The 72,089-nt window shown below is 43.2% G+C and overlaps 1 protein-coding gene across 4 annotated transcripts; it reads right to left on the reverse strand.

The window, feature by feature from the left end:
• Positions 1-414: 414 nt before the first annotated feature.
• On the reverse strand, positions 415-41,778 carry fbxw5 (F-box and WD repeat domain containing 5). 4 transcript variants are annotated; one of them, XM_063073192.1, is made up of 9 exons: positions 41,647-41,778; positions 38,779-38,995; positions 33,989-34,146; positions 32,486-32,660; positions 21,249-21,397; positions 15,150-15,615; positions 7,564-7,711; positions 6,934-7,146; positions 415-1,810 (listed from the first exon to the last, which is right to left on the reverse strand). In XM_063073192.1, the coding sequence occupies exons 2-9, from the start codon at positions 38,969-38,971 to the stop codon at positions 1,573-1,575; spliced, it is 1,740 nt and encodes a 579-aa protein (XP_062929262.1). In that variant the 5' UTR covers positions 38,972-38,995; positions 41,647-41,778; the 3' UTR covers positions 415-1,572. The 4 variants fall into 4 exon arrangements, with proteins under 4 accessions (XP_062929262.1, XP_062929261.1, XP_062929264.1 ...); XM_063073191.1 differs by lacking the exon at positions 41,647-41,778 and adding an exon at positions 41,285-41,498; XM_063073194.1 differs by lacking the exon at positions 41,647-41,778 and adding an exon at positions 41,156-41,173.
• Positions 41,779-72,089: the final 30,311 nt, after the last annotated feature.

The following is a 72,089-nucleotide window of genomic DNA, read 5'->3' on the forward strand; positions in this document are numbered from 1 at the left end:
TAGAGGGAAGAATGAATTCAATTAAATACCAGCAAATTCTGGAAGTAAACATCACACCATCTGTAAAAAAAAGCCGAAGATGAAAAGAGGATGGCTTCTACAACAGGGTAATGATCCTAAACACACCTCAAAATCCACAATGGACTACCTCAAGAGGCACAAGTTGAAGGTTTTGCCATGGCCCTCACAGTCCCCCGACCTAAACATCATCGAAAATCTGTGGATAGACCTCAAAAGAGCAGTGCATGCAAGACAGCCCAAGGATCTCACAGAACACGAAGCCTTTTGCAAGGAAGAATGGGCAAAAATCCCCCAAACAAGAATTGAAAGACTCTTAGCTGGCTACAAAAAGTGTTTATAAGCTGTGATACTTGCCAAAGGGGGTGTTACTAAGTACTGCCATGCAGGGTGCCCAAACTTTTGCTTCAGGCCCTTTTCCTTTTTTGTTATTTTGAAACTGTAAGAGATGGAAATAAAAGTTTTCTTGCTTAAAAATATTAAAGAAATGCGTCATCTTTAACTTTATGCCTTTTGGAAATCAGTTCATCTTTTACTCGCTTAGCTATTCACAGTCAAAGAAATTTTGACCAGGGATGCCCAAACTTTTGCATGCCACTATTTTAAACAAGAGATCCAGAGCTCCACACAAAATACTGGAGGTATTCAGCAAGTCAGGCAGCATCCATGGATGGGAATAAACAGTTGATATTTCAGTCCAAGACCTGGAAAAGGGAGCAGAAGCCAGAATAAGGAGGTTGGGGGGTGGGGGGGGAGGGGAGATAGGCAGAGGAGGTAAAGTACTGAAGGAGGAATCTAATAGGGAACATTAGACCAAAGGAGGAAGGGAACCAGAGGGAGGTAACGGACAAGTTATTCTGCTCAACAGATGATACCCAACTTGCTGAGTTCCTCCAGTATTTTGTATGTGCTGCAGTGCTTAGTGTGTACTGTTGTAGAGCTACCTCTGACAGCAGTACAACATCTTAACTATTGTGAACTATTGCATTGAACAGTGAAACTTTGTGAATCCATTTATTGTCTACAGAACATTCTGAAATTAGAATGAACCAACAACTGTACATTTTAGAATAGGATTACAATACCCAGAAAGCAAGCCCAGTTTTAAATACAGAGTTTCAACCTGGAGAGTCAAGTGTTTTCAGTTATTCTTTACACCGTACCAAGTTAACTTAGCTGTAGGCTCCATGTGTAAGGCTGCAGTGGGAGTGGAAACCTCAGCTGAACTGAACTGTTGAGCCATGTGGCACCAATTTGGGATGAACAGCTGGCAAGCAGTACTTGCTGATTTGAGAAGACATGCAAATTAAGTCAATGTCCAGCTGTAGTTGGTTAGAAGCATTTACCTTCAGATTCATTCAACGTGGACTGACTAGTATCACACCTGCATGTTTGAGGGACTTGGAGCACAATTCAGAAAATCAAATGAATTTTGATGTTCTCTCCTCTGTAACCACTTTCCTGAAAGTTTGAAGTCATCTGGACGAGTACAGTAGTATTAGCTACAGGTACCCAGAGTAACCTCTCAACCCATGTTCCTGACCCATGACTCAGTCACTTCTTATTGAGCCAGAAGAAGGAGAATTTCTTGCGGTTGGGCTTGGTGCTGATGATACGCATGATGCGTGGTGAACGCCAAACCTTCAAAGTGCAGTCATCACTGGCTGTGATCAACATTTCTTGGTCCACTGGGCTGAAGGCCACAGAATTCACCACATCCTCGTGCTGTAGCTTTGCAAGGCAGATGTTGTAGTGCCTATCCCAGATGTAGCCATGTCGGTCCTCAGCACCACTAGAGTGAGACAGAAAGCATGGAGATAGTAAACAGCTGCCAAGCCAGTTAACATTTTCACTTCAGCTCCAGAGATTTTGGTTCAATCCTGACCTCTGGTGGTGTCTGTGTGGAGAATGCACATTCTCCCATGACTGAATTGTTTGCCCTGTTTGCTCTGGTTTCTTCACACATCCCAGAGACATTGGCCATTGAAGATTACCCCAGAGTAAATGGATAGAGAATCTCTGGAGAGTGGATGAAAATGTGGTGAGATTTCAAATAGTGGAATTAATGTTAGTTTAAAATGTTGACGGTCCGCTTAGACTCAATGGGACAAAGAGCCTGTTTCTGTATCACAGAAAAGGCCTGTGACTGGAAAACGTGCCTCCTCTGTATATTTATCCATTAAATTTGAATCCATACCCTCTGCTTACAAACAACTCGATTTATAACCCCCTAGAAGTTGTTCCTCTGTTTATTAACTTGGGTTACCAGTGTCCTTTTTAATAGGTTGATTGGCTGATTATTTTAGTCACTGTACCAAGGTACAGTGAAAAACTGTTTTGCATACCATCCATCAAAGCATTTCATCAGTACATTGAGGGAGTTCAAGGGAAAACAATAATAAGTGTTGTGGATCTGTGCATATGGATGCCAGGGTCATGAATTTGAAAAACAAGTGACATGTCTTTCCATGTTCAGCTCCCTGAATACATCCATACACAAAGAACTCCATCTGCCATGATTATACTTACTGTACAATCATTGGTCTTTCCATTTGCACAGAACAACTCCAATCTCTAGCAGACCAACCCCAACAGACATATTACAACTCATCCCAGCAGTATACAAGACCAAGTTCTGATACACCTCACAATCGAACCAGCATGCTCCAATCTGCAATAAAGAGACTAATTTACCACAGATTGCTTTCACAAATGAAGTCAATTCATCATAAACAGCTGGAGCTAGTTCCTATATTGGAACAGCTGTTTCACAGGCTTTTCAAGCAAAAGTCTAATGCAGTTGCATTTATATAACCTATTTTTCAGCTTATTCTTCAGACCTCTCTACCATGATGCCATAGCACACTGTCACATGAGAACAGATCACCAGAGTTGACAGTACAGTGGTAGAGAGCAGGGTGCAGCGCAGAGAATTCCAGGCATTGACCTTAAATAACAACTAAATTAAGGTCTTGCCATTGACAGCCACATCCCACAAAGAGAACCTAAAAAGTGCTGATTGTGAACTAGTACAAACCCTTCTCTAATACAGACTTCAATCAGTCATAGATGGCTCACTCTCCCCTCATCATCACCATCTCCCCAATCCTAAATTCAATCTAACAGGACTTCAATCAATACACAGCACAGATCATATATAACCATATAACAATTACAGCACGGAAACAGGCCATCTCGGCCCATCTGGTCTGTGCCGAACTCTTACTCTCACCTAGTCCCACTGACCTAGCCCATAACCCTCCATTCCTTTCCTGTCCATATAGCTGTCCAATTTAACTTTAAATGACATCATCCAACCTGCCTCAACCACTTCTGCTGGAAGCTCGTTCCACACAGCTACCACTCTCTGAAAAGAAGTTCCCCCTCATGTTACCCCTAAACTTTTGACGTTTAACTCTCAACTCATGTCCTCTTGTTTGAATCTCCCCCACTCTCAATGGAAAAAGCCTATCCATGTCAACTCTATCTATCCCCCTCATAATTTTAAACACCTCTATCAAGTCCCCCCCTCAACCTTCTACGCTCCAAAGAATAAAGACCCAACTCGTTCAACCTTTCTCTGTAACTTAGGTGATGAAACCCAGGTAAAATTCTAGTAAATCTTCTCCGTACTCTCTATTTTGTTGACATCTTTCCTATAATTCAGTGACCAGAACTGTACAGAATACTCCAAATTTGGCCTTACCAATGCCTTGTACAATTTCAACATTACATCCCAACTTCTATACTCAATGCTCTGATTATAAAGGCCAGCATACCAAAAGCTTTCTTCACCACCCTATCCACAAGAGATTCCACCTTCTGGGAACTATGCACCATTATTCCTAGATCCCTCTGTTCTACTGCATTCTTCAATGCCCTGTATGTCCTATTTTGATTAGTCCTACCAAAATGTAGCACCTCACATTTATCAGCATTAAACTCCACCTGCCATCTTTCAGCCCACTCTTCTAACTGGCCTAAATCTCTCTGCAAGCTTCGAAAACCTGCTTCATTATCCACAACTCCACCTATCTTAGTATTATCTGCATACTTACTAATCCAATTTACCACCCCATCATCCAGATCATTATTGTATATGACAAACAACATTGGACCCAGTACAGATCCGAGGCACACCACTAGTCACTAGCCTCCAATCTGACTAACAATTATCCACCACTACTCGCTGGCGTCTCCCATCCAGCCACTGCTGAATCCATTTTACTACTTCCATATTAATGCCTAACGATTGAACCTTCCTAACTAACCTTCCGTGTGGAACCTTGTCAAAGGCCTTACTGAAGTCCATGTAGACAACATTCACCGCTTTACCCTCGTCAACATTCCTAGTAACCTCTTCAAAAAGTTCAATAACATTTGTCAAACATGACCTTCCACGCACAAATCCATGTTGACTGTTCCTAATCAGACCCTGTATATCCAGATAATTATATATACCATCTCTAAGAATACTTTCCATCAATTTACCCACCACTGACGTCAAACTCACAGGCCGATAATTGCTAGGTTTATTCTTAGAACCCTTTTTAAACAATGGAACAACATGAGCAATACACCAATCCTCCGGCACCATCCCCGTTTCTAATGACATTTGAAATATTTCTGTCAGAGCCCCTGCTATTTCCACACCAACTTCCCTCAAGGTCCTAGGGAATATCCTGTCAGGACCTGGAGACTTATCCACTTTTATATTCCTTAAAAGCGCCAGTACTCGCTCTTCTTTAATCATCATAGTTTCCATAACTTCCCGCAAACACGAGGAATTCTGCAGATGCTGGAAATTCGAGCAACACACATCAAAGTTGCTGGTGAACAAAACAGGCCAGGCAGCATCTCTAGGAAGAGGTACAGTCGACGTTTCAGGCCGAGACCCTGTGTCCTGACGAAGGGTCTCGGCCTGAAACGTCGACTGTACCTCTTCCTAGAGATGCTGCCTGGCCTGCTGCGTTCACCAGCAACTTTGATGTGTGTTGCTTCCATAACTTCCCTACCTGTTTTCCCTTATCTTACACAATTCAATATCCTTCTCCTTAGTGAATACCGAAGAAAAGAAATTGTTCAGAATCTCCCCAATTTCTTTTGGCTCCACACATAGCTGTCCACTCTGATTCCCTAAGGGACCAATTTGATCCCTCACTATCTTTTTGCTATTAATATAACTGTAGAAACCCTTTGGATTTATTTTCACCTTACTTGCCAAAGCAACCTCATATCTTCTTTTAGCTTTTCTAATTTCTTTCTTAAGATTCTTTTTACATTCTTTATATTCCTCGAGCACCTCATTTACTCCATGCTGCCTATATTTATTGTAGATATCTCTCTTTTTCCAAACCAAGTTTCCAATATTCCTTGAAAACCATGGCTCTCTCAAACTTTTAATTTTTCCTTTCAACCTAACAGGAACATAAAGATTCTGAACCCTCAAAATTTCACCTTTAAATGACCTCCATTTCTCTATTACATCCTTCCCATAAAACAAATTGTCCCAATCCAGTCCTACTAAATCCTTTCGCATCTCCTCAAAGTTAGCCTTTCTCTAATCAAAAATCTCAACCCTGGGTCCAGATCTATCCTTCTCCATAATTATATTGAAACTAATGGCATTGTGATCACTGGACCCGAACTGCTCCCCAACACAAACCTCCGTCACCTGACTTAGCTCATTCCCTAACAGGAGATCCAACACTACCCCTTCTCTAGTTGGTACCTCTATGTATTACTGCAAAAAAACTATCCTGCACACATTTTACAAACTCCGAACCATCCAGCCTTTTTACAGTACCACTTCCTAGAGATGCTGCCTGGCCTGCTGTGTTCACCAACAACTTTGATGTGTGTTGCAGCCCTTTTACAGTATGGGCTTCCCAGTCTATGTGTGGAAAATTAAAATCTCCCACAATCACAACCTTGTGCTTGCTACAAATATCTGCTATCTCCTTACAAATTTGCTCCTCCAATTCTTGCTCCCCATTTGGTGGTCTATAATACACCCCTATAAATGTTACCTCACGTTTCCCATTCCTCAATTCCACCCAAATATCCTCCCTAGATCGTCATACATTTTCCTCCAGAGGCTGCTAGATTAGCCTTTATGTTAAGGGAGTGATCTCAAATGCTATATCTAATGCTGGGCAAAGCTATTATTGGTCATAAATTTTATTCAGAGACATAGCACAGAATAGGCCCTTCGAGCCACACTGCCCCAGCACTCCAACACCACCGATTATTAACCCTAACCTAATCACCGGACAATTTACAATGAACAATTAACCTATCTGGTACGTCTTTGGACTGTGGGAGGAAACCATTGCACCCTAGGAAAATCCACACATTCCACGGAGAGGACATACAGACTCTTCACAGAACGGCGCTGGAATTGAATTCTGAACTTTAGAACGTCCCAAGCTGTAACTGCATCGTACTAACTACTACACTACAGTGGTACCCAATAATTATCTGGAGTCCATGCATGTCCCCATGTATCAGGGACCTTGCCCTAACAGAGGGTAATCTAGTATGAATTGCCTTCTCCAGATGCACAACTTCTTTCCAAGTCCAATTTATCATGAACCGCACACATAGAAAAATGTTAACACTACTTTAAGACACTTTCATTTTGTTTAGTGCATCCCCTTGAAGTGTTATCGATCTCTGAAAATTTAGTAGCAGTTTCTCTTTGGATACAGGTTGCCCCATCTGGCAACAATTCACTCTGCAGTCGTTATCACCTGACTATATGGTCATGGACCTGAGGTAGTGGCCAATAAGTGGGCTAGGTAATATCAGGAATATACTTTCAAGGCAATTCACGATTCTGATAAGAGATGGGCGAACATACAGGAACTGCGGACCCCTCAGATGACGTGGATTGAAAGGAAGCAATAAGTTTACCTGGCAACATAATCCCTGCTGACATCCAAGAAGATGAAGAAACACTCGTCATTGGGAGTGTAAGCAGTGTGTGCCCGCAGGGTCTGTGTTACTTCCTGCATTGTCTTCAAGTCAAATACGTGGATATCAATTTCCTCAGCAATGGGCGGAGGGTTCATGGGATCACTGATGACACAGCCTTTGGGCCAGGCACGACTGTTCACATACAAATACCTGAAAGGTAGCACAGTGCAATAACAAATCCAGCACAGAGTCAATAACACAAAGAACCTGGACACACACTCCGTTAGGACTCTGTGGCTTGGCGTAGAAACAACACCAAGGAATGGGCTGCCATCATATCTCAAAACCACATTTCCAACTGACTTTGAAAAGACATTCCTGGCATTGAGAATTTCAAAGCAAAACAAGCTAATAAAAAAAAATCCTCCTCACATTAATCCTAAACAGCCAACCTACTACACTGTCTCTGTCTTTAGCTGCCCTTCTTAATTAACCCATCAAACATTTATTTCAAGTATTATACATGTTAATGAATGCTTGGATGTTGCATGTGGGTATATCCTGGTCAAAGTCAATGAATAGTAGAATAGCTGTGCTCATTGCCTGGTGTGGTATAACAGGACTGACCTGTGGTCTGGAGACAGACCCATTCCAATGATGTGACCATGGACATCAATCGTATAGTCCAAAGGATCAAAGAACTCGTTAGAACTCCGTTCTTCCCCCAGTACTGGACCAGTTGTTGTCATGTGATGAGGCAGTATTTGCTTAATACCTGAAATATCAAAAAGAAAAATTCATATCTCCTCTTGTACATGTCCACAAAAACCTCCATCTGCTTTAAGTGGCTGTCAATTTCCAGCTTTTCCAGATGGTTTGTTCTCCAATATCATTTCTCCCTTCCCTCTACAATAATGCAGGATCCATACATATGTGTCTAAACAGTGTCTCTTCACATATTTGACTGAACATTGAAACAGGACAAAAACTTCCAGAAGAAACAAAAGAACTCCAATCATTATTATGGAGCAAATAACGTGAAAGCTGAACTTGTTAAACAAAAATAAGACATGATACGAGAACAAATTGTGTCTTATTTATCCGTCACATTGTACAAGGCCACTCTTAGGAATTCCCTTCAACACAGCAGGTTTGCAATTACACATTTCATTCTCATCCACAAACACTGATCTTAATGAGGATGGAAAATTTATCATTACAGAGGTTCCACAGGCTATGGAAGACCTGACTTACAGAAATTCTTCCAATATTTTGAAATGATTTTTTTCAACATAGCAAAATCAATTACAGAAGTGCAAATGTCTTCAGAAGCTATGGAACAGGGGTCACTAATTTATTCAAAAGTCAACCAGTCTTCCAAACAGAAAACTGCTTAAAGCTTAAACACAAGAAATCTGATGGTATGAATATCGATTTCTTCTGCTGGTAAAAAAATTCCCTCCTCTTTCCCTCTTCTTCTATTCTCCACCCTGGTCTCTTACCACTTCTCACTTGCCTATCACCTCCCTTTGGTGCCTCTCATTCTTCCCTTTCTCCTGTGGTACACTCTCCTCACCTATCATATTCCTGCATCTCCAGCCTTTTACAGTTCCCACCCTCACCTTCTAGCTTCTAGCTATCCTTCCCCTCCCTTATTTCAGTATCTTCCCTCTTACTTTTCAGTCCTGTAGAAGGGTCTCAGCCAAAAATATTGACTGTTCATTTCCATGGATGCTGCCTGACCTGCTGAGTTCCTCCAGCATTTTGTGTATATAATTATTTAAAGATACCCCTGCAGTAGGCCAGTTAAAGAGATTTATTTTGGAAATTGACAAAGCAATCTCTTCTATTGATGCTTCTAAAACACTAGAAAACAACGCAACATCTATTGATACTGCAAGGCCATCAAAACCAACCCTTAGACGTGGAACACTAATTCTGTACCTTTGTAACTACACAGGGGAAGACAACAGATAATTGTTCATGTTAATAGCTTACACTGAAATAACTTTCCGGATTTAGGAAAATAAAAACTGAAACAGGGAGAGTTCCCAGGAACAGAACCCTTACGTAACCCAGGGTCTGTCTGCACTAGTTTATCACAGGGCAATTTGAAGTAACGTTGAAATGGGGTAAAGCAGAAAATTGGGATGCATGAATGGATGAGATGATCCCTGACGTACTGGGTTTATTTTCAATGCACCAGTGACAAGGAAGGAGATAAAAGATTTATGAAAAATTGAGTAGGAATGTTACTCCTTTGATCAAAATAGAGAGTAGGGTTATCCCTGGGAATAATAGACCAGTGAATCTTACTTCAGTGGTGGGCAAACTATTGGAAAAGATTCTTAGAAACAAGACGTACAAGCATTTGAAGCATAGCCTGATTATGGATAATCAGCATGGCTTTGAGAGGGGTAGGTCATACCTCATGAGCCTGCTTGAATTCTTGGAGGATGTTACTAGGAAATTGATGAAGGTACTGCTGTGGATGTATGGATCTTAGTAAAGGATTCGATAAGGTTCCCCATAGTAGGCTCATTTGGAAAAGTCAGGAGGAAAGGGGCCCAGGGAAATTTGACTGTGAATTCAGAATTGGCTTGCCCAAGAAGACAGAGTGGTTACAGATGGAGCATACTCTGCCTGGAGGTCTGCTCTGGGGCCCATGCTCTTTATGATTTTTATAAATGACTTGGATGAGAAAGTGGAAGGGTGGGTTAGTAAGTTTGAAGATGACACGAAGGTTGATGGAGTTGTGGATAGTGTAAAAGGTTGTCATAGGTTACAATTGGACATTGGCAGAATGTAGATCCGAGCTGAGAAGTGGCAAATGGTGTTCAGCCTAGAAAACAGTGAACTGATTCAACTTTGGAAAGTCGAATTTGAAGACAGAATACAGGGCTAATGATAGGAGACTTGGAAGTGTGAAGGAGCAGAGGGATCATAGGGTCCACTTCCATAGATCCATCAAAGTTGCCACGCAAGTTGATAGGGTTGTGAAGTGTTGGCCTTCAGTAGTCGGGGGATTGAGTTTAAGAGCCAAGAGGTAATGTTGCAGTTCTACAAAACCCTGGTTAGATCACTCTTGGAATATTGTGTTCAGCCCTTGTCACCTCATTATAGGAAGGATGCGGAAGCTTTAGAGAAGGTGCAGAGGAGATTTACCAGGATGCTGCGTGGATTAGAGAGTTTGTATTATGGGACAGGTTGACTGAGCTAGGGTTTTTCTCTTTAGAGCAAACGGGGGTGAGAGGTGACAATAGAGGTGTACATGACGATAAGATGCATAGATTAAGTGAACGGATAGCCAGTGACTCCATCTTATCCCCCTTGGTTCATGCCCCTACTACCTATATCCATGACAATTCATATGCTCCCGATCTCTTCAACACCTTTCAGTTCCCTGTACCTGAATGCCTCATTTTCACCATGAATGTCCAGTCCCTATACATTTCTATCCTCCATCAAGAAGGCCTTAAAGTTCTCCACTTCTTTGTAGACAGACCTAACTAGTTCCCCTCCCCACCATCCTGCTCCATCTAGCAGAACTAGTCCTCACACACAATTTCTCTTTTAGCTCGCCCCACTTTCTCCAAGCTACAGCCACGGGCTCCAGCTATGCCTGCCTTTTCGTTAACTATGTGGAAAAGCTCATGTGTTCCAAGCCTTCACTGGTAATGCTCCTCAACTCTTCCTGTGCTTCACTGATGATTGTAATGGTGCTGCTTCATGCACTCGTGCTGAGCTCGTCAATTTCATCAACTTTGCCTGCAGTTTCCACCCTTAAATTCACTTGGTCCATTTCTGACACCTCGCTCTCCTTTCTCAATCTCTGTCTCCATTTCTGGAGACAGACTGCTACTGATATACTTTATAAACCTACTACCTCTTCCTATCTTTTCTCAGTTCCTCTATCTCTGCCGCATCTGTTCTCAGGCCGATTTCCTTTCCTGGAAATCTGAAATATCCTCCTCCTCCAACAAATGTGGGGGGGGGGGGGGTCCCTTCCTCCACCACTGATGCTGCCCTCACCCGTATTTCCTTCCTTTACTCATTTGGAGAGACATAATCTGATTAGGGATAATCAGCATGGCTTTGCAAGGGCAGGTCGTGCCTTACGAGCCCAACTGAATTCTTTGAGGAGGTAACACAGCACATTGATGAAGGTAGAGCAGTGGATGTAGTGTACATGGATTTCAGTAAGGCATTTGATAAGGTTCTCCGAGCGAGGCTCATTCAGAAAGTAATAAGGCATGGGACCAAGGAGACCTTGCTTTGTGGATCAATTAGCTTGCCCACAGAAGGCAAAGTGTGGTTATAGATGGCTCGTATTCTACACGGAGGTCGGTAACCAGTGGTGTTCCGCAGGGATCTATTCTGGGACCCCTCCTCTTTGTGATTTTTATAAATGACCTGGATGAGGAAGTAGAAGAGTGGGTTAGTAAGTTTGATGATGGCATAAAGGTTGGGGGTGTTGTGGATGTGTGGAGGGCTGTCAGAGGTTACAGCGAGACATCGTTAGGATGCAAAACTGGGCTGAGAAGTGGCAGTTGGAGCTCAACCCAGATAAGTGTGAAGTGATTAATTTTGGTAGGTCAAATTTGAAGACAAAATATAATAATAATAGTAAGACTCTTGGCAGTGTGGAGGATCAGCGAGATCTTGGGGTCTGTGTCCATAGGACACTCAAAGCTGCTGCACAGGTTGACTGTGTTGTTAAGGCAGCATATGGCGCATGGTGTGACAACCATGGGATTGAGTTCAAGAGCCATGAGGTAATGTTAAAGCTATACAAGACCTTAGTTAGACCCCACTTGGAGTACTGTGTTGGGTTCTGGTCACCTCACTACACAAAAGTTGTGGATACTATAGAGAGAGTAGAGGAGATTTACAAGAATGTCGCCTGGATTGGAGAGCATGCCTTATGAGAATAGGTTGAGTGGTGACCTGATAGAGGTGTATAAGGTGATGAGAGGCATTGATCATGTGGATAGCCAAAGGCTTTTTCTCAGGGCTGAAATAGCCAACACGAGGGGGCACAGTTTTAAGGTGCTTGGAAGTAGGTACAAGGGGGATGTCTGAGGTTTGTTTACACCGAGAGTGGTGGGTATGTGTGCATTGCGGATAGTGGCGGATACAATAGGGTCTTTTAAAGGACTCTTAGATAGGCACATGGAGCTTAGAAAAATAGAAGGCTATGTGGTAGGGTATTTCTAGGCAGTTTCTAGAGTAGGTTACATGGTCGGCACAATATTGTGGGCCAAAGAGCCTGTAATGTGCTGTAAATTTCTATGAGTCTATGATCCTGGACATCTGCCCTCACACAATCTTCTAGCATAGACTTCCTTTTCTCCTTACCCACCACCCATGAGCGTCCATATCCAGCACAGCATTCACTGCAGCTTCTACCATATTCAACTGGATCCCATCACAAAACACATCTCAACTCACCCCCATTCTCTGCTTTCTGCAGGGATCGCTCTCTCAGTGATTCCTTTGTCCATTTGTCCCTCCTAACTGTTCTCCTTCCTGGCACTCATCTCTGCAGCAGCACAAGTGCCAATCTGCCTATTCACTTCCTTCCACACTCCTATTCAGAGCCCCAGGTGAGTCAACACTTCACCCATAAGTCTGTCGGAGTCATCAACTGTATCTGATGTTCCTGGTGCAGCCTCCTCTGCCTCGATGAGATTTGAAGTAGACCGGAGGACCACTTTGTCAAGTACCTTCAGTCGGACTGCAACAGGGAGAATTTCCAAGTGCCCAGTCATTTTAATTCCACTCCCCATTTCAATCTGACACATCAGTCCATGGCCTCCTCTACTGCCATGATGAGCCACTCTGAAGTTGAAGGAGCAACACCTCATATTCTGCCTGGGTAGCCTCCAACTTGATAGGAACAAAGATTACTCCAACTTCTAGTAGTTTATCCCCCCCCCGCCCCCCCCCCGCTTTTCCATTCCCCATTCTGGTTCCCCTCTTGTTCCTTCTCTTCTCTTCACTTGCCTATCATCTTCCTCTGGTGCCATTCGTCCTTCCCTTTCTCCCATGGTCTACTCTCCTCTCCCATACCATTTCTTCCTCTTCAGCCCTTTACTTCCACCCTCCATCTCCCAGCTTCTCACTTCATACCCCTAACTTCCCCCTCACCTATCAACTTCCAGCTTGTACTCCTTCCCCTCCTCCCACCTCCTTATTCTGGCTTCTTCCTCCTTCCTTTTCCAATACCGATAAACGGTCACAGCCTGAAACGTTGACCCTCTCCATAGATATGGCCTGACAAACTGAGTTTTCCCCTGCTCTGTTCATCATTCCTTATTGCCCTACCATTTACTGTCCATGTCCGACCTTATCTGAACTCCCAATAGGAGGCGGCAGAGGAGGGTCGTTATTGTGATCAAAAGCCTGTTACTAGAGATGTACCACAGTGATTTGTGCTGGGACCCTTATTATTTGTAGCATGCATTAACAATTTGGATATGAATGAAAGAAGTTTACAGACAACAACAAAAATCAAAGAGCTAGGTGTAGGCTATAGAATGGGGTGGATCACTTGGTAAAATGGACTGAATTTAGCCCAGATAAGTACAAGCTGATGCTAAGAAGGTCTAGCAAGGGCAGGACATACACAATAAATAGTACAGCCTAGTGAGCATTGAGGAATAGAGGAACCTTGGTGTTCAAAACCAAGGATCCCCGAAAGTGGCAGCATGGATAAATGGAGTGAAAAAGGTAGGGCACAGAACATAAGAACAGATAAAGTAGTGTAACACTTTATAAAACTTTGAAAGCCACAGCTGGAGTACTGCAGCAGTTCTAGTTATCATACTATAGGAAGGGTGTGATAGCACTGGAGAAGGAATGGAAAGTTACCAGGATATTGCCTGGGATGGTGCATTTCAGTAAGGAGGGGAGACTGCGTAAGGTACTGTATGTTTAGTTTCCTTGGAGTGGAGGAGGTTGAGGGAAGATCTGCTAGAGGTATATGAAATTATGAGCAACATGAATAGGGTAATAGGAAACGTTTCCCCGTAGCAAAGGTATTAAAAACTAGAAAGCATAGGTTTTAGAGGAGAGGCACCTGGTGATGGGCATTAAATACTGGCCGTGGCAATTTTCCCCCAATATTATGGAAGCTTTCACCTTCATTTCTATGTCCATTCAAGTTTACTTTCATACTCTGAGTTATCTCCTTCAATTACCTTTCTCATCTTTTACTGAATTCTAAAGTGCTCCCAATACTCAACCTAAATGCTGATAGTAACATTTATAAGCCTCTAACCAAAACCTAATGTTATTTTAACTTGTTACCTACAATCAGACCACTTTTCCCACGGAAGATTTGAGTTCTTAGTATAACCTGGCTCATATCTTCCAACATATGCCAGTCCTTATTTATCCTGATAGATCCATGAAGTCAGAGTCATACAGGACAGAAACGGGCTCCTCAGATCACTATTCTGATCTTTTTAATCCAGTTTTGCCGTCCCACCTCTGTAACTATCCTTCTTATACCAATGCAATTTATTCCGACTTAAGAACCAAATTTTGAATTGCTTAAGTCGCTTTCAAACTCACTATCAAATTAAGAGTTCTTCCTTGACTTTCAATTATACGTTATTATATTAATGCCGTCTCTTTGCACAACACTAGATCTAAAAGTGCAGTTCTTCAAAAGGTTATTCCAGAAAACCATCAATGCATTCCAAGAACAATGATGAAAATTTAGTTTACCCAGGCTCACTGAAGATAAGTTTTCTCCACGATTACATTATTACTTTTATTACGAGTAGGTGGAGAGCTGGGGTTATGTACAGTAACTTTATGTAACTTAAAGGAATCATATGGACCACAGAAAATTGTCCTGACCCTCATCCATTTCTTCCCTCTTGCACAACCACTAGTTTAATTGCTCCACCACTGGTAGATGTACCTTAAGCCACCAACGTACTAACTCTGGAATTACCTCTCCAACCTAACCTCCTTTAATGCACTGCTTTAACAACTTCCTTTTTCACAAACTGTTGCTTTTCACTCTTAACAGGTCCTATACAACTCACTGTCATTTTATATGGACCCTCCCCAAACCTCATCAGTTGCTTTGAAACAAATCATTTCTTTAAACCTGTTATACACATGCAAAAGTTACCTTGCCGAATATATTGTGATAGGACAGGCCTCATCTTGGTACAGATAAGGCACCTGGAACCTACCTATCTGGTGGGGAGTGTAGGTAAGGCTTCCTGTGGTGAAGATCAAGTACTTCTTGTTTTGAGTTTCCTGACACTCTGACAGGATGTCCATGTCTGCAGGCTTTGTCTTGGCCTGTAGAAAAAGATCTGCCACTCGTGCCTCCAACTGCTTCTCATCTAACAGAGGCTGGAGCCCTATAGTGTCCGCGCCTGCCTCTATCTCTGCACTGTCCTGCACACCAGCCTCCAGCTCACTCGCACTCTCGTTGCTGTGCTTCGGCTTGTTGTAACATTCGTCCTCGCTGTCGCTACCCAGGTAAAACACCTGAGGTGATGAACTGAGCCCCTGCTCCTCGAAGCCCAGCAGAAGATCCGGAGTGTTATGTCTGCTGCAGTCTGCTACCATCACCGTGCGAATGGTGCTGGCGTTCCGGTTCTGCAGCTGAAACAGTCTCTTCACCACGTTTATATTTTCCGATTCAATATCCTAGTGTGAGGGAAGGGAAAGAGTGCATCATTAGGCACTGCATTGCTACTGTTGTGTAAACTAGATAGCCAGTGGACAGGGGAGGACAGGGGCAGCTGGGGAAATGAGCTAGAGAGAGCTCTCTGTTTTGATCTAATATCAATGCATCTTTCATCAGGAGCAGGATACTAAAAGAGGTTTAATAGTTTATGAGCATGGAAAAGGAGGATGAAGTTCTAAGTGATAGAGGAAGGTTGTAGTGGGTAAGGATCTGTTGGGCTTCTCTGTGAGATAGAAGCAGAGGGCTGCAGGTTGTCACGGTGAACGAAGGACGTGCACAGGCTGAGCATGGGAAGAGTGGGCGCAGGAACAGAGAGAGGTGAACAGAACTAAGCAGAAGTAGAACAGCCATTGGGCACTTTGTATTTGCCAATTATTCAATAAATTGTATCCAATCTTTTACCTCAGTGTTATAGTCCCTCAGTACCTAAAATTCTTTCGCCCTCTGATTCAAGCACACAAGCAAATGAATCTGGTAGAGAATTCCGAAGACTCACCACTCTCCAAATTAATACATTTCTTTTCATCTCCTTCCTTAAATGAGCAACCCAGGTCTTAACTCCAACAAGGAGAATCATCATTGCCTTGTTTACCCTGACAAGCCTGTTAGAAACTTTGCCAGATCCAAATGTCTTATCTGTCATTCTTTCAACTTAAGACAGGCTGTGTAATTTATATAAACCTCCCCTACTATCCCAGGCAGGGGATTAACTTTAACTGTACTCCTCCGACTCTTGCACAAAAATATGGACAGAGAACAGTATGCGATATTCCAGATGCACTCTTAGCAGAGCTTTACATAATTAAAAGCATATAAAAGCCTTCTGAATTGCTTGCTGTAGCTACAAGTAACTGTGTGACTTATGTCAAGGTCACCCTAGGCCTCTTAAATACCAACACCTTTCAAATTTTCCAAAAATGACCAAATATTTTTCTACATTCTACATCATCTATCACATCCTTACTCATTCACTTAACCTCTTTCTACCCTCTGTAGCTTCTCCATCACACTCTGTTTTGTAGATTTAGATGTATTTTAATAGATTGTTTCATCTAAATGGTAGAATACATAATAGTACAGCACAGGAACAGATCCTTCAACCCACCATGTCAACACTGACCATGATGCCCATCTAGTTAATCCTAGCTGCCTGCACATGGCCTGAATTGATCTATTTCCTGTCTGCTTCTTGTGTCCGTCTTGTTCATATCAACTTCTAACATTTTTCCTGACAATATGTTCCTGGTACCTATAACACTGTATATAAAAAAAACCTCACAAAACTCCTTTTAACATTCCCCCCCCATCTTAAATCTAGACCAAATAGTATTTAGCATTTCCACCCTGTGAAAGACTGTCTGCCCTATCTATGTCTTAGAATTTTCTAAATTTCTACTGAGTTGCCCCTCAACCACTGATGCTCCAGAGAAAACTATTGAAGTTTGTCTACTCCCTCCTCATACTAACACTTTCCAATCCAGGCAACTTCTTCGTGAGCAACTTCTGCACTCTCTCCTAAGTTTCTACATACTTTCCTTGGTGTAGGACCAGAAGTGCATACAATACTCTAAATATGGCTTAAATAAAGTTCTATGCACATGCAATGAGACTTCTTTACATTAATACTCAGTGCACTGACTGATGAAGGCAAGCATGTTGTATGCTCTCTTTACCACCCCATCTACTACAAAGATTCAAAGTACATTTATTATCAAAGTATGCAGTGTACAACCCTGAGATTCATCTTCCCCAGACAGCCATGAAACAAAGAAAACCATGGCACCCGTTCAAAGAAAAACATCAACCTCTTCCCCCCACCCACTTTCAATGTTGCCACTTTCAGGGAGCTATGCACCCCATGATCCCTCTGTAAATCAATGCTCTTACATTTTGTATTGGCATCTTAACTTCAAAATGCAACATCTCATGTACAGATATACTCAATTTGCCATTTCTTTGCCCAAATTTCCAAACGATTTATATACTGCTACATCCTTTGACAGCCTTCTTCACTGTCCCCAACTTCATCATTTTCCGTGTCATCTGTAAACTTGCTATCCAGATCATTTATGTTTCACAGAGGTCACAGCACTAATTCTTGGAGACCAATACCGATAACACCTCTCCACCACCACCCTATGCCTTCTATGACCAAGCCAATTTTATATCCAACTTACCAACCCACTGTGGATCCGGTGTGCCTTAATCTTCCCCACCAAGCCAAAATTGGGGGATTTCAACAAACACTCAAAGACATAGACTGTGAGCAGTTGGGCTCCAGAACTGATTCCTGAGACATCTCCCACCAAACTACAAATGTCATGCATATTTTTACTCTCTATTTTCTAACAAATCCTCAATTCACACTTGCCTCTGCAAACCATTCTTGTTACTCATTCAGTATTTAACCAGGAACCTGTTCATTTTCTATAGTTTAAATTACTCCAGGACAAGACGCTGGTGTGGTTGGAATAGTCTGTTCAGTTTTGGTCACTCCGGAAAAATGCCACTAAACTGGAAAGAATGCAGAGGAGATTTATGAGAATGGGGCTCAAGGTCCTGAGTTATGGAGAGAGGTTCATCAGGTGTGTTTTCATTGAAGCATTGGAAAAGATGGGTGATCTTATAAATAAAGGCATCCGTTAGTCTTGCGAGACCATGGACCTGTACCTGGAAGATCTTCACTGGGCAAGGTTGTATGGAAGACCATGCTGCAAGTCTCCCCTCTCCGGGTCACCAATGTTGTCCAAGGGAAGGGAATTAGGACCCATACAGCTTGGCACCAGAGTCGTCGCAGAGCAATGTGTGATTAAGTGCCTTGTTCAAGGAGACAACACGTTCCCTCAGCTGGGGCTCGAACTCACGACCTTCAGATTGCTAGTCCAATGCCTTAACCACTTGGCCACGTGCCCACACGTGGTGATCTTATAGAACTATATAAAACCATGACAGACACAGATTGAGTGACTGCACTCAGTCTTTTTCTGAGAGTTAGGAAAATCAAGAACTAGGGGACACAAGTTTAAGGCGAGAGGGGAAAGATTTAATTGAAACAGGAGGGAAATCTTTGCACCCAGAGTGTGGAATGAGCTGCCAGAGGAAATAGTTGAGGTAGGTACATTAACAACAATTAAAAGGCACTTAGAACATACGATAAATAGGAAATGTTTTGAGGGAGATGGGCCAAATACAGACAAATAGGATCAGCTTAGATTAGAATCTTGGTTGGTCAGTTGGGACTAAGAATCTATTTCTGTACTGTATAATGCTATTTACTTGGAAACTTTCCAAGGCACAAATCCAAGGTCTCATGGGACTAACGGATGCCTAAAAAAATGCTATTTATTTATTGAGATACAGTGCAGAATAGGCCCTTCAAGCCATGCCGCTCACAAATGCCCCAGTATAATCCTAGCCTAATCACAGGACAATTTACAATGACCAACTAATCTACCGATCAGTATGTCTGTGTGAGGAAACCGGAGCATCCAGACGTAACCCATGCAGTCACTGAGAGAACGCACAAATTCCTTACAGGCAGCAGCAGGAATTGAACCCACATCACTGGCACCGTAAAGCACTGCGCTAACCACTGCAATACCATGCCATTCCAATTTATTTATGACTCTTGGACCAACAACAGAGAAGTGTCTTGAAGGAGAAGGGATAATGTGCTTTAGCAAGTGAACTCTTGATCTTAGTTTAAGCTGCTTCAGGTGCAGCCACCAATACTGGCTGTGAAAGATTACAGAGATACTGACAGACAAAGCAATGAATGATTATGAAAACTAGAATGAGTCTATTTCACAAATTCAAGAGCCCATGGTATTACAGGAAAAGTACTAGATTGGCTGACTGGCAGGAGGCAAAGAGTGGGAATAAAAAAGGGCCTTTTCTGGTTGGTAGCCGGTGATTACTGGTGTGCTGCAGAGGTCGGTGTTGGGACCTCTTCTTTTCAACTTGTATAGAACATACAGAACATAAAAATTTACAACACATTACAGGCCCTTTGGCCCACAATGTTGTGCCGACCATGCAACCTATTCTAGAAACTGCCTAGAATTTCCCTCGTCCATAGCCCTTTATTTTTCTGAACTCCATGTACCTATCTAAGAGGCTCCACTTCACCACCACCGCGGCAGTGCATTCCATGCACACACCACTCTTCATATGAAAAACTTAACCCTGACATCCCCTTGGTACCCATTTCCAAGCACCTTAAAACTATGTCCCCTCATGTTAGCCATTTCAGCCCTGGGAAAAGCCTCTGGCTATCCACACAATCAATGCCCCTCATCATCTTATACACCTCTATCAGGTCACCTCTCATCCTCCATCACTCCAAGGAGAAAAGGCCAAGTACACTCAACCTATTCTCATAAGGTATGCCCTCCAATTCAGGCAACATCCTTGTAAATCTCCTCTGCACTCTCTCTATGTATGTCAAAGAGTTAGATGGGAATGGGCAAAGAAATGGCAGATGGAATATAATGTAGGGAAGTGCACAGCCATGAACTTTGGCAGAAGGAATAAAGGTGCGGACTACTTTGTAAATGGGGATAAAATGCAAAAATCGGGAGGTACAGAGGGACTTGGCAGTCCATGTGCGGAATACCCTAAAGGTTAACCTGCAGGTTGAGTCAACAGTAAGGAAGACAAATGCAATATTAGCATTAATTTTGAGATGACTAGAATAGAAAAGCAAGAACGCAATGCTGAGGCTTTACAAGGCATTGGTCAGACTGCACTTGGTGTATCGTGAGCAGTTTTGGGCCCCTTATCTAAGAAAAGATATGTTGGCATTGGAAAAGAGTCCAGAGGAGGTTCATGAGACTGATCCTAGGAATGAAAGGGTTAACATATGAAGAGTGTTTGATGGCTCTGGGCCTGTACTTGCTGGACTTTAGAAGAATGAGGGGATATATCATTGAAACTTATTGAATTGAAAGGTCTGGATGAAGTGGACATGGGGCAGATGTTTCATGTAATGGGAGAGACTAGGACTAAAGGACACAACCTCAGAATTGAGGGATAGCCATTTAGAACAAAGATGAGGAAAATTTCTTTAGCCAGAGGGTGGTGAATCTGTGGAATTCTTTGGCACAGATGGCTGTGCAGGTCAAGTTATTAGGTATATTTACATCAGAGGTTGATAGGTTCTCAATTAATTAGGACGTCAAAAGTTATGGGGAGTAAGCAGGAGAATGGGGTTGAGAAAGATAATAAATCAGCCACGATGGAGCACACTCGATGGACTAAACAGCCTACTCCTGCTTCTAGGTCTTATCAGGAATATTTGCGAATTTTTAAACTAAATTACCTTAGCACTACAAAAATCTAATGGAGCTGTAATAATCTTTGATAATGCATCTCCCACCCCATACTCCCTGAGGGAGTCACATACCTTAGGTTGAAAATCACTGCTCTATGACTTGTCCTTGTGATGAGGGCCTGTCTCACTTACTCTCATCATCTACAGATTTCTGAATTCAGCACCAGAAACATAAAATATAACATGTCCCAATCTATCCATATTTTAGCTCAAAAATAGGTTTTAGTTGTTAAAGGTGGGCAAGATTTACTGTGTCTTCACCTGATAGGCTTTGTTTAACCAGAGCACCGAACAAGATGTCATATTCCCAATCCAGTGCAGGTTCCCAGAGATTAAATGTGTTTCATTTAACCAACAACCAAAGACATCATAGGGTTTATTCCTCACTCGGGACAGCAACGTGAAGTCATCTGGAAGTAGAGAACAAAGGCAGGAATAATGGGAATGTGTGGAAAACACAGCATTCATTAAATTATACAATTATACTCCACTAACAGAGGCTGTTCAAAGAGTTGTCCAATTGCACTCCCCAGCTCTTCGCCTGTTTTTAGACATTTATCCAGTCTTATTTGAATGTTACTTTTGAATCTACTTCCACCGCTCTTTCATGTATTGTAGTCCAAACCACAGAAACATTCTGTAAAGAATTAACTCATCCAGATTTCTTAACATATCATTTTACTTTGTCTTTATTTCCAACTGATTTTATTATATAATGCAGATAAAATAATTTCAATCCTAAAGATATTAATTATTCAAACTGATTAATCATCCATTTTATTTCTATGTTGAACAATCCCTCCCCCCCCCCACCACTTTTTGAACATCAATGCAAAATTGACAAACCACCAATCCTCTGGATCCACCAACATATCAAAGTATTAGAAGATGTCTTTTGAAACGTGGACATTGCTGGCATTTATTGTCCGTCTTTCATTGCCCTTGAACAGGGTCATGCTGAATCATTTTGAATAGCTGCAGTCTTTGTGTGAAGATATTCCCATACTGCTTTTGAGTAGGAAGATTAAGCGTTCAAATCCAGCAAATTGAAGTAAACGTGCTGGTCAGGACCTCCATGACCTCTACCTTTACATTGCACAACATCCCAGGATTAATTCATTCCAAGTGCTGCCTCCCATTCTTGCTAATATTGCACACAATTTGATATTGTTCTTGGTTTATTATCATCACATGTTCCAAGATTCAGAGAAAAGCTCATCTTGCATATAGATCAAATCATTACACTGTGCATTGATCTAGAATAAGGTAAAACAATAACAATGCAGAATAAAGTGTAACAGCTACTGAAAAAGTGCAGTGCAGATAAATGATAAAGTACAAGATTATAATGAGTTAGGTTACAATGCCAAGAGTCTACCTTGTTGTACAGAAGATCCAGTCAAGAGTCTGATAGCAATGGAATAGAAGCTGACCTTGAACTGTTGGTAACACACACAAAATGCTGCCTGGCCTGCTGCATTCCACCAGCATTTTGTGTGTGCTGCTTGAATCTCCAGCATCTGCAGATTTCCTCGTGTTGCCTTTTTGAACTGGTGGTACCTGTTTTCAGGCTTTTGAATCTTCTGTCCAATGGGAAAGGCGTGAAAAGAGGATGGCCACAGTGGGTGGAGTCTTTGATTATATTTCTCTGCAACTTCCTCTTGTTACTATCATCCTTTTAATTTATCACCAAGGAATCAAAGTCCTTAATTAATACCTTAGCCATGCTCTCCACCCACAAAAGATAACTGTGACCTTCCACTCACAAACAAGAGAAAATCTGCAGATGCTGGAAATCCAAGCAATACACACAAAATGCTGGAGGAACTCTGCAGGCCAGGCAGCATCTAGGAAAAGAGTACAGTCGATGTTTCAGGCCTAAACTCTTCGGCAGGAACTTCTACTCTTCCTTTGACTACTCAATCCTTATGTCATGACTATCAATGATTTCAGGGTCTTCTTTTATGTTGGCCACTAGTTAACCACATATCCTCTTCCTGTCCCACTGGTTTCCAAACAATTCAGTTTAACCTCTATTTCATCATTCAGGTGCCCTTCCTTTTTTCTTTTGAGATAATGTGCTCATTCTTTAACTGTAACATCAATTTGTGAAGGTCTTAAATGACAATGCACAACAAATCCAATTAACTGAACCAATTTATTGTATTTGCATCAAATGACACTGAATTCAATACAGTCTTTCCCCAACTACATGTTATTCAGTTTTATACAGTGGCATCAGTACAAAACTGCAGTTTACAGAGGGACTAATCTATACTCACTAGTATTCTGTCCCCAATTGTTCTGTTCATATACCAAACAGCTCTATACCTTAGAAGAAGACTGCTACCAATCAACAAAATATTGCAGAATTTGGAGGTCAGAAATAGAAACATAAAATATTGGAAATATTAAGGTCAAGCCACTGAATATTCTCAGCACTTTCTGTAGTTATTGTGTGGTATGGCAGCCACCATTACCATACCATGTAAAATGCTCCAGCCTTAAATTTGTCCATGTTCCCACTCCTCAATTCTGACTACACACCTTGTTCACATTCACAAGTACCAGCTCTTCCTGCACTTCCAAGTACACAGTCTCTGCAAAATCCTCCAAATTCACTACAAGAAAAAATAAAGCAACTTATGTTTTTTTCCCCCAGACCATCATCCCCAGAATTGATAATCTATTGAAATTGGAGCTGGTTTAGTATTGTCAAATGTATTTAAACAAGTGGAAAAAAAACCTTGTCTTGCACTATGTTCATACAAATCAATTCACTATACAGCGCAAGGTAAAACAGCAGTAGAATGCAGAATAAAGTGTAACAGCCACAGAGAAGGTGCACTGCAAGTCCAAGGTCAAGAGTCATATTGTAGTTGGAACCATTAAATGGTCTATTAACAGTGGGGTAAAAGCTATCCTGAAGTACAGTGGCAAGTGCTGTCAGGCTTTTGTATCTTCTGGAATTGGAATATATTTCTAAGCCTGGTATCAGGCATACCACTTTGCTTGTATACCCAATACACAACTCCCAAAGCTGAGCTCTGCCACGGCAAGGGATTACCCAGCAGATGTATGCCATATCATATTATACAGAGACCAGTATTGTACCAATGTTATGCAGGCAGACCTATACTTGCAAGTATATCTCGGTGCCATACAATGACATACCAATATCCTCTGGAACCATTAATAGTAAACAACCCAAGTAGCATGAAGCCAAGTACCAGAGTTGAGGATCAATGCCTAAAAAGGGACAGCTGTCTCACAAACCAGTCCACAATGACCTACTATGGTATTTGTTACAGAAATGTAGCTTCCAGCAAATGCCTGACACTCTTCCATCAGCATTTCTGGATGTGCCCTGTCCCACTGGTAGAATGGATCAACTAGCAGTGATGAAAAAATTAGAAACTGGAAAGAAAAGGAACTCCTCAACACCAAGTTTTATTCTATCAGGCCAAACAAGGACAAGGGAAACACCTTCTGTCTTCCATTGGCTGATGAACTAGTGCTACTCCACATTCAATACCACTTGGAAACAGCACTGAGAGAAGCAAAAGCACAACATGAATCCTGGTGGGGAACTTCAAGTGTAGTTCAGTAAAGCCCCACTGACTGTGCTGGCTGAGAGATGAAAGATTCTTACAGATTGAATCTAGAGAACACGACAAACCAACATAAATGTTGTCCCATCAATCCATCTGCTGCAGTTGCATCTGTCCACAACAGTATTGACAGGTTTAACCAATCCTTGTGGACACAAAGTCCTGCCCTCACACTGAAAAACTCCTTAGCATTTGAAAGTATTGGCTATACAAGAGGCCCTGTGGAACAATGGGGATTTATATTTAACTAATCTTAACACCATAGCCTAACATATCCCTCACTTTATCAAGTCTGGGAGCTGATGAGAAGGAGGGAATATCATCATCAGCAGCAAGTATATCCAAGAAGATACCAATCCTGTGAAATTATACACTACACTGCACTACAGAAGACAGAAAGCACACACTACAGAGACGAGCAATGCCAAAACCAATGGATCAGACCAAGGTTCTATACTTTTTCCACTTCTAGTCATGAATAGTAGCAACAAATGTAACAGCTGAACAAAGCGACTCAAAAAACACGTCCCATAACAGTCTGGCATGACAGTATCAGGGACAAGGCAAAAGCATTTATAACTTTATACAGTCACAAGAGAGATGCGTCTGAACCTTCTGTGGACTCACCATCATTAAACCAGATTTCAGCCAATTCAGTTCATTCCATGTGAAATCAGGAAGTGGCTGAAAGCACGGGATATAGCAAAGGCCAGTAAATATCCCAGTTACAGTCCTAAAAACCTGTGCTCTAGAACTACCTTAAATTTCCCTCCCATATATTTTTAACACTGCCAAATATCTAACAATCTGGAAAAGCACCAAGGTATGTGCAAAAATCAAACAAATTCAATCCAGTTAATTAACATCTCATTAGTATAGACCCAACCATCAGGAAAGCATTGTAAGGTGTAATAGACTCTCACTCTCAAATAACATGCAAACAGGACCACTTGACTCCATATCATATTAAAGTCTTGTCCAAGCAGTTTCCAAGAGTTGACGGTGACTAATGTTGATATTAATTCAACATTAACTGAGTGTATCATCAAGAAGTACCAATAATATTGAAAACAAGGTGATTTAAGGGAAACATTTTCCACTGGGTGGATTTCTAACTAACAGAGTGAAAATGGTTGCAATGGTGGAGGTTAAACATCCCAACCTATGACGTAACTGCAGAAGTTCCTAAGGGAACTGGCAATATTCCAGCCACAACCATCTTCTGTGATCTCAATGACCTTTCTTCCATAACAAGGTCAGAAGTAGGAATATATGATCCTGATTATACTCTGTTTAATTTCATTCATAGTTCCTCAGGAATGAAGCAGTCCATGCCTACATGCAACATGGTCAAAACAAAGTTTAGTAGTGGGCTAAGTGGCATCTAATATCGTTGCCAGACAAAAAAATGAAACAAAAGCCGCCACATTCCTTGCTATTTAAAGGTATTACCATCACTGGCTCTCTGACCAGTAACAACCTAGGGTTACCACTGGCCACAAAGTTATTTGGAACATACAACTTTGCCAATTGAGTACATAAGGAATAGATTTGCAGCAGTTTGGTGTTTTGAGAAGCAGTTATTCAACGATCGAGATTGATTGAAAGAACGAACAAATTAAAATAAGGCAGAGGCAAGTAGTGTGGTCTTTGGGGGAGCTTAAACCAGAGTTGCAGGAGGATGGGTAGCAGAATACCAGAACAGATAGATAGTGGAGAGGTTGTGGAGACCTCAGACAATGTCAGGAATCAAAACATTGAGCATGGTGTGACTAATGTCCTGAGCTGCATATATGTCAATTCAAGATACATTATAGGAAAGGCAGATGAGCTCAGGACATGGATCAACACTTGGAATACGATATTGTAGCCATTAGTGAGGTATGGCTCCACAAGGGGCAGGACTGGCAGATCAGTATTCCAGGGTTCCATTGCTTTAAATGCGACGGAGCGGGACGGTTTAAAGGGGGAGGGGTGGTGTACTAGTCAAGGAAAATATCACAGCAGTGCTCAGTTAGGACAGACTGGAGAACTTGGCTAGTGAGGCTTTATGGGTGGAACTGAGGAATAAGAAAAGTATGACTATGTTAGTGGGGCTATATTATAGACCACTTAACAGTCCGTTGGATTTGGAGAAGCAAATTTGTAGATGGCTCGCAGACTGTTGCAAGAAACACAAGGTTGTTATAGTAGGTTATTTTAACTTTTCACATATTGACTGGGACTTCCATACTGTAAAAGGACAGAGATTAGCAAATGTGTTCAGGGAAGTTTCCTTAATCAGTATATAGAAGTCCCAACGAGAGAGTGTGCGATACCATCTCCTATTAGTGAATGAGACAGGGCAGGCGACAGAGGTTTGTGTAGAGGAGCATCTTGCATCTAGTGATCATAATATCATTAAAGTAAATATGCAAATAGATAGAATCTTAACCCGGCACCAGACCTAAATTGAAGAAAGTCTAATTTTGATGACAACAGATACGTTACAAACAAAAGGACTATAAGGGAGAAATTTGGTTTTCAGAAGATCAGAATGGTAATCTATGCATGGAGTCAAAAGAGATGGTGGAGATCTTAAATGGTTTTTTTGCATTTGTATTTACTCAGGAGATGGACACAGAGTCTATAGAAGTGAGGCAAAGCAGCAGCAAGGTACACAGATTACAGAGAAGGTGTTTGCTGTCTTGAGGCAAACTAGGGTGGATAAATCCCCAGGACCTGACAAGGTGTACCCTCGGACCCTGTAGAAGACAAGTGCTGAAATTGCAGGGGCCCTACTGGAGATATTTAAATCCTCCTTAGCAACAGGTGAAGTACCGGAGGATTGGAGGACAGCTAATGCGGTTCTGCTGTTTAAGAAAGGCTCTAAAAATAAACCAGGAAATTATAGGGCTGTGAGCCTGACGTCAGTAGTGTGAAAGTTATTGAAAGCTACTCCAAGGGATTGGATATACGAGTATTTAGATAGATAGACTGATTAGGGATAGTCAGCACAGCTTTGTGCGTGGTCGGGCATATCAAACCAATTATGGTGGTTATTTGAGAAGAAACCAAAGCTGGTGAGAGACTAAGCCAGGGTAATCAACGCTGTATGATGCACTTCCAAATAACAATGTTACAAACCAAAAAAAAATGTTCAATCCTTTATGATTTCTGCAAAGATGAGCGATCTTACAATGACAAAAAACTAACAAAGCTAAATTAGCAATATAGCGATCTTAACATTCAAATCAGCATAACTAAGCATTCTAATTAGTGATATAACTAAGCAGCCAAACTAAATTAGTGTTCCAATTAGCAAAGTTAGCTCATTTGAATGTAATAAGCAGTCTAATAATGTTCCAATTAGTCAACAAAAATTAAAAATCATTCCCCGTGGAAAGACTTGAATGACTCTTCCCACAATCCATGAACTGTGAGGTACTGTGTCATCAACTATGCACAGTGTCTTCTGGGAGGAAATTGCATTTTATACCTGACCACTTCTGAAGTTCCTATAAGTGGTAAATACACCTTGACCCACCATTTCAAAAACAAGTTAGACATGTATTGGACCTGCTTCCACCTATGAGCATCAATGTCTTCCTTTTGGAACTATCCTGGTGATAGGGATGGTAAGGTTATCAGAAACAACAGAAGATTGAGTATTAGTACTTCCAAATCATTGGGATTGGAGAATGATTTAGCAATTGGACGACCATCGATAATTGACATTAATATTACAATGGCTTCTACTTCACAAAGTACTGTGTGGAAAACCTCTGTCAAGATTCTGTACCTTCGTGGTGGAATTCAGGACCTTTTGTAAAAACCTAATCAATCTTTTCCACGTTCCTCAATAATGTGAACTAGGCAGGGGTTGAAAATCCACTTAACTGCTTTTTGAAGAAGGACATTACTTGATCCATGAATAATTTCACTTTTCAATGGCTTCTCACAACTCTCACTCAGTTCCAACAAAGTTTGTTGCAGTATCGGAGTACAGTTCATGAACCTTTCCTCATCTTGCTATAAAGCAAAGTGCATTAACAAAGGAATCTGTCTAAAGAAGATACCACTTTGATGTGAACAGCTTATAGAGCTAAAGAAGTAGAAAGGTGAAGAGTGCTTCTTGACTGTACTCCTGCTCTTCACTTCAGAAGGTCCACAGTAGTCCACTCCTACACATGTAAATGGAGGTTCATCTGGAGACCTGTCCAGAAGTAGATCTGCCATCTTTTCTCCCCACTGAGGTTGGGTGGGACTAAAAGAGGTCATGGGTTAAGGGTGAAAGGGAAAAAGTTTAAGAGGAACATGAGGGGAAACTTCTTCACTCAGAGGGACATGAGAGTGTAGAACGAGCTGCCAGGGCAAGTGGTGCATGCAAGCTTGACGTCAACATTTAATAGAAGTTTGAACAGGTAAGTGGATGGCAGGGGCATGAAGGGTTATGGTGTAGGCGCAGATCGATGGGAGGAGGCACTTTAAGTGGTTTGGCACTGACTAGGTGGGCTGATGGGCCTGTTTGAGACTCTTATAACAGCCAAAAGGGTATCAGACAGAAATGACTTGCCTCCTGACACCTGTAGGCCCTTCCCCCATGAATAAGGAACAAGGCAAGTGTGTGATAGAAAACTTTCCAACTGCCTGAATGAGTGCAGCTCCAACAACTGCCAAGTAGTATGATACCATCCAGCACAAAAGAGCTGTCAGACTGACAACTTTTCTAGTTTTCTGAACAGTAAATCCCTCCACACCAGCACTTAGGCTGCTCAGTCAGCACCTCCCAGACACAAACTCTACAACAAAGGAGACGTAGAGAAGAGACAAAGGTACACCGCAAAGATGCAAGTTTCTTTCCAATCATATTTCCAAGTCAGGATGATGTACATCACCTGCTGCTCCAGTGTTACTGGCTTTAAATCCTGGCACTCTACTGAACAGAGCTGTGAGAGTACTCTCACTCAAAGGTGAGCAACAGTTCTTCAAGATGTTGGCTCAAGGAATTTAGGGAGAGACAACAAATGCTGGTTTTATCAGCAATCCACCCATTTCTAAATAACAAAAACAACGTGAGAGACCTGCATTGCAATCTAGTATAATTTACAACTTAATAATGAACAAGTCGTGACAGGGCTTGAATACTATCACCCTTTATAAAGTAAATCAAGCAACCTAGGTGACAACAGAGCTTCACTTCCAAATGAGCTCAATACCTTCTATGCTTGCTTTGACTGTCAAAATATGAAGGAACCATCACAAACTGCCGCAGTCACTGATGATCCTGTGATTTCAGTCTTTGAGGCTGACATGCAACTAGCCTTTAGGAAGGTGAACCCATGAAAAGCATCCGTACTAGATGGGGTATCTGAGCAAGTACTAAAGACCTGCACTGATAAACTAGCTGGAGTGTTCACTGAGATCCTTAGTCTCTCGCTTTGGCAGTCTAACATACCCACCTGCTACAAGCAGACTTCACGTACCAGTGGTAAGAAGACATAGTTATCTGCTTCAGTGACTATTGTCCAATAGAACTTGCATCCACAGTAATAAGCAACACTCACAACACACTGGAGAAACTCAGCAGGTCGGGCAGCATCTGTGGAAAAGATTGGTCGACGTTTCGGGCCGGAACCCTTCGTCAGACCCCAGCATCTGCAGATTATTTTGTGTCCACAGTAATGAAGTGGTTTGAGAAGTTGGTAACGAAATATATCAACTCCTGCCTGAGAAGCGACTTGGATCCTAACAGAGAACCAGGTCCACAGTAGATGTCATCTTATTGGTTTTTCATTCAACCCTAGAGTATCTGGACAGCAAAGATGCGTACATCAGGATGCTCTTATCTGCAACTCAGAATTCAATATCATTATCCCCTCTAAACTAATCAATGAGCTTCAAGACCTTGGCCTCAACACCTCCTTGTATAGTTGGATCCTCGATCCCTTCACTAGCAGATGCCAGTCAGTTCAGATTGGCAGCATCTCCTCCACAATCTCCGTTAGCACAGGTGCCCCACAAGGTTGTGTACTTAACCCCCTGCTGTACTTGCTTTGCACTTATCACTGTGTGGCTAAGCACAGCTCCGATGCCATATTCAAGCTTGCTGACAACATCACTACTGTAGGCTGAATAAAAGGTCGTCATGAATCAGTATCTAGGAGGGAGACTGAAAATCTGGCTGTGTGGCTCCACAACAACAACCTCTTACTCATGTCAGCAAGACCAAGGAGCTGATTATTGACTTCAGGAAGAGAAAACAAGTCTACGAGCCAGATCCCATCGGAGGATAGGGGTGGAGTGGGTCAGCAACTTTAAATTCCTCAGTGTTATCATTTTGGAGGACCTATCCTCAGCCCAGAGCAAAAGTTCAATTATGAATGAAGCATGTCAGTGCCTCTATTTCCTTAGGAATTTGCGAAGATTCGGCACGACATCTAAAACTTTGACAAACTTCTATAAATGTCTAGTGGAGAGCATATTGACTGACTGCATTACAGCCTGGTATGGAAACGCCAATGCCACAAATAGAAAATCTTACAAAAGGTAGTGGATACGGCTCAGTCAACACAGTTAAAGCTCTTCCCACCACTGAGCACATCTACACAAAGCGTTGTTTCAGGAAAGCAGCAGCCATCATCAGGGACCTCCACCACTCAGGATACGCTCTGTTCTCACTGCCATCAGGAAGGTACAGAATCCTCAAGACGCACGCCACCAGGTTCAGGAACAGTTATTACCCTCTCAATCATCAGCCTCAACTCCACTTGCCCCATCACTGAAATGTTCCCACAACCTATGGACTCACTTTTGAGTACTGTTCATCTTACGTTATCGATATTTATTGCTTATTTATTTATTATTAAATCTTTACTTTTGTATTGTTTGGCTTTGCACACTGGTTGAACACTCAACCAGTTGGTTTTTCATTGATTCTATTATATTTCATATTCTATTACAGACTTATTGAGTACATCCACAAGAGAATGAATCTCAGGGTTGTATATGGTGGCATACATATTTTGATCATAAGTTCACTTACAACTTTGAATATATATATTAAAAAAATCACCCTCAGCAGCACAAACCAGTGTTATACTGTGATAGCCTTCTACCTGCAAGCACCAGAGCTGTGTAATTCAGTAACAGTCCTGTCTCACCAGTAGATTATCTCATTCTCAAACCCTGTTCCAGTCTGCTCCGTTCTCATGCATTGCCCCATCTGGTTTTACCCCTAGGTTTGATTCTAAATCAGATCCAAGACAGTTATATCATGAGGACTGATGCCATAAACTTAGCTTGCATTCATTTAGTTTAGGAGATTTAAGGGGTAATTTAATTTTTTTTTAAATGAATAATTAATATATAGGATGGTGTCAGAATCCAGAAAAGGGGAAAAGAAATCTTAAAAATTAAGCTTGGCCATTCAGGGGTGAGATCTGGAAGTGGTCACAGAACACTGAAACTCTGCCTTCAGGAAGTCGCGGATGCTGAGAGTCAACAGGTACTTTCAAGGCCGAGAATAAAAGGCTTTTAGTAGTTCAAAATATCTCGGGGTAGTATGGAATAAAGATAGGTAAATGAAATTGAGGTGCATGCATCAGCATGAACAAGAACAGATCTGAGGAGCTGAATGTCAGGAATCATACAACACAGAAGCAGGCCCTTCAGCCCACCTGTGCATACTGACCATCAACTACCTATCTATACTAATCTTGATTATTGACACTTGGTCCATAGACTTGGTGATTAAGTGCTCATGGCCTCCAAGTGTTCTGATATTGTCCAAGCCTGCTCTCTTGGGCTCATTTTCTCTCAACTTTTCCCAACTGCCACTAATTTATGGTCTTAGATCCTGCTAATTCATATCACAGTCCAACTGGAAGCAAATAAAACATTAGGTACCTAGATTGAAGACTGCGATTTCACCAGAGGATGAACTGTGAGGCCCAATATAGACTCCAGAGACAAGGAGAAGGGTGTCTTCAGCATTGAATTGGGAGAACTGGGTGTAGCTCCAATTGTAAGGGCGCATATTAGCACTATGTAACACCGATATCTCCAGGTCATTGTTCCAAACCTGAAACAACAGTGAACAACTTCCTTGAAGTCGCATGGTAACAGGAAACGATTCTGTAGTGTTATGAACCACTTTAAACAGCTTTGGGGCACGGCAGCACAGTGGTTAGTTAATGTTGAATTTTCTGGGAAGTTTGATTAAGTAAATTAATAGATGATATCATTAGTAGGGAACAACAAAGAATCAGTGAACCCACCTAGTTCACTAATATTATTCAAGGAAGGCAATATATAATCTCTATGTAGTCAAGGGACATAGCAGCATTATTGACTGAAACAGTTCAACAATTCAGCAGCAATAAATACAAAACAAGCCAGTGACACTCACATCCCATGAACAAATCAATGAGAAAAATCAGAGTTAACTTGGATCTTAACAAGCTTCTAAATACATCTTGATAAAAGAACTCCAATGCAGGTGCCAACTTACAGGCATTAATATATCACACAAATTAGTACCAGGCTGAAATATAGTACAAAGGAATTTTCTTGGTAATAGCTGGAAATTAAATTAAGATAGGATAATGTTACAGGTGGTGGGGTGGAGATATGACTCAACCAAAGGAGGTGTAAGGCGCTCCTTCCCTCCGCTAGCCTGCAGGTCACCCTTGGACAAAATGTAGCCCCTCCTGATCAGGGTTACGTGAAGCCATGGGAGTGGGTGTGGATGGTCGTATGAGCACATCACAGGTCCTGGTTATGCAACCACAGACACCAGTCAGACAATCTCTGATGAGTATTGATAATGGCAAGGGTCACCCGTCTTGTAAATACACTGCCTAGAAGAAGGCAAATGGCAAAACACATCTGTAGCAAATTTTAACAAGAACTATCATGGTCAAAGACCATGATCGCCCACATTTTATGATACAGCACATAATGATGATGAATATTATTGGGAAATAAATTTCTTTGGATCAACAGATCTCTGGTGATGGGCAAAGTAATCAGGAAAATGGGTTCTGATAATGATCATATGAGCAAGCTGGTGACTTTGGGAGAGGAAGTGGGTACTTTGGTGGGGAGGGTGAGCAAAAGAAAGCTAGGGCCAACGGAAGAGGAAGCAAGAGAGAATTGGTGTAGCAAGCAATCTACTGGAGGAACTCAGCAGGTCAAGCAGCATCTGTGGGAAGAAAGGGATTTTCGATGTTTTGGATCCAAACCCCGCATTAGGCAAGGGGAGGGGGGTGGGGGGGGGAGTGTAAGGGTTTAAGCTGGGTCTCTTGGTTACAGGGAGTGGGTGGGAAAAGCGAAAGAGAGCTAGGACCAGCTGATGGAAAGGGACTCCAAAGGGGAGAGACAAGACCTTCAAAGGAAAAGAGCTCCTACCTTGACAAAACAGTCCTTGGAGCAAGAGCCAAATAAGTAGCCATTGTGAGAAAAGCTGACATGCAAGACTTGGTCTCGATGTTCCTTCAGAGTTGCCACCTGCACACAGGGAATTGTATCATACAGCCTACGGAACTCACCCAGCCATGAAGTAGCAGCTGTAAGACAAAATGTTAGCACAAACTTATTATCCTGGATGTGACATTGCAAATCATAAACACAAGAAATTCTGCAGAAGCTGGAAATCCAGAGTCGCACACGAAAAATGCTGGCAGAAGGTCAGGCAGCATCTATGGAGAGGAATAAACAGTCAACATTTCGGGCTGAGACCCTTCATCAGAACTGGAAAGGAAGGGGGACAAAGTCAGAATAAAGTGGGAGGAGGGAAAGGGGTACAAGGTGGGAGGGAAAGGATCACGATAGGTATCAATCAGTGGAACATTTATGATGACTTGGTTCCCTGACCTTATCTTTGTTACAATTTTAATTTTGCACCAACTGGGTAAATCAGAGATAGCAACAGTCCAGTGAGTGAGGGAAAAGAAAAGCACCAAAATCACTCATCTGTGATTTGTAGGAAGTAGGTCAGAGCAACAATGCTGGGGCAGCTGTAATACCCGAGTGCCTTCCTGCCACTGATCTGGTTTATAAATGTGCCACAAAATACATAACACCAAAATGCACTGTCAAATGGAGTAGACCCCTAATGAACTGTTTACAATTGAAAACAGAAGATTTCAATATGGACTGACTATAATGATAATTCCTGTCTGTTCTTCCCCCTAGATTTTCCACCCTGCCTTTTGTGCCTATCCTTTGCCTATTCTTTACCAATGATGCTGGCTTAATTTTCATTTCAGTCTGTCTTCAGTCCATCACTTTGACACAGTACATCCTGACCAGTGGAACAGTTCCTACGTCACTTCCTATTTTCAAAATGGGCACAAAGAACTTAACAGAGGACGTACAGCACTACAGCACAGTACAAGCCCTTCAGCCCACAATGTTGTGCTGACCTTTTATTCCAAGATCAATCTAGCCCCTTTCCTCCTACGTAGCCCTCCATTTTTCTGTGTGCCTATCTAAGTTTTTTAAGTGCCCCTAATGTATCTATTTCTAACTCCAACTGTGGAAGAGTGTTTCCATGCACCCACCACTGTTAAAAAAAACTACCTCTGACATCCCCCCTATATTTTCATCCCATCATCTTAAAATTACATCCCTTGTATCAGCCATTTCTGCCTATATACTATCTATTCCTCTTATCTTGCACACCTTTATCAAGTCACTTCTCATCCTCCTTCCCTCCACAGAGAAAAGCCCTAGCTCGTTCAACCCATCCACGTAGACATACTTTCTAATCTAAGTAACATCCAGGTAAATTTCCTCTGCATCTGCTCTGAAACCTTCCTATCCTCATCCTTCCTATATTGAGTCTACCATAACTGAATAAAATATTCCAAGTGTGGTCTAACCACGGTTTTACAGAGCTGCAACATTACCTTGTGGCTCTTAAATTCAATCATCCAACTAATGAAGGTGAACAAATCATACACCTTCTTAACAATCCAGTCAATTTGCACGGTAAATTTAAGGATCTATGGATGTGAACCCCAAGATCCCCCATTCCTCCACACTGCCAAGAATCCTGCCATTAACCTGATATCCTGCCTTCAAATTCAACTTTCCAAAATGAGACACTTCACACTTTTCCAGGTTGAACTCCACCTGCCACTTCTCAGCCCAGCTCTGCATCCTATCAATATCTTGTTATAACCTTCAACAATCTTCTATACCATCCACAATTCCACTAACATTCGCGTCATCTACAGACTTACTAACTCACCCTCCCACTTTCTCATCCAAGTTCTATATAAAAATCAGAAAGATCAGGGGTCTCAGAACAGATCCCTGTGCAACAACACATCAATCGATTCTTGATTTTATCCTGTATCATGTTGCTACCACTTTTGTCCACTTCCCATAGTAAGTAATAAATATTTATTCTAGAAAGCCTAAACACAGTAACTGACTGGGTGCTGGCCAAGGCGCATCACTAAGGGCCGTGGAGAAAGTTAGGAAACTGCTATCTATTCCTCGTCATCAAACTCCTTACATACCACACCAATCTCATCCAATCATATCTATCACTCAAGCAACACACATCAAAGTTGCTGGTGAACGCAGCAGGCCAGGCAGCATCTGTAGGAAGAGGTGCAGTCGATGTTTCAGGCCGAGACCCTTCGTCAGGACTAACTGAAGGAAGAGTCTCTTCCTTCAGTTAGTCCTGACGAAGGGTCTCGGCCTGAAACATCGACTGCACCTCTTCCTACAGATGCTGCCTGGCCTGCTGCGTTCACCAGCAACTTTGATGTGTGTTGCTTGAATTTCCAGCATCTGCAGAATTCCTGTTGTTTATATCTATCACTCAGCTCATTTCATGGAGGTGACCATTTTCTTTGCTGATGCTGAATTAACTCAAAACCAACTCTTTAATATTTGACCAACAGTGCTAGTGCTCTGTTGTCCTCAGCAATCTGGCTGAAAACTATTCACAAACACTAACCTATTTGCCAACTTTGAGGGGTGGCAGGGTATTGTGTTGGTTAGCAGAATAACTTTACAGCACCAGCGATCATTGAGCAGGGTTTGATTGCTGCTGTGGTATGTAAGGAGTTTGACTGTTCTTCCTCAATTGCTGCAGGTGTTCCAGCTTCCTCCCACGTTCCAAAGACGTACATTTAGCTGGGGTGTGCAAGTAGTGGGCATGCTTTGCTGCCTTCGGAAGCACAGTGATGCTTTCAGACTTTCTCCAGTACATTCCTCACATCTGATACAAATGACATATTGCACAGTATGCTTTGATGTACAAATGACAAAAAGGAACTTTCAACTTCTTTAAATAGGGCTGCTCTAGCTTACATCAATAAAGTTTAAGCTCTTTCCAAAGGTACAAGTATCTATTCTGCAGGAAGTTCTGCTGCAGATGAAGCTTCCAAAGACACAGCATACACAGGTGACATTTAGATTCATCTGGAACTCATTCCCTAATGCTCTGATTTCAGTACATCCACCTCCCTATCACATGATTGTGTCAATGCTTGGCATCAAGTATACAGACTACTACCGAAACCTAATCATTGGACTCATCAGACTATCTGTGCCAATGAACAAATAACTCAGACAGCTCAAACACTGATCATTAAATCCACAATCAACATTATAACGTAGGAGCAAGAGACCTCTCAACTTTTCCCAACTGCCAATAGAGGCCACGAGGCCTCTCAAGCCAGCCCTTCCATTTAATATGAATATGGCTGATCTACCCCTCTTCAGAGCAAGTTTCCCAGAGCCCTACCTTCCCTGATAGACTCCCTCAGCACAGAAACATATTCTTCAGCCTATTTTGTCAATGCCAACCAGGAAGCCTACCTACGCTAATCCAATTTGTCCTCATTAAGCCCGTTTCTCTTTATTCCTTTCCTACTCATTCCTATGAGTGGCTGAGTGGGGCCACAACAATAACAACCTCTCGCTCAATGTCAGCAAGGCCAAGAAGCTGATTATTAACTTCAGGAGGAGGAAACCAGAGGTTCATGAGCCAGTCCTCATCAGGGGATCACAGATGGAACGGGTCAGCAACTTTAAATTCCTCATTTCAAGTTACCATTTCAGAGGATCTGTACTGGGTCCAGCACTTAAGTGCTATTATGCAGAAAGCACAACAATGCCTCTACTTTCTTACAAGTTTGCAAACATTCAGCATGTCATCTAAAGCCTTGACAAATTCAGAGCTTGGTAAGGAAACACCAATGCCCTTGAATGGGAAAGCCTACCAAAAGTAGTGGATACAGCCCAGCCCATCACGAGTAAAGCCCTCCCACCACTGAGCGCTCTCACAGGAAAGCAGCCTCCATCATCAAGGACCCCCACCATCCAGGTCAAGCCCTTTTCTCACTCCTGCCAACAGGAAGGTGATGCAAGAGCCTCAGGACCCATACCACCAGATTTAGGAACAGTTATTACCCCTCATCCATCAGGCTCTCGAACCAGAGGATAACTTCACTTCATTTGCCCCATCAATGAACTGTTCGCACAACTCACTTTTAAGGACTCTTCACCTCATGTTCTCAATATCTATTGCTTACTTATTATTATTATTACTACTACTACTTTATGTTCTTTCTTTTTGCATTTTCTCAGTTTGGTGTCTTTTGCACATTGGTTGTTCTGACAGGAGCAGTCTTTCATTGATTCTATCGTTCCTTGTATTTACTGTGATTGCCCACAAGAAAATGAATCTTCCGGTTGTATATGGCGACATATATGTATTTTGATAATAAATGTACATAGACCTTCTTCAGTGAGACATGCGACCCTAATAGTAACTCAGTATCTAGTATGGACCTGACTAAGGCTCTGGTCAACTGAACCTTTACTTCTATCCTTCCGCAGTTGATCTCTCTGAGATCTTGAGGAGTCCTACCACAGAGAACCATCTAAACTGACAGCTGCTCTCGATGAATTGTTTAGTGCAAATGTGATAATTAGGCATCTGTGTACAATTTCTAAAAATACATATTGAAAATTCCCAATAGAGGTATACAAAAACAAATTTATCATATTACAAATTAAAAGTATTGGAAAAATAGTATATTAATTATAATATTTGACAGAGTTTACACAGGTACACAGATAGGAAGGAGGGATATGGGCAAATACAAACAGATGGGATTAGCGCAAATTATGCTGCAGAATGATCAAAACCAGAAAGGGATTTGGAGACCAACCTGGATGTCGAGGGATTGACCGATTCACATTGTAATAGCGATAAAAGAGATCCCTCCACAGAAAATCATCACGGGACACTCCGTACCATTGCCTGCACGTGCTGCCAGCCGCAAGGACATCCTGGTGTTCCAGATTCTGGAACACTTCAAGGAGAATGGTATCCGGCAGCAGGGGGTAGCCCCCGTTTTCCATCGTATCATTCTGAGCTCATGTACACTGAAAACAAGATAATAAACAGCACGGTTTCATCAGAAAGGAGAGAAACTACATACAAGTGAAAGATAAACACGAAGCATCTCAGGACTTCCTCTGAACAACTTTCAGGTCCTGGACAATATTGCCTTGTCTATACACAATTTTCTATACACAAGCAACACAATAAAGAAGGTTTAAGAATTAACTCTACAAAGGAACTGCAAACTTTGAGTGCTGAAATGCCCAGAGTGGTAGTTAAAATTGATGGAGAGGGGAATTCACAAGGCCATTACAAGTACACATGGGTACAGAGCAAGGAAAAAGTGCTTTTAATTATTTTACAACACACAGCACTGATCCTCCCCTCACCAAATTTTCACACTTTCTATGCAGCACCGTTCAAGTAGAAAAAGTCAAAACCATTTTACAGCAATATTATCACACAAAATTTGATGCAGACCATCTTAAAGACTTACTAGGGAGCATGAGCAAATCCTTGGTCAAAGAGTGAAAAGGGGCAAAGGGAAGCAAGGTTTTATGGAGGGATCTCCAGAACTGAGGGCCTTTGATGGCTGAAGACACATTAGCCCATAATCAAGTCATTAAATTTAGGATTAAAACTGGAAAATGCTGTACATAACAGCAGTTGGGGAATAATCATGGGAAAAAAATGTTAACATTTCAGGTTGCTGTCTTTGCATCACCACGTTTCGTTTCACATTTCCAGCATCTATAGTGTTTTGCATTTGGGATGATTTTCAGGGATAATCAAGAAGCCAGAAATGGAAAAGAGCACATTGACAGAAGATGAAGGGCTTCAAAAGATTATAGTTAAAACGAGGAGTGAGTCCATGGAAGAATTACAAGGGTGACATTTTCTAAAGAGAGACATTGCCTAACTAGGAGCATTTCAGATCAACAGGCAAAACAGTGATGGGGAAAGAGGATGTGCTGCAAATCCAACCCAATGGCATAAACAAAGATTTCTCTAACTTCCAGTATGTCCCCTCCCCTTCATTTCCTCACTCTGGCCTCTTACCTCTTCTCCTCTCACCTCTCCTGCCTATCACCTCCCCCAGTGCCCCTTTCTCTCATGACCTACTCTCCTCTTCCATCAGATTCATTCTTCTCCAGCAGTTTGCCTTTTACACTTATCACCTCCCAGCTTGTTACTTCATCCCCCCTCCCCACCCACCTGGCTTCACCTATAAGCTTGTAGCATGTCTTCTCCTCTCCCACCTTCTTAATCCAACATCTTCTCCCTTCCTTTTCAATCTTGATAAAGGGTCTCAGCCTGAAATGTCAACAGTCTATTAATTTCCATAGATGCTGCCTAACCCGCTGAGTTCCTCCAGAATTTTGTCTGTGGTGCTGGAAGTTATGACAGAATTACCCAACATATTCCAGCCCAAAGCACGTTTCCATTTAAAAAAAAATCAAGTAGTTTCACTTCATTTGATTGACTGATCACTACCACCCCTCCTGGAGCACTGTCAACAACCCCCCCCCCCCACTCACTCACAGGGAACTGGGCCCTGTAGCACCCCTCTTCCCTTGGCTTCAGGGTTCTGTTATACCCCTTCCTTTCCCTGGCTCCAGAATCTTGTTGCCCCCTCTTTCCCCACACCAGTGTCCTGTTACCCCATTCCAGCTCCAGAGTCCTGTTGCCCACCCCTTGCCTCACACCAGCATCCTGTTACCCCACTTCAGCTTCAGGGTCCTGTCCCCCCTTTTCCCTGCACCAGTGCCCCATTATCCCACTTCAGCTTCAGGGTCATGTCCCCCCTTTCTCTGCATCAATGCCCTATTACCCCACTTCAGTTCCATTCCCCACCCCCTCCAGGGTCGTGTTCCCCTTTCCACCAGCTCTGGGGCCTTGTTAACCATCGCCCCCTCCACCGGCTCGAGCCCTGTTACACCCCCTTCACTCACTCCGTCCCTGTTACCCCCTTCCCTTTTCCCTCAGCTCTGAGGTCCTTCTAGCACGCCCGCCTTCCCCCAGCTCCGGGGTCCCGTTACTCCACGCCCTGCCGCCGGCTCCGGGGCTCTATAATCCCCATTCCGGCCCCGGGGCTCTGTAACCCCTCCCTATCCACACGAAGTCCTGGGCCCTGTCACCCCTACCCCCTCGATCCTCAACGCCTTCCCCCGGGTCCCAGGCCCGACACTCCCAGCCCGTACCCCGTCACTTTTCCCGTGTCCAGACCCGGACATGATCCAGTCACTGACACCCTCCACAGTTCCGGGACAACGGGCCCTTTGTCGCCGCCATTCCCCCCCGTCCCCCGAACCCCGGGCCACAGTCCTCACCAGCCGCCTGTTGCCGGGCCGCACGGCCATGGGCGCGAGCACCTGGCGAGAGCGCGGACGCGGGGGCGCGGATGGCGCGTTGGTCGCGGCTCTGCCCGGGCCTGAGCTCTCCCCGCGGCCGCCGGGACGGCGCTCTGCGGTCGGCCCCGTAGACGGGTAGGGTTCGGGCTGAGGAAAGGCTCGGGTAGCCTCCTGCTGCCGGTGGGGGCAGGCCCCGCTTCCCTGGCGCTCTGGGAGAAACAGGCCCGGGAGTCACGTCGGTAAACCGGACCTTCAATCACTAAACCCGTTTACCTGGTGTATAAATGACAGAACAGACCACCCATCATTAAACCCCACCAGTAGATAGTAAACCTAACTACCTGGCGTACAATTGACAAACTAGATCACTCAACCAGTAAACTGGACCACTCATCGGTAATTTCCCTCATCTGGTCGGTAATTCTACTTCATGGCCAGGCACACCTGAAGGAGCAAAGGAACTTGACCATCCATTGGTTAACCAGATCATCGATTGGTAAACCTGACTACATGTTGGTAAAACCCGACTTTCAATCGCAAAACTCCTCCACTTGTCGGTGAATCCATGTGGCTCATGTGGAAGCTGTAACTGGAAAATATAAACGTCTTTATTCACACAGCAAACCTCCAATATAGAGTGTGTGTAAGAGAATCTTACCCTCTTGACGTTTTTAATACTTCTTCAAAACAAGGAATACAATAAACAATTAACTACAGTTTCAATCGCGATAACCACCAACTTTAACATTTGTAATATAGTCAGGTAGATTTACAGAATTATATGTTTTCTTACATGAAGACTTGCAGGAGCCTCAGGACCCACACCACCAGGTGCAGGAACAGTTATTACCCCTCAACCAACAGGCTCTTGAACCAGAGGGGATAACTTAACTCACCCCATGAGTGAACTGTTCCCACAACAAATGGACTTACTTTCAAAGATCCTTTGTGTCATATTCTTGATCTTTATTGCTTATTTGTTATTATCATTATTATTTGTTTCTTTCTTTTTCTATTTGCACAGTTTTTTTAATCTTTTGATGGCACCAGCGACCAATGATGACTTTTTGCGGACAGATTACAAAATTGCTCTGTATAAGAACATAAGAAGTAGGAGCAGGAGTAGGTAGGCCATCTGGCCCGTTGAGCCTGCTCTGCCATTCAGTAAAATCATGGTTGATCGCGTTCGAGAGATCCTGAAGTGGGAGGGAGAGGAGCCAGAGGTTGTGGTACATATAGGTACCAATGAAGTAGTTTGGAAAAGGGGAGAGGTCCTGAAAGAAGAATATAGGGAGTTAGGAAGGGAGTTGAGAAAAAGGACCACAAAGGTGGTCATCTCGGGATTACTGCCTGTGTTATGCGACAGTGAGAGTAGGAATGCAATGAGGTGTAGGATAAATGCGCGGCCAAGGGTTTGGAGCAAGGGGCAGGGATTCGGGTTTTTGGATCATTGGGACCACTATTGGCGCGGGCGTGACCTGTACAAAGGGAACGGGTTGCACTTGAATCCCAGGGGGACCAATATCCTGGCAGGGAGATTTGCGAGGGCTACTGAGGTGACTTTAAACTAGAATGGTTGGGGGGAGGGAATCAAATTAAGGAGACTAGGAGAGGGGAGGTTGATGTAGGGGAAAAGGAAGAAAAAGATAACAAAGTTGTTTGCTCTATTAAGGATAAACAGAGAGTGGGAGGAGGAGAGTTTCTTAAGTGCATCTATTTTGATGCTAGGAGCAGTGTAAGAAAGGTGGATGAGCTTAGAGCATGGATTGATACCTGAAAATATGATGTTGTAGCTATTAGTGAAACGTGGTTGCAGGAGGGGTGTGATTGGCAACCAAATATTCGAAGATTTCGTTGCTTCAGGTGTGATAGAAAAGGAGGGGCAAGAGGGGGAGGTGTTGCATTGCTTGTCAGAGAATATATAACAGCAGTGCTCTGGCAGGATAGATTAGTGGACTCGCCTAGGGAGGCTATTTGGGTGGAATTGAGGAATAGGAAAGGTGTTGTGATGCTTATAGGGGTGTATTATAGACCACCTAATGGGGACTGAGAACTGGAAGAGCAAATTTGTAAGGAGGTAGCAGATATTTGTAGTAAGCACAAGGTTATGATTGAGGGAGATTTTAATTTTCCACACATAGACTGGGAAGCCCATTCTGTAAAAGGGCTGGATGGTTTGGAGTTTATTAAATATGTGCAAGATAGTTTTTTGGAGCAATACATAGAGGTACCAACTAGAGAAGGGGCAGTGTTGGATCTCCTGTTAGGGAATGAGACAGGGCAGGTGACGGAGGTATGTGTTGGGGAGCACTTCGAGTCCAGTGATCACAATGCCATTAGTTTCAGTGTTATTATGGAGAAGGGTAGGACTGGACCTAGGATTGAGATTTTTGATTGGAGGAAGGCTAACTTTGAGGAGATGCGAAAGGATTTAGAAGGAGTGGATTGGGACAATTTGTTTTATGGGAAGGACGTAACAGAGAAATGGAGGTCATTTAAAGGTGAAATTTTGAGGGTTCAGAATCTTTATATTCCTGTTAGGTTGAAAGGAAAGGTTAAAAGTTTGAGAGAGCCATGGTTTTCCAGAGATATTAGAAACTTGGCTCGGAAAAAGAGAGGGATCTTCAATAAATATAGGCAGCTTGGAGTTAATGAGGTATTCAAAGAATATAAAGAATGTAAAAAGAATCTTAAGAAAGAAATTAGAAAAGCTAAAAGAAGATACGAGGCTGCTTTGGCAAGTAAGTATGCTGAAAAATGTGAGGTGCTACATTTTGGTAAGACTATTCAAAATAGGACATACTTGGTAAATTGTAGGGCATTGAAGAATGCAGTAGAACAGAGGGATCTAGGAATAATGATGTATAGTTCCCTGAAGGTGGAATCGCATGTGGATAGGTTGGTGAAGAAAGCTTTTGGTATGCTGGCCTTTATAAATCAGAGCATTGAGTATAGGAGTTGGGTTGTAATGTTGAAATTGTATAAGGCATTGGTAAGGCCAAATTTGGAGTATTGTGTACAGTTCTGGTCACCAAATTATAGGAAAGATGTCAATAAAATCGAGAGAGTACAGAGGAGGTTTACTAAAATGTTGCCTGGGTTTCATCTCCTAAGTTACAGAGAAAGGTTGAAAGGTCTTTATTCTTTGGAGCGTAGAAGGTTGAGGGGGGACTTGATAGAGGTGTTTAAAATTATGAGGGGGATTGATAGAGTTGACATAGATAGGCTTTTTCCGTTGAGAGGAGGGAAGATGAAAACAAGAGGACATGAGTTGAGAGTTAAAGGACAAAAGTTTAGGGGTAACATGAGGGGGAACTTCTTTACTCAGAGAGTGGTAGCTGTGTGGAATGAGCTTCCAGCAGAAGTGGTTGAGGCAGGTTCGATGTTGTTTAAAGTTAAATTGGATAGATATATGGACAGGAAAGGAATGGAGGGTTATGGGCTGAGTGCAGGTCGGTGGGACTAGGAGAGAGTAAGAGTTCAGCACGGAGTAGAAGGGCCGAGATGGCCTGTTTTCGTGCTGTAATTGTTATATGGTTATATGATTTGGCCATGGACTCATCTCCACCTAGCTGCCTTTTCCCCCATAACCCTTAATTCCCTTATTATGCAAAAATCTATCCAACCTTGTCTTAAATATATTTACTGAGTTAGCCTTCACTGCTTCATTGGGCAGAGAATTCCACAGGTTCACCACTCTTTGGGAAAAGCAGTTCCTCCTCATCTCCATCCTAAATCTACTCCCCCCAAATCTTGAGGCTATGTCCCCTATTTTTAGTCTCACATACCAGTAGAAACAACTTTCCTGCTTCTATCTTATCTATCCCTTTCATAATTTTATATGTTTCTATAAGATCTCCTCTCATTCTTCTGAATTCCAGCGAGTACAGTCCCAGGCGACTCAATCCCTCCTTCATAGTCTAACTCCCTCATCTCTGGAATCAACCTGGCGAACCTCCTCTGCACCGGCTCCAAAGCCAGTATACTAGGTATTCTAAAAGACGTAGTCCTGCAGTCTGCAGCCTATAATTTCCCTTCTAAGAATGTTCTTTCGCACCAACTAATAATCTGGTGCTTTTGCGATCTCCTGGGGGATTCGCTGAACAGGACTCTCAAGAGTGCAGGTACGGAGGTGCGGCCATTGCTGGGTGGACGCTGCATCGAGACCTGACGGTGGAAGACAAACCCGTGGTTGGCTCCATTACTCAGTGCCAGTTGAAGCGTCGAGCAAGATTAAAATCATTGAGGCTGCGAGTGGAAAACGGACAGGTGTTTAGTGCCATCTGCCTACATTTGACTGGTTTCCCTCTCCTCTCACGACTCTTCATGGGGAGGAGGTACAGGAGTCTTGGGTCCCACACCGCCAGGTTCGGGAGCAGTATTTGCTCTGCAGCTATCGAGCTCCTGGACAGGTTTCACTTGTCTCACTACTGAACAGGCTGTGCAGCTGTGGACTCACTTTTAGGGACCCTGTAGTTCTTGTTTCATATGTTTTTGTATAGTTCTTTTTACTATTTGTATGATTTCATCAAGGCATCAAGGTCAAGGGTGAAGGACGAACTGGTGTTCATTTCACTACTATAGCCAGGGAAGAAATGGCCCCTTCCTGTTAGACTATTTGAGGTAACTTATTTTTTATTCTTTCTTATTTCTCCTAATGTTTGTACATCTGTACACTTGTAATGCTGCTGTGACACTGTAATTTCCTTTGGGATCAATAAAGTATCTATCTACTCCACAAGGTTTACTTGCTTCAGCTCTGAACTGATTCTGCAGCTGTGGCCTGCAACCATTGGCACTCGTCTCAGCACTGAACTGGCTCCATGGCTGGGTCTCTGTGGTTCATGTTCCTTGTGTTATTTGTTTACCTTGCTATTGTTTGCACGATTTGTTATTTTTTTTGCACATTAGGTGTTTGATGGCGTGTGTGTGTGTGTGTGTGTTTTTAATGGGTTCTATTCTGTTTCTTTGTTTTGTGGCTGCCTGCAAGAAGCCAATCACAAGGTTGTATACATACTTAGATGATAAATGTACTTTGAACCTTGAACTTTTGCACATTTGTTGTCCGTCCTGTTGGGTGCAGTCTTTCATTGATTCTATTGTGTTTCTTGTCTTCACTATGACTGCCCACAAGAAAATGAATCTCAGGGTTATACATAAACAACAGGAATTCTGCAGATGCTGGAAATTCAAGCAATACACATAAAAGTTGCTGGTGAACGCAGCAGGCCAGGCAGCATCTCTAGGAAGAGGTGCAGTCGACGTTTCAGGCCGAGACCCTTCGTCAGGACTAACTGAAGGAAGAGTGAATAAGGGATTTGAAAGTTGGAGGGGGAGGGGGAGATCCAAAATGATTGGAGAAGACAGGAGGGGGAGGGATGGAACCAAGAGCTGGACAGGTGATAGGCAAAAGGGATATGAGAGGATCATGGGACAGGAAGTCCGAGAAGAAAGACAAGGAGTGGGGGGGGGGGACCCAGAGGATGGGCAAGGGGTATATTCAGAGGGACAGAGGGAGAAAAAGGAGAGTGAGAGAAAGAATGTGTGTATAAAAATAAGTAACAGATGGGGTATGAGGGGGAGGTGGGGCATTAGCGGAAGTTAGAGAAGTTGATGTTCATGCCCATCAGGTTGGAGGCTACCCAGACGGAATATAAGGTGTTGTTCCTCCAACCTAAGTGTGGCTTCATCTTTACAGCAGAGGAGGCCGTGGATAGACATGTCAGAATGGGAATGGGATGTGGAATTAAAATGTGTGGCCACTGGGAGATCCTGCTTTCTCTGGCGGACAGAGCGTAGATGTTCAGCAAAGCGGTCTCCCAGTCTGCGTCGGGTCTCGCCAATATATAAGAGGCCACATCGGGAGCACCGGACGCAGTATATCACCCCAGCCGACTCACAGGTGAAGTGTTGCCTCACCTGGAAGGACTGTTTGGGGCCCTGAATGGAGGTAAGGGAGGAAGTGTAAGGGCATGTGTAGCACTTGTTCCGCTTACACGGATAAGTGCCAGGAGGGAGATCAGTGGGGAGGGATGGGGAGGACGAATGGACAAGGGAGTCGCGTAGGGAGTGATCCCTGTGGAAAGCAGAGGGGCGGGAGGGAAAGATGTGCTTAGTGGTGGGATCCCGTTGGAGGTGGCGGAAGTTACGGAGAATTATATGTTGGACCCGGAGGCTGGTGGGGTGGTAGGTGAGGACCAGGGGAACCCTATTCCTAGTGGGGTGGCGGGAGGATGGAGTGAGAGCAGATGTACGTGAAATGGGGGAGATGCGTTTAAGAGCAGAGTTGATAGTGGAGGAAGGGAAGCCTCTTTCTTTAAAAAAGGAAGACATCTCCCTCGTCCTTGAATGAAAAGCCTCATCCTGAGAGCAGATGCGGCGGACACAGAGGAATTGCGAGAAGGGGATGGCGTTTTTGCGAGAGACAGGGTGAGAAGAGGAATAGTCTAGATAGCTGTGAGAGTCAGTAGGCTTATAGTAGACATCAGTGGATAAGCTGTCTCCAGAGACAGAGACAGAAAGATCTAGAAAGGGGAGGGAGGTGTCAGAAATGGACATCAGTGGATAAGCTGTCTCCAGAGACACCGACTTTATTCGCTCAGGGGATCTCCCATCCACTGCTACCAACCTTATAGTTCCCGCACCTCGCACTTCCCGTTTCTACCTCCTACCCAAGATCCACAAACCTGCCTGTCCTGGCCGACCTACTGTCTCAGCTTGCTCCTGCCCCACCAAACTCATTTCTGCATACCTCAACATGGTTTTATCCCCCCTTGTTCAATCCCTTCCGACCTATGTTTGTGACACTTCTCACGCTCTTAAACTTTTCGATGATTTTAAGTTCCCTGGCCCCCACCGCTTTATTTTCACCATGGATGTCCAGTCCCTATATACTTCCATCCCCCATCAGGAAGGTCTCAAAGCTCTACGCTTCTTTTTGGATTCCAGACCTAATCAGTTCCCCTCTACCACCACTCTGCTCCGTCTAGTGGAATTAGTCCTTACTCTTAATAATTTCTCCTTTGGATCCTCCCACTTCCTCCAAACTAAAGGTGTAGCTATGGGCACCCGTATGGGTCCTAGCTATGCCTGCCTTTTTGTTGGCTTTGTGGAACAATCTATGTTCCGTGCCTATTCTGGTACCTGTCCCCCACTTTTCCTTCGCTACATCGACGACTGCATTGGTGCTGCTTCCTGCACGCATGCAGAGCTCGTTGACTTTATTAACTTTGCCTCCAACTTTCACCTTGCCCTCAAGTTTACCTGGTCCATTTCCGACACCTCCCTCCCCTTTCTAGATCTTTCTGTCTCTGTCTCTGGAGACAGCTTATCCACTGATGTCTACTATAAGCCTACTGACTCTCACAGCTATCTGGACTATTCCTCTTCTCACCCTGTCTCTTGCAAAAACGCCATCCCCTTCTCGCAATTCCTCCGTCTCTGCCGCATCTGCTCTCAGGATGAGACTTTTCATTCTAGGACGAGGGAGATGTCCTCCTTTTTTAAAGAAAGGGGCTTCCCTTCCTCCACTATCAACTCTGCTCTTAAACGCATCTCCCCCATTTCACATACATCTGCTCTCACTCCATCCTCCCGCCACTCCACTAGGAATAGGGTTCCCCTGGTCCTCACCTACCACCCCACCAGCCTCCGGGTCCAACATATAATTCTCCGTAACTTCCGCCACCTCCAACGGGATCCCACCACTAAGCACATCATTCCCTCCCCGCCCCTCTGCTTTCCGCAGGGATCACTCCCTACGCGACTCCCTTGTCCATTCGTCCCCCCCATCCCTCCCCACTGATCTCCCTCCTGGCACTTATCCGTGTAAGCAGAACAAGTGCTACACATGCCCTTACACTTCCTCCCTTACCACCATTCAGGGCCCCAAACAGTCCTTCCAGGTGAGGCAACACTTCACCTGTGAGTCGGCTGGGGTGATATACTGCGTCCGGTGCTCCCGATGTGGCCTTTTATATATTGGCGAGACCCGACGCAGACTGGGAGACCGCTTTGCTGAACATCTACGCTCTGTCCGCCAGAGAAAGCAGGATCTCCCAGTGGCCACACATTTTAATTCCACATCCCATTCCCATTCTGACATGTCTATCCATGGCCTCCTCTACTGTAAAGATGAAGCCACACTCAGGTTGGAGGAACAACACCTTATATTCCGTCTGGGTAGCCTCCAACCTGATGGCATGAACATCGACTTCTCTAACTTCCGCTAATGCTCCACCTCCCCCTCGTACCCCATCTGTTACTTATTTTTATACACACATTCTTTCTCTCACTCTCCTTTTTCTCCCTCTGTCCCTCTGAATATACCCCTTGCCCATCCTCTGGGTTCCCCCCCCCAACTCCTTGTCTTTCTTCCCGGACCTCCTGTCCCATGATCCTCTCGTATCCCTTTTGCCGATCACCTGTCCAGCTCTTGGCTCCATCTCTCCCCCTCCTGTCTTCTCCTATCATTTTGGATCTCCCCCTCCCCCTCCAACTTTCAAATCCCTTATTCACTCTTTCTTCAGTTAGTCCTGACGAAGGATCTCGGCCTGAAACGTCGACTGTACCTCTTCCTAGAGATGCTGCCTGGCCTGCTGCGTTCACCAGCAACTTTTATGTGTGTTGCTCAGGGTTATATATGGTGACATCTGTGTACTTTGATAATAAATTTACATTGAACTTTGAACTTTTGAACATTATTTCCAATTGCAGAACATCCCAACTTGCAGGATTCCTTTAAAAATTCAACACTGGTGACTGTTCCGAAAACCCCTGGAGTGCAAACCCAAGATACTAAAAATATACCCATTTCATGCAGTGTTGAAGGATGGCTCCATGAATATACAACTTACCTGAAGGCTAAGTAACAAAACAGATCTGTTCTGAACTCGGCCTTAAGTGGCAGGGGTAGATCTTTAACAGTGTGCTATTAGCAGCAACATTCCTCTATGTAGTTTCAATGGGACAGGATCAGCATTTCTCACACCCAATGATTGGTTTCAGTAGCCACAAAACATTGGTTGGGGGTAAAATGGTGTACAAGTTTTATTTCCTGAAGGTTGGTTCTCACTTAATCATAATTATACTATCTATAATTTCGAAATGATCCTTAACACCAACCCATCTGTCAGTAAATCCGGCCACGTTGTTACAATTGACAAGTCAGACTATCTGCTTTTAAACCATAGCGGTATACCCAGTAAACCCCAACCTTTAATCAATAACTCAGACAACCATTGGTAGATCTGACTTTCACTAAGTAAATTGCATTATTTTTCAATAGCTCTGACGGTTAACAATGGACAACAAAGATTTTTCTTCCTGAATACTTTTGGGTGTATGTTTTGGATTTTGGGCTGCTGATCATGAAAATCACCATGAAATTTCCTTATCATGCACTATTTTTTGAAATTGCCTATATTTGTTATTTCAATTCATAATTCAACTCAGAATAATTGATGCCATGATTAAGGAAGGCATTTTTGTTGGTCCACAAATCAAACAGGTCATCAATGACAGGCAATTCAAAGAACTTCCAGTGGGACCATAGAAAATTGCATGGAAGGCATTTAAGGATGTTGTTGAAAATTTTCTCGGCAAATACAGAGCATCAAACTATTTACAGCTGGTTGAAAACATGATTCGTGCATACAAAACCATGAAGTGCAACATGCCACTAAAGACTCATTTTCTGCATTCCCATTTGGACTTCTTTCTTGCAAATCTTGGCGCTGTTAGTGATGAGCATGATGAAAGGTTTCACCAGGACTTTGTGGTTATGAAGAAAAGGTATCGGAGCAACTGGAATCCATCAATGCTGGCTGATTATTGTTGGCCACTTAAGCGGGAAGTCTTAGACATTGAGTACAAATGAAAATCATCAACAAAACACTTTTAGCTTAGTTGAATTATTGCAAAGTGTCAGCACAATGATGCAATTAAATGTACTATATTCAATAAAAGTTAATTTCTTGTTTCTCCAAATTCCTATGTGATACTTGTCTGAAATTATGTTTGTGTTTAGCTTCAAGTTGATCTATCTTAAATCAAAAATAAATTCTGAGAAAGTAACACTTTAGAAAAAATGTGTTGTCCAGTGTAATCAGTAAACCACTTGTCAGTAAACCTGATCTTCAGACAGTAAAACAGACCTTCTAGTGCATGATTTGCAAATTGCAGGCAGACAGGTATTGAAAGTTATTAGGAGAAATAACAATGTTTTTATTTATTTCATGACAATTGAACATAAATGAAGAAGGTTATTTTTCAGCGATGATTGGTGAGACAGAATGGTCTTACTTAGGGAAGGGTGTTAATGCATTGGAAACAGTTCAGAGAAGTTTACTAGAAGTTGTCAAGTTGTCTTCTGAGGATACGTTGGACTGGCTAGGTTTGTACTGTTACAGTTCAGAAGAGTGAGAGGAGATGATTAAAACATAAGATCCTAACGAAACCTGACAGGAAGGATGCGGAGAGATCCTTGTAGGAGAATTTAGAGCTGGGGCCTTTGTTTAAAAATAAAGGGTCACTTACTTACAGTCATAGAGTACAGAAACAGGTACTTATTCCTACCATGTCTGTGCTGGCCATCCGGTGCCTGTGCACGTAAATCCCATTTTCCAGCACTAGATCTGCTGCTTTCTATGCCATGATGTTTTGAGTGCTCATCTAAGTACCTCTTAAATGCCATGAGAGCATCAGTTCCCACCAATACTTCAGGCAGTGCATTCCAAATGCCAATTTCATTGTGTGTGACAGAATCCTTCCAAAGATCCTCCTTAAATTTCTTACCCATTATCTTCAACCCAGTCAAAGACACTGCTGCTAAGTGGAAAAGTTCTCACCATCTCCCCTTTCCATGCCCTTCACAATTTTAAGTAACTTAATTGTCCTTCCATTCATTTCCCACCTCCATTCTCTGCTTCAGTGAAAGCAAGTCCAGCCTCTCCAGTTTTGCCTCATGGTTGAAATGCTGCAGACTTGTCAATTTCTTGTAAATTTTCTTTGTACCCTCTCCAGCATAATTACATCCTTCCTCTATGTGATGAAGGGAAATGCACACAGTACTCCATCAGGGGCCAGAATATAGAGTAGGAAGGTGATGGTACAATCATTTTATGTGATTGTCCCGATATCTCCCTGCTCATTAATTCTCTGCCCTGGTTAACACATGCTTTCTCATTCCACCTTACTTACCTCTGGTGTTACCTGCAGGATCCTTGGTCTTAAAACATCCTACAGTTTGTGTCATTCATTGTGCTATCCCAGCTGAATTAATATCACCTTAAATTTTATCTGCCATTTTCCTGCTCATTTTGCAAACTCATCAAAACCATTCTGTAACTGAAGGCTACCTCCTCATTATCAACACCACCAGCATTTTTTGTGTCCTTTGCAAGCTCACCAATCATTACCTCCTACATTTACATCCCTATCATTATTGTATATAACCGCCAACAAGATTCCACACTGACTCTGGTGGTGATACACTGATCACAGTCTTCCAAATGCAAATACTGGCCATCTTCTGCCACTATTTTCAAATCTAATTTACCAAATTGCCCTGCATACCATGTGCTCTTAATTTTTGGACTGGTTTCCCACATGGGAGAGCATCACAGGCCTTGCTGAAGTTCATATAGACTACATGAATCTATCATACTCCACTATTGACTCAACAAACAATTGCTGGAGAAACCCAGTGGGTTGAGCAGCATCTGTGGGTACTACTTCATCTGCAAGTTTCATCCAGCAGATTCCAGCAGCTCTCTTCCTTTCTTCTTAAATATATTGTTTAACAATACTGGGTCTAAAGTCTGTAACTCACTCCTCAGTAACATTGTAGGAATATCTTTATGAGAAGGACTGTAGCACTTCAGGAAAGCAGCTCACCACAGCTTCTCCATGGCACTTGTAGCTGGACAGCAAACTCCCATAAATGAACAAATTTAAAAAAAAACTTTGCTTAATTCCTGAAGATGTGATCCAGCTAGAAAGCACTGATATCAAATGAGGACAAGATAGTCAGAATGTGCAGTTCAGTTAAACATACAGTAGTTCTTCTTAAGATGATCTTGGGTCTGGATGAAGTATTTTTTAACTGGTGCTGGTGATCTCCTTAGTCAAGGATGATCTTGCTCACCAGGTTTATCGTTTGTGGATCTTCAGGTGATTCAGAAACCCAATCTTAAAGACATAATTATGGTGGCAGATGATACAGGTGATGATAGAAGGTGAAGAGACAGTTTTCTTCTCACATTATCTGTGACCTGAGGGAGACAACTCAAAAACAAGAGATTCTGCAGATGTTGGAAATCTTGTGTAACACAAACAAAATACTGGAGGAAACCAGCAGGTCAGGCAGCATCTACAGAGAGGAATAAACAGTTTTAGATTGAGACCCTTCATCAGGACTGGAAGGAAAGGGGCAGACGCAGAATATGTAGGTGGGAGAAGGGGAAGGAGTACAAGCTTGCAGGTGATAAGTGAGACCAGGTGAGGGGGAAGACCCTTTCCCACCCACCTACATTCCCTCTCACCTATCACCTGCCAGCTTGTACTCCTTATCCTTTCCCCCATACTCTTATTCTGGCTTTTGCCCCTTTCTTTTCAGTCATGGTAAAGGGGTTCAGTCCAAAACATCGACTGCTTATTCCCCTCCATAAAAAGATGGAGACAACTCTTTCACTCTCAAGATTTTTCCAGGAAACCCTGCTTTATCTTCTGTCTTTGAGTCTGTGGTGTCAATGCTGGATCGTTTGATATTTGTCCCAAGGCTATGTTTGAAGCATTTCTTTTGCCTTCTTCATTTCTTTTCTCCAATGATGAGTTGGTGAGTTGACCATCCAGCAATTGTTTTGGCAGGTGTGCATCAGGCCTGCTTGGGCAATATATACGTTCTACCTCAGCTGATGCTGCATAATCAGAACTCCAAAACTAAACGCATTGTCTTCTGTGAGGATACCAACATTACGACAGTGATCCTCCCATTGAATGTTGAGAACTTCTAACAAAAGTGTGTGTGCTGTTTTCCCTGGTGTGTTTTTTTTGTGAGATAACTAAGCCTTGCAGCAGAAGCACCGATAAAGATTCCTATTAATTATAAACTAGAGGTCAGGTGTGTTGATCTTGTGGATATTGAACACTGATGAGTCAGTCTGCTGAATGCAAGGCACCATAGATTCTTGCTGAATCTTTACAGCTATGTTAAAAGATCTGCAGATAAGTTAAATGAATATTTCTAAAGACCTGGTACCTTAGGTGATAGTACAAAGTCTTCAGTTCAGTTTTGATAGTGCTAAATATTCCTAATGAACAATCAGGGTGTTAAATTGAAATATTTGTCACAAATAAGATTTGCATGTAAAATCTGTTTCATCTGTATTTTTGCCCTGGTTGTAACATCTCAGTTGCATTGTTCAGAGTTGCTCTTCTTCTCAGACAGTACCTCAGATTGTGCCAGGAGGTGGCAGAAGGGGTGGGTGACGGGGTGACGAGAGGGTGAAACATATTTTTCCGGGCTTCTATGTGCAGTCACATTGGATCCCAAATAATTCTTATATGTTTGAGTGGTCATGGGCCAGCGATTCCCAGGAGACAAAGGGGATGTTGCATATTTTTTAAGGAGGCTTTGAGAATATTCCTGTGTTTTTTTTTCTGCATTCATCTGTTAATCCCTTGCCTTGAGAGAGCTTGGAATAGTGTATCTGCTTTGTGAGTCTGGTGTTGGACATGTGAATGATAATGCCCTGCCCAAAACATGTAATCCAATAAGTCAGTGCTGGAGATATTGGCCTGTGAGAGAACTTTGATATTGGTTCCCCTACATGTGAGTGGATGATATATATATATATATATATATATATATATACCCCCTACATAGAGGGAGTACAAAGAAGGTTCGCCAGATTGATTCCTGGGATGGCAGGACTTTCATATGATGAAAGACTGGATCGGCTAGGCTTATACTCTCTGGAATTTAGAAGATTGAGGGGGGATCTTATTGAAATGTATAAAATTCTAAAGGGATTGGACAGGCTAGATGCAGGAAGATTGTTCCCGATGTTGGGGAAGTCCAGAACGAGGGGTCACAGTTTGGGGATAAAGGAGAAGCCTTTTAGGACCGAGATGAGGAAAAACCTCTTCACACAGAGAGTGGTGAATCTGTGGAATTCTCTGCCACAGGAAACAGTTGAGGCCAGTTCATTGGCTATATCTAAGAGGGAGTTAGATATGGCCCTTGTGGCTAAAGGGATCAGGGAGTATGGAGAGAAGGCAGGTACAGAGTTCTGAGTTGGATGATCAGCCATGATCGTACTGAATGGCGGTGTAGGCTCGAAGGGCCGAATGGCCTACTCCTGCACCTATTTTCTATGTTTCTATGTTTCTATGATATGTAGGATTTTGCAGGTACGCTATTGGTAGTACTCTGAACAGTTACTTGAAAATAAATGAAAACTGCTGAGAGACTAAGCCAGGGTAATCAACACTGTATGACTTGCTTCCAAATAACAAAGTTCCAAATCAAAAAAGATACGTTTGATCCTTTATTACAAGACCAGCAAAGATGAACAATCTTGTAGCAATAAAAAACTAATGAAACTAAATTAGTGATATAGTGATCTTAGCGTTCAAATTAGCAATATTAAACATTCAAATTAGCAATATAACTAAGTGATATTAAGTGTAATTAGCGGTTGAACTAACTTAGCATTCCAATTAGTGAAGTGAGCGTATTTAAGCAGTCAACCAAAAAAAATCATTTCCCGTGGCTCACTCTTTCTGGCTAACAACTAACTAACCCAAAGCGTGAATACCTAGCAATACTCAAAGTTTTTAATCAAAGTTTATATACATGATACAACCTTGCGATTCATCTCCTGCCAGGCAGCCAGGAAACAAAGAGACCCAAAAGAACCCATATTAATAAAAAGAAGACCGTTGAACACTCAATGTACAGAGAAAAAGAACACATCATGCAAACAATAACCACAAGTGAATAGCATTCTGAACTGAAGATGGCAAATATCGATCCGTTTCAGTTCTTTGGATTTTGAGATTCTCCTTCATTACCTTTTCTACTGTTGGCTGAGGCAAAGTTCATCCTTCAATAGTCAAATCTAAAGTCATGCTTCCAATTGCAAAATTATGACTTTCCAAAGGACACTGTTTCCATCCCTTGGTATAACTCATGGCTGTGGTTGCTATATGTCTGTTCCACAGATGCTTACTGCAAAAAAGACTCATTATTTATGGGCAGAATAGACAATGAACAATTCTCATAAGTACTGAAACCACAATTCAGAAGTTTCTGTCTTGTCAACTCTTCTGGCACCCTGATAGCTCTCTCCCTTTCCAGGTACCATTTATAACAATAGCATGTGTTATTGGGTTTTGGATTATGAGGACATGCAGTCCTCTTTTATTGTCATTTAGTAATGCATGCATTAAGAAATGATACAATTTTTTTCCAGAATGATATCACAGAAACACATGAAAAACCAACTGAAAAACTGACAAAAACCACATAATTATAACGTATAGTTACAACAGTGCAAAGCATGTCGTGGTTTCACAAATGACAATGAAGCACCGAAGATTCTTCAAGAAATGTTTAAACTTTAATTTGCAAAGTAAAGCTGAGACAGACAGTGGACCAGGCTGTGTAAGTCTGTCACTGACTGCCCATTTGTCGTTTTCACACAGCATTCTTTATAGCCCTTCTGGGTTAGCATACCTCTGTAAGTTTTTTTACTCTAACTAATAAATCAATCACTCTTATCTCTCTTACTTGGCTACATTTGTTTTTCTCGAGGGGTTTAAAGTACACAGGTTTCATTCAATGGTTACATCCCAAATACCACAGTAATCCCACGCACTCAGTAACAGACACTTAATGCATAGTAAAGGCATGGTCAACATCTGAATAAACACCTAATACACGATAAAAAACACTTAAAATAAACACTTAGAAAACAGAGTTAAAATGTTTTCCAATATAATCCCTCCTTTGAGACTTACAAAGTCTCACATGGAGAGAGGAAACTACGAGTCCACACACAAAAGCTCAAATAAGCTCCAGAATTTACTCTCAAATCTGGGTCAAACTATAATTTCTTGTGCTTAGAACTGAAAATGTTCTCTCCCTACCTTCCTAGGCCACTGAGCCAAAAACCTGTCCCTTCGTGTCTGAGACAGGAAAAAAGACCCAGGAGCCTTTACAGTCTACTGCCACATTATCATTTCCCTCCTGTACATCTGCATGTCGCGTAAGCTGTAACAGTACATCATCAGTGTTTCTCTTTCCACTGGGCTTGAAACAGCAATTTCCAGGAGCATCGGAAAGCGTTTTGTTGCCGCCCGCACTATAAGAGACTTGAGACATGGAAGAAAACAGCACAAAACAATCGCACAGCTTACCAATACAATACCTACAGTTATCGCTATCTTGGTTAGCCATGCTCCCCATCCCCCAGTTTACTATCTAACCAGTCAAATAGCTGATGTCCGAACCCTGCATTCTGTCTAACTTCTCTTCTCAGACTTTTCAATTTGTTCATTGCTCTGCTAAATGATCCCTCCGGACTAGTGTTATTTGGTATAAAGGTACAGCACTGTTCTCCAAACATTACACAAACTCCTTTTTCTGCCAACAGCCAGTCTGACACCTGTCTATTCTGCCACACCACTCTACTAGTTGCACCCAACTGTTGTCCTAGTGCCTCCAGCGCATCATTGGTGTAATTAATGAATCTCTGTTGATTATAATATATATAATTTATCCACTCAACGTTTTTGCTAACCCCTGTCACGGGTGTAAGTGCTTCCCAGCCCGCAGTAACCTCATTTCTTGCCTTAAACTCGTTAGGTATACCTCCCGGCTGTCCTATACTGTCGATTTGGATCGTTGGATCAGGTTCATATTTTCGCCTCTTCCGCTGCAGTGTCTGCTGCTTCGGAGCGTCAAATTGTACTTCAGGGGATACTACAACTTCTTGGATCAGCATAACCCATGTACATGTACCTGTCCAACCGAGGGGGAGCGTGGATCTCAGACCTCCCTCCTGTCCACACAGCCGCCAGGTACCTGCTAACGGGATGGTCTGGGCATCCATTGCACCATCGGGCAGAGGGGTACCTGTCTTGTATCTTCGGCCTGGGGTTACATCCCAAGTCTTAACACAGTTGCCGCTGAAATGCCCAACTGAGAGATCACCCGACCGTGTGAAGCATTCATAACTCAAATGTTCCTGCATTTTAAGCTTTCCCATTGTGGGTGTCTGGTTTCTTCTACTTATAGCCCACGGTCTGCTGTAATTACAGTTAGAGGCAAGCTTGTTTTGATCAAACTGTGAGGAAGCCTGGTATAACATACACCAATAAGGGCACATTGGTGTGTTATCAATACATTTCTGATGACAAGGATCCGTTCTGCTACAAATTACCATGCTGCAAGTCTTGACTACACTTGGACACTGCCACGCACACTGCCCCCTCCGCTCCTTTCGCCATTGAGTGCAGGTGGAGGAGTTACAAGGCATGGGGGCTACGTGTTGCACGGGCTTCGCCCTGGAGCACAGATAACAATTCTGTCTCTCCATCATTCTTGCTGTGTATTGTGCCCATTGGTACCACTGGCTAGTACGTGTCTGTTGCCACTGCAAAGAGGTAACTGTTGCGCTTCGCTTACTCCTTTCTTTTAAGGTTTGCGGAGTCCTAACATTCCTATGTCATATCGGCCAAATTAATGGTTTCCAAGTCCATACAGGGGTTTGTGGGTGTATCACACCAAGGGGCAAAACTGGTCGCTCCCAAGTCATCCTCACTGTCTGAAGGAGTACTACTATCCACAACCTCATCCTTTGGGCCATCAGATCGGTTCTCAAACCCAAAAACTTCCCTTATGGTCTGAGCAAACTCCTGTGGTACAGTGACAACTTCTTGTTCTTCTTGTTTGTCCCCTGCTATCCGTTCCTCTTCTCAACTTACCTCGGGCTCCACACCTGACTGTACCTGCGGGACTGCTCTGGTGCAGTGATTGAGGTGGTACCAGGTGGAACGTCCCTCTACTTGAACTGCGGTGGGTGACGCCTTGGTTACCGTAAAAGGCCCTTCCCTTCTTGGTTCGTTCCACTTTCTTCGAAAAGAAGCCGGTAAATAAGGCGACCAAAAACCGTCCTTTTTTATTTTCCTTATTACTACGCCCCTTGCACAATGATCCATCCCATGCGCTTCTGAAATCAGGATAGTCAACAACGGGGTGGGTGCTACCAATAAACCGTCCTCCGTGCTCCACAGGCCGTCTGGGCTCTGCTTGGCCTCCCTTCTTCTCCACGTTGTCTGATCTGCCAAAGTTGTCTTACCTTGTATTTCAATCAGGTTCTCTACCATAGGTTCCGGCTCCAAGCTTACCTGGGGTGCAATGATGGCCAACGTACATCCAGATGCTTTCCGGGCTGCTTCGTCTGCAGCTTGATTTCCCTTAGTTATTACATTGTTTCCTTTTTTATGTGCCTGACACTTCACTATAGCCAGCGCTTTGGGTTTCATCATCGCTGTTATTAAATCTAAAATCTGCTGACAGTGTTGTATGGGATCTCCATTACTCTTCTTAAAGCCACTCTGTTTCCGCACTGCCCCAAACAAATGACACACTCCATGCGCATATGCCGAATCAGTATAAATGTCTACCTTCTCACCTTCCATCATTTCGCACGCTGCTGTCAGGGCTTTGATTTCCGCTAATTGGGCGGAACACGGTTGGGGGCAAGCTTCCATTCTAATCGTCTTAAAGCTTGTCCGATCCTGCTGCACTACTGAAAAACCTGCATGATTTCCATCATAATCCCTATAACAGGAGCCATCTACAAACAAAACCTTTTTATCTTCCTCTTCTAGTGGTTCGGATCGTAAATCTACTCTTAATTTGGCAAGTGCCGTTGTCTCCCTTACACAGTCATGGGGTTCTCCTTCATGACCCAAGGGGACGCAATCAGCTATATTACTGGTAGTACATCTCTGTATAGTTATATCTGGAAATGTCAATAACATCTGATATGCTGTTATTCTGGCTGGTGTCAACACAAATTTACCTCTTTCCAGTAATTCTGTTACCTTGTGGTGTGTGTACAGGATCACAGGGTAGCCCATGGTCACGGATGGTGCCTTTTCATAGGCATAGTATAATGCTGCTAGTCTCTGATAACAGGGTGGGTACCCCTGAGCCACTTCATCCAATTTCGCACTATAGTATGCTATTGGTTGTTTTGCTTTTCCTGTGCCTGTCTCTTGTGTTAGAACCGCTGCGACATAGCCTTCCTGCCGGTTGGATACGTACAAATGGAAGTCCTTCTCATAGTCAGGCAAAGCTAACGCTGGGGCTGACTGCAATTCCTGTTTAATAGTATTAACCGCTGTTGCTGCCTCCTCATTCCACTGTAAGCCACTTTTCAAACTTGTATGTCCTGCCTCCTTCATTATTTTCCTTAATGGCATTACGATTTCAGCATATTCCCCAATCCAATCTGAACTGTATCCTGTTAATCCTAAAAACATCATCATCTGCTTTACTGTCTGGGGTTTAGGAGCTTTATCTATTGCCTCAATTTGACTCGGCGCTATCGCCTTCATTCCCTTGGAGATTACCCTACCTAGGTATTCTACTTGTTGCTTACAGAATTGCAACTTCTTTTTGGATACCTTATGTCCTCCATACGCCAGTCTTTCTAAAAGGGTCATGGTATCCTGTTCACACTGCTCCTCACTTTCGGAGCAAATTAACAAATCATCCACATATTGTATTAATGTACCTTCCAATTGTATATCCTCTAAGTCTGCCTTTATTACTTGATTAAAAATGTGTGGTGAGTGCTTAAATCCTTGCGGCATTCTTGTATAGGTATACTTGTTACCTCTGTATGTAAATGCAAATAAATACTGACACTGATCGGCCAGGGGAATGCTGAAGAAAGCTGAGCACAGATCAATCACTGAAAAATAGCTTGATTCCGGCAGAACGTTAGTCAAAAGCGTGTGTGGGTTGGGGACTACGGCTGGCCAGTCCTCCACTACCTCATTTACCACTCGTAAGTTATGTACCAGTCTCCATTTGGATTTGTCCGCTTTTAAGACAGGCAACAGCGGACTATCTATCCTCTTAAGTACGCCTGCTTCGAGCAACCCCTGTATCGTGGGCGCTATTCCCTCCTCTGCTTCTGGTCTTAGAGGGTATTGTGGTCTCCAAGGTGGAACTGCTCCCTTTTTCAGTTTTGTTTCTACCGGACTTGCTGTTTTTATTCTCCCCACATCCGTGTCATGTTGCGACCACAGAATAGATGGTAACCTATCCAGCCTGTTATCTTTTCCCTGACCTTTCTCCTTTTCCAATAGTGACATGTGCAGCCAAGGAATTACTTCGACCTCCTTTATAGTTCCTGTCATATCTACATCTACCATTATTTTAATGTCGTTGTTGTCTCCCGATGCCCATACCTCCTGCATAATTTTCCTCCAAACCATTATGGTTCCAGTGCGTTTTACTAAGGGTCCTAGGTCTCTAGACTGGTATCCTTCATTCACCAGCAACGTTATGTGGGGCACAGCCTCTGGTATTCTATACCATTTCTCCAAAAAGGTATTCCACCTGACTTGTAGGGCTGCCCCTTGCTTTCCAATTATTATAGCCTCTCCTCTTAGGTGCTGCTGGGTACATGGCCCCTCGTGTCATCTCTCCTCTAACTCCTTACTCTGAGTCTCGTCAAAAATTACTGTGCAATGTAACTCAGACCTAGGCGCTTCCGCCTTGGGCAATATGGCCTGCACGCCCTTTTTCCATTTTTCCCAGGTTTCCCAGATCTGATCTTCTATGTCTCCTATCCAGAAAACATTAGCTTTCTTGATTTCCCGCACTAGTAACTGAGTATTCGCTCGTTCCACACTCAACCCATTTCTAGTGCATTCTAATTTTAATTCTAGTTTTAATAGTGCATCTCTGCCTAGCAAATTAATCGGGGTTCCTTTGGACACTAATACTGGCAGAACCATTCTTTTACTGCCCATCCCCAACCATACTGGAGCTGTATATTGTGTTAACTGTGTTTTCCCCGAGATCCCTACAGTCTTAATAAATTTTCCTGACATGGGAAGGTGAAGGGCATATTGCGTCTGTACACAGGTATATGTGGTTCCAGTGTCTATCATCATGGGTGTCAATTGCCCTTCTAACATAACCTGAACAATGGGTTCCTCTTCCGCCTCCCTTGTTATTACTGGGTAATGTCCCTTCCCACCTGGGTTCACTGGGCACCCCTAGCATCTTTCATAGGGGTTCACGGGTCCGCTTGATCCTGTGGGGGCTGGTCCTTGGCTAACCTGCGGTTCCCTTCTCATTGGCCCCTGTTGGTATGTGACGGGCCATAACCTGAGTGGTCAGTCTCTTCTCATATGTCCTGGCTGGTTACACCCCCAACACAGTCTCTCTATCTCTCTCTCCCCTTGTCTCCTCACTGGCCCTCTTTGTCCATAATCTCTCTGCCCCCTCCTTGGGGTTTTCAGTCCTGTCTGGGCTGCTGTTTAAATTTACTCTGTTCCTGATAGGGCATTCATGGGAATGCTCCTCCAAAGACGTATATTGTTGGCATGGGGTTTTTGGCCCCTGTCTGACAGCGCGACTGGTTCCTCCATACAGTGGTGTTTCATTCATTTCAACGGTTGCACTCAAATCGGGTGCTACTGGCAGCATCTTTTTTCCCTTCTCTTGTTCCTTCTTTTTAAGTTCTTCAAGCTGCATTTGCATTAGCTTTCTTTGCACTTCTTCCTGCTGCTCAATCAGCTTCTGTTTGTCTTTCCGATATTTCTCAACCACATGAATTACGTGGTCTCTAAATTCTTGTGAGTTCATTGACATCAGTCCGACCACTTCCTCCAATTTAGATTTAACTTGCGGAGGCATTGCTTCCAAAACTGTGGTTCGGAACAGTATGGTCATAAACGAGTTGCCTTCCACTTCTTGCTCAGTCTCCAGCCTCCACCTTTTCAACTGATTTTCTACATAGGCTGCTGGATTCTCAGTGACCCCCAGCAGATCCCCTATCATAGCTTTGGGGTCCGCTTTGGGTGGGTAAAGCTTCCTGAGGGCCTGCCATACCCTCTGCCTCACTTGGTCAAAGCTGGTCCCGTCAGTCATTGGGCTGAACACATTTAGTAGTCCAGCCGTTTCCATCAACTCTTTTAATTTGGAGGTTCTCATCAACCTTATCAGCAGTGCCTTCAAATCTCCCATAGCCAATAACCGTCCCGTAGTTTCTTCTTCAAAGGCTCTAATCCACTTCCCTGCTCCTTCATGTAAGCTAGACAGGGTGTTTTTCAGCCCTTCCAGGTCCTGGGAGCCCCAAGGAACATACTGTACTTGTCCTGACCCTTTTACTAACAATGGCATCACTTTTTTTCCTTCTCTCCCCATATTCTGATTTTCCTCCTCATCCGACTCCTCGTCCCCTTCTGACCTCGTTCTTACTGGCTGCCACACAAATCTCTCTGGCGTTTGCTCTCTCCCTTGTTTTCCTATTTTCTCTTGACTTCTCATTAGAGTCCTCTCTTTCTGATTCAGGCTAGCATTTGCTCGGGTCCTCGCAAATTCCTCAAACTGTTGTTGGAAACCCAGTGGGAAAGCCAATTTCCGCTGTAATCTCCTATACTCTTTCTCCGCTTCTCTTATCTCCCTTTCCACTCTCTCTTTTTCCCCTTCAAGGAACTCCTCTTCTATCCCCTGTCTACACTCTGTTATACCCTCATACTCATTACTTGACTCCTGATCTTCTGATAAATCATCTTCTTTTTCAGCCTCTTCAGTGTCGTGTTCCTGTAACAGGAATTCCTCCTGATTTTTCCTCAGCCTCAATTCCTGCAACTCTATGATACGTTCTCTTATTATCTTACTTTCTCGTTCTACTTTTTTCTTATCTTCCTGCATCTCCTTCCACAGTGCCCCTCTCTCCTCCTCATATTTCCTTCTTTCCTCCTCAGTCTCCCAGACTTTAAACTTTCCCTCCAGTTCTAGTTCTCCTGTTAATACAGGGCACTGTTTAAGAGTCTCCTTCTCGTAATAAGGGGGAGGGGTTTCTACATTTCTCAGGTCTGGGTATAGAGTCGGCTCTTTAGTCGGTTTCTCCTGTGATTTACCAAACTGCTTTTCTTGTTTCTCAGTGTCTTCTTTACTTGCTACTGATATTCGTCCTTTCTTTCTCAATCTTTCTCCCTCCATCCTAAAGAGTTTTAACACTTCTATCTCTTATTTTCTTTTTTTCTCCCTTTTTTTAGATTTATCTCTTGGTTTATAATTTTTAATCAGCGCCTCCATTTCCTCACATAAACTTACATCAAATGTTCCTTCTTTCAGCCACCTTGTGACCAGATTTTTGGTTCTTTTTCCCATTTTTCTGAAATTTCCGTGATCTTACCTTGACACACTGGGAATACTCTACTCAATATTTCTACTGCTGTTCCTTTCCCTGTCATATTGTTCTTCCCTTTTTTAAGGTACTCTTGGTGTCTCACTCCAAAGTAATACTATTTTCTGTACCCTATTTTCTATCTAGATGGTTTCTTCTCACCCGCGTCTAAATTATCTACTTAAGCTATCCTTATCTTCTATTCTGTTCTGCCCGTGCAGATCCCTTTCTCGGGCGGTATCCGCAGAACCTTCTTTTTGCACCTCGCCTATTCAGACCCTTAACTTTTCTTAAGGCGGTATTCACGAGGATTTTCTCTTTTCTTTCTTTCCCTGTCCGTTCAGACCTTCGTCTCATACAAAGCGGTATCCACAGGGACTTACCAACACCACGTGGAATTTTTCTCACTTAACTTCTCGTTACCTTATTCATACTCACCCCCTCACTGCAGTGTTCTTGATTAATCCTCCGAGCCTCCTTTTAACCCTCAATCCTGCCAGATTCTTTGAATCGGAGAGACCCTTCGGCAGTTGTTTCACACTTCCGAGTCCCCGAGATCTCCCCAAAAAGTGGTGTTCACCAAAGAATAAGTGAGAAAAACAACCTGGCAGTGTTTGTGAATTGCGACAATCACTCACTCAACTTGGTGGGTGCACATGCAGCCAAGCAGGATACAATGATGGTCACGTATTTTTTGGAACCATCGAAGCTCCCTACATGTTTTTCTCTTGTTCAACACAGCGCTGGGAAAAACTCAAAAACGTCGTGCCTGTGGTTGTTAAGTCGGAGTCTGAAACCAGGTAGAGTGCAAGGACAGAAGCAGTGAAGCCCATCAACAAGTACCTTGAGGAGATACTTCAAGTTCTCCAGGACATGATTGACAATGGAAACGAGACCAGTGAAACAAGAAGTGACGCAAGGCAGCTGTACAACTGCATGTTGAGTTACGGTTTTCTGATTTTGCCAGGGTTTTGGAACAAGGTACTCATTCGCATTGACCGTATTCAAAAGAGGCTGCAGGATCCTAGCATGAACTTCCACGATGCTGCCCTGGATTTGAAAGCCCTCCGAGATAATTTTTATGATGAAAGAGAAGTGTTGGTCAGTGAGTCACTCGAAGGAGGAGTCGGTCTCTGTCAAGAATGGAATATTGAAGTTGAAAGACGTCAGAGACGAACGAAATGAATGGCTGATGAGAACTCGAGAGACGCTGGGTTAACAGCTAAGGAGGAAATGGACAGAGTCATGAAGGGAACACTCGACCGTCTTCACAGAGAAATGGACGAAAGTTTCGCTCGTTTGCACGACACTGACGCCAAGTCTGGGTTCCTTCTCGGTGTCGAGGGACTGTGTTACGGTGTTGATAGTAACGACCTATAGAAATGTGAAAATTTGGGCGAATTGTACGCTCTGATGTTGATGGACAGCAGCTATATGAAGAAATTTCGGATTGCAGAATGTTGCTATCAAGGCGGGTCAGCATGAAAATATCAAGACCTGAAGAGCTTCTTGAATTTATTGTTCAGTATGGAGATGAGAGCGTCTTCCCCAATCTTCGCATTGTTATTCAGATAATGCTAACCATTACAGTTTCCATTGCCAGCTGTGAGAGATCATTCAGCAAGTTAAAACTAATACTTTAGTATTTGAGAGCCTCCATGGGCCAAGGCAGACTCTGTGATCTTGCTCTGCTGAGTGTAGAAAGAGAAGAAATTGGAAAAACTGATTTTGATCGCATCATACACCAATTTGCATCAGTGAAAGCAAGGAAGGTTCAGTTATAATTTTCATGTAGTGCCATAATTTGTTAATTAAAAGATTAACAAGCTTGACTTGTATTTTTGAGCTGATATTATGGTAAAGTTATCTAAAAGATGGGTGTCAGATGTTTGGATGGGGCACAATTTCAGTGCTTGCCATAGGCGGTATTTTCAGTAGATACGCCCTGGCCAGTTGGTCAGCACAAGTCTTCAGTACCCAGACAGGTACTCTGTCCAGTCTCCAGTAATATCCCACATTTTCTGCTGAAAGGACTGTGTCTACTTTTCTAGTTCTGCCAAATCTAAGGTATTGACTATTGCTACCCCTGATGGATAACCTGCTCTCACTTATTCCAATAGTCCTCTCTTTCTTCTATTTTTGACTGGCTTAAACTCACTTTTGCTTAGTTTTCACCCAGGATGATGAATAAATAACTGTCTCATTGTAGACAAGCACCGTTCAGGCATCATTATTTCAGTTAGATTAAAAATTACCTGCACATGCTGGTATCCTGGTCCCAGACTGACAAACTCCCCCGAATCTTCTAACACTAATCCTACCCCGTTTGTGTTATACATCAAAGTTGCTGGTGAACGCAGCAGGCCAAGCAGCATCTATAGGAAGAGGCGCAGTCAACGTTTCAGGCCGAGACCCTTCGTCAGGACTCGGTCTCGGCCTGAAATGTCGACTGCGCCTCTTCCTATAGATGCTGCCTGGCTTGCTGCGTTCACCAGCAACTTTGATGTATGTTGCTTGAATTTCCAGCATCTGCAGAATTCCTGTTGTTTCCGTTTGTGTTATTCTGGGTTTCACTACATTTAGGCTCTGGTGTAGTTTCAGTTACTTGAGGTTGTGGTGTGGTTTTGAAAACTCTGAAAGGGTGCCTTTCTTTACATTTCTATCTGGATTATATTAATGCACAAATCAAGCAATTCTTGACATCGCGCTTCATGTCGTCCTTCATCCGAGGCCACCAACACACCTCCTTTATTGTTTCCAGGGTGATTTTGTCTCCCTGGTGTTCCAATAGATCATGGTGCCACTGGATCATCTGATTTCTTCCTCCTTCTGGGACCACAAACTCCCCTTCATACAGGACTACTCCATCCTTAACATGTCCACCTTTGTGCTCTTTGTACATTTCTGACCCTGCTCCTTCTATTAATTTCTAAATTCTTTATCTTTCTGTTGCTCCGTTAAACCCATAACCGTAACCTGTTGTTCCTCCTGCCTTCCCATCTCCCCAATCTGCAGCTGCCATTCCTGCCTATTTACAGCACTTTGCATCACTAATTCATCAGCCTTCGTATTTCCCTCAGGGGACAATTTAGACTCGGTTTTAACCTTTATGACTCCGTATTCTTTCCCCTTTGCCTCTTCAAATATATACCACAACAGAGCACAAGAGGCGAGGGGCTTTCCATCAGCTGAAACAAGCCCTCTTGATTCCCACAGAGACAAATGTTCTGTGAGGTTATTACACATGTACACGTTATAAGGATGTATGACTCATCTGGGCAGAGTTCTTTCTTGGTGTCTAACCACATGCTACAGCTGCCAACTCTGCTGTCTGTGCACTCATGATGCTGGGTAACTTTAAAGCTGCCTTCTCCCCGTAACCCATCATGCCCTGACTAGTCAAGAATCTATCAACCTCTGCCTTAAATATACATAAAGGATTCCACAGATTCACCACACTCTGGCTAAAGAAATTCCTCCTCATCTCCGCTCTTGTCATAAGGAGGCATGGAGGTGGCAGACCCAAATGCAAGACACAGACACTGAAGTACTGGAACAGTGTGTCAAGCAAGCAAGGGAACTGGGGAAGAAACGATGTTGGACAGGGCACAGGCCCTGGATGAGGCTAGGATACAAGGCCTGAGGTAGGACTAGACTAGGAAAGCAGGACCTGGACGAGGAACTAGGAACTTGGAACCTGGACAAGGATTCCGAGCCAGAGACTGGACAGGGACCCAGAACCCGGATCTGGGCTCGGGCGAGACATGGCTACAGGACTGGATGTGAGACTCCTGGACAGGATGAGGGAACCCCAGTACCAGGCTAGGCAAGGTGCTCCTGGGTTGGGCGAGGCACATGGACAGGACGAGAACACGAAGCCTTGGTCGAGGGAGATAGGAACATGGAACACAGAGCCGGGACCCCTCCTAGGGAGCAGGTCGTAGGGCCGGGACTCGTACACAGCACACGGAACCAGGACCTCCTCCTTGGGAACAGGACCAAGGGCCAGAGCTCTTTCTATACACAGAACACTGAACACGAAGAGACAGTACTCCACTCAAGGTAGCGGCAAACGGCTGGACCTACCCAGTGAAGGCGTGGACACAGGGAAAGGTTTCAGGCAAAAGTTTCAGGAGGAAGGGAAGGGAACAGTCCAGCAACCCAAGCTGAACCCAGGAGCTCTTTATGTAGCAGCCCAAAATGAGAATCATGTGCCTCAATAGAGGACCCCCAAAAGAACAAGGGAAAACCGGAAAACCTGGAATGAGGATCGATGGACTGGACCGTGAATTGGAATGTGGATTTCACAGACCAGACCATGATAGTTCTAAAGGGATGACTCTCTATCTGAGGCTGTGTTCTCTGGTCCTAGACTCTCCCAGCATAGGAAACATCCTCTTCACAACAATATCAAGGCCTTTCACCATTCGATAGGTTTCAATGAGGTCACCCCTCATTCTTCTGAATTCCAGTGAATACAGGCCCAGAACCATCACTCTTCATATGACAAGCCATTCAGTCCTGGAATCATTTTTGTGAGCCTCCTTTGAACCCTCTCCAGTTTCAGCACATCCTTTCTAAGATAAGGGAGCCCAAAGCTGCTCACAATAATCCAAGTGAGGCCTCTCCAGTGGTTTATAAAGTTTCAACATTACATCCTTGCTTTTATATTATAGTCGTCTTGAAATGAATGCTAACATTGCATTCGCCTTCCTCACCACAGACTCAACGTGCAAAATAACCTTTAGGGAATCCTGCACAAGGACTCCCAAGTCCCTTTGCACCTCAGAGTTTTGAATTTTCTCTCAATTTAGAAAATAGTCTATCCTTTTATTTCTTTCACCAAAGTGTATGACCATATACTTCCCAGCACTATATTCCATCTGCCACTTCTTTGCCCATTCTCCTAATCTTCCTAAGTCCTTCTGTAGCCTCTCTATTTACTCAAAACTACCTGCCCCTCCACTTATTTTCATATAGTCCACAAACTTTGCATCGAAGTAATCAATTCCATTATCCAAGTCATTGACATATAACGTAAAAAGAAGCAGTCACAACACAGACCCCTGTGGAGCACCACTAGTCACCAGCAACCAACCAGACAAGGCTCCCTTTATTCCCATTCTTTGCCTCCTGCCAATCAGCCACTGCCTTATCCATGTTAGAATATTTCCTGTAATAGTATGGGCTCGTAACTTGTTAAGCAGCCTCATGTGTGGCACCTTGTCAAAGGCCTTCTGAAAATCCAAGTACGCAACATCAACTGATTCTCCATTGCACTATACTATACCTCTCCTGCTCATGTTCATCCTCTATATATATATTGCATCTAGTTCTTTCACACATCTGTAGTGATGAGAAGCCATCTGCAAAAGTTTTAAAACAGGGTATTTCTTTTGTTTGTGTCTTTGTTCTTGGGTATTGCTTTCTGATCCCCTTCTACCTCTCCCTTATTATTTTGATACGGATGGTCCCTTGGGATCATTCGCTATCATATCCTGATGCCCATGCAGTTCTCCAGTACAATGAAGATTATCTGCAAGGAAGTTAGAAACTTTAATACCTTTTACAGCTACATTTCAGTACTGCAAGACATTTTAATTTGAACACCCAGCAGTAGCTAAGTAACGTGTGCTTTAAGATGAGGGCTGTAATGCTGAAATGCTGTTTAGGCCAGTCCAATATTTAAATTGAGCTTCCATTTGCAATTTACATAGCAAAACATTAGTTGCTTTAAAACTATTTTCCAAGGAATCTCAAACTCAAAATTGATATATCCTAAGTCTTGAGCAACATTTTTTATATTCTGTAAAAGAAAGCAGTCTTGTTAGTGTGACGAGAGTACACATAAATTAAGATGTTTGCTGGCCTGGGATAGCATCAGTGGCATCAGCAGTTGGTCTGCCACCTGTCCTCAGGGGTGGGAGAGATAAGGCACACAATGAAGCAGCATTTGGAGGTGTTAATGAAGGAGCCATCAGTCTGGGTATTGTCAAGATCGGCTCCCCCTTTGAACCCTGAACTGTTTGAAGTGATGGACCGGCGATCTGGAGAAGTGTAATGAAGGGACGGGAGAGAGAGCTGTCTAGAGCGGCTCCCCCTTTGAACCCTGAACTGTTTGAAGTGATGGACAGGCGATACCCCAGCAGGGGGATAAAAAGGGACAGGTTCGCTAAGGCAGGACACACACGACACTCGAGGTAACGAGACCCTGGAAGCGGTGTGCCTCTCACGAGTCGGTGGAAAGTACTGGGCCATAAACGCACAGGGTGGAAAGGTACGATCAGCGGGAACCCGGTGTGTGTCCACCCTCGCTTGGGTGCCGGGTTCACTGCAGAGGATCGACCGCATCTGGAGGAGGGGTCACAGTCGGTGACCTCAGGTGACATCACAAAGGACCCGCCCGAAAGCTGCTTGTGAGCAATATCGCAGGTCTGTGAGTGGAAGCCGTTCTGAATGATCAGTCGTTCTCGTTCTCTCTCTATCTCTCCCCCCCCCCACGTTGTCCATCGCCATGGCAACGATTACTGCGAACTGAACTAAATTGAACCTGGACGTTTGTGTCACTTTGAAATTGGTCATTTACCCCTAGACAACGATAGAGCTTGATTGATCCTGTTATCTTAATTCTGTGCACATGTGTGTTTATCATTGCTGAACTGTTGCATTTATTATCCTTTCGATTACTGTGTTGCTTGTTTCTTTAATAAAACTTCCTTAGTTCTAATAATTCAGACTCAAACTGAGTGATCCATTTCTGCTGGTTTAGCAGCCCAGCTATGGGGTACGTAACATAAGTGGGGGCTCGTCCGGGATTTTGAACACTAAATTTGGGACTGAGTAAATTGATTGGGTCAAAATTCCTGAAAGAAAGAAAAGACAAACAGCAAAAATGGAGGCAGAGGAATTTATAAAGGCGTCGACCTTGGAGGCATTAGAGGATGCCAGGAAATCGGAATTGGTAGCTGTGGCCAAACGGGTGAATCTTGCAAAGGGGAAGTTGACAATGAGGAGAGAGGAGATACACAGAGCTATCGTAGAGCACTATGTATCAAAAGGTGTGTTTCCCCAAGGCGAGCTGGAGGTGGTGTCTATTGAAAAACCTGCTGGAGACGCGGTACAGGTGCAGCTTGAAAAACTGAGACTCGAGCACAAGTTCCGGGTACGGCAGTTGGAGCGAGAAGAGAAAGAGAGGGACAGACAGTTACAGCGAGAAGAGCAAGAGAGAGAGTTAGAAAGGAAAGAGAGAGAGAGGCATTTGGAGAAACAGAGGGAAAGGGAATTCGAGCTGGAGAAGTTATGGTTAAGGGCAGAGCAGGGGCTCGTGCCAAACC

Source organism: Mobula hypostoma, chromosome 21 (assembly GCF_963921235.1).
Source record: "Mobula hypostoma chromosome 21, sMobHyp1.1, whole genome shotgun sequence".
In the NCBI taxonomy this organism is placed as follows: Eukaryota; Metazoa; Chordata; class Chondrichthyes; order Myliobatiformes; family Myliobatidae; genus Mobula; species Mobula hypostoma.

What these genes read in the sequence shown, in the direction of transcription:
- fbxw5 (XM_063073192.1), bottom strand. Translation starts at nt 38,971, where the DNA reads ATGGAAAACGGGGGCTACCCCCTGCTGCCGGATACCATTCTCCTTGAA. An exon ending in AATCGCAGTCTTCAATCTAG is followed by an intron (nt 21,398 to 32,485) that starts GTACCTAATGTT and finishes CTCTACTTCCAG; the next exon opens with ATGACTTCACGTTGCTGTCC. An exon ending in GGTCTGTCTCCAGACCACAG is followed by an intron (nt 7,147 to 7,563) that starts GTCAGTCCTGTT and finishes GCTACCTTTCAG; the next exon opens with GTATTTGTATGTGAACAGTC.